At 34.3% G+C, this 72,089-nt stretch overlaps 2 protein-coding genes across 10 annotated transcripts; both read right to left on the reverse strand.

Moving 5' to 3' along the window:
* Positions 1–11,523: 11,523 nt before the first annotated feature.
* LOC137831052 (serine carboxypeptidase-like 2) lies at positions 11,524–27,404 on the reverse strand. Of its 9 annotated transcripts, XM_068638566.2 has the most exons (15): positions 27,061–27,190; positions 26,349–26,480; positions 21,910–22,052; positions 19,307–19,343; positions 17,653–17,849; positions 15,914–16,016; positions 15,783–15,820; positions 15,592–15,693; positions 14,593–14,679; positions 14,230–14,343; positions 13,391–13,462; positions 13,179–13,297; positions 12,528–12,641; positions 11,961–12,018; positions 11,524–11,826 (listed from the first exon to the last, which is right to left on the reverse strand). In XM_068638566.2, exons 3-15 carry the CDS (start codon positions 21,910–21,912, stop codon positions 11,743–11,745), a joined length of 1,128 nt encoding a protein of 375 aa, XP_068494667.1. In that variant the 5' UTR covers positions 21,913–22,052; positions 26,349–26,480; positions 27,061–27,190; the 3' UTR covers positions 11,524–11,742. The 9 variants fall into 9 exon arrangements, with proteins under 9 accessions (XP_068494667.1, XP_090159882.1, XP_090159878.1 ...); XM_090303756.1 differs by lacking the exon at positions 19,307–19,343 and having other exon boundaries at positions 15,924–16,016; positions 27,061–27,404; XM_090303752.1 differs by lacking the exon at positions 19,307–19,343 and having other exon boundaries at positions 15,914–15,952; positions 27,061–27,296.
* Positions 27,405–45,423: 18,019 nt separating this feature from the next.
* LOC150027185 (uncharacterized) lies at positions 45,424–47,454 on the reverse strand. Its single transcript, XM_090303853.1, has one exon. The coding sequence runs from the start codon at positions 47,452–47,454 to the stop codon at positions 45,424–45,426; it is 2,031 nt and encodes a 676-aa protein (XP_090159979.1).
* Between the last annotated feature and the right edge of the window lie 24,635 nt (positions 47,455–72,089).

The following is a 72,089-nucleotide window of genomic DNA, read 5'->3' on the forward strand; positions in this document are numbered from 1 at the left end:
GGATAGATATAAACATATTCTTTTGAGAAAGCAATACCTTTTTGACCTCTTGGTAGGAAATGAGAAGGTTTCTCTTGGAATTATTTTTTTCTTTTTCGATCTCTCTCTCTTTTTTTTCATCTTAATTTGGTCCTTATGGACTTCCTTTGGTGAGAGAGACTTGAGTGTGACCTTATGTCCATGGAAGTTAAAAGAAATTTTGTTGGTAAGGCCATCATGAATTGTTTTTCTATCAAATTGCCATGGCCTACCTAAAAGAATGTGAATACTTCCATAGGAAAGAACACAACTTATCATTGATGAGACATCTAGTATGGAAAATATTTTCTCTTTGACTTTCATCAAAGGGTTTCAAAACATGGCCTAACATTCGTCTCACCACTAATAAGTCGCCTTCACAAGGAATCTCACTCTCATTTTCACTTGAGGATCTAGTGGTATTGGGAGACTTAGAGCGTTGGGAACTATGATCACTAACAACTACCCCCTCATGCACCAACATGTTTCGTTTAGAAGGACAATTAGAAGCAATGTGACCATAAACGAAACATTTAAAGCATTTTCTATTTGAAGTTTTATTTGGAGATTTAGGAGTGGAAGGTCAAGCTTTAGACTCTCTAGTTTTGTAAGTGGACTCTTTAAAATTTGAAGAGATTTTGTTTTCGTTTTTCCAATAAGAGTGGTAAAAGCCATCATTGTGAGATTTTTGAAAAGAAGTTTTCTTTGAAAGTTGGGATTCTACCTTGATGGCAAGGTGAACCAATTTTTCTAAAGAAGAATATTCATACAATTCTACCACATCTTGGATATCTCTTCTTAAGCCTCTTACAAACCTAACCATCTTTGACTCTTCACTTTCATGCATGTCAATCTTGATTAAAATTGTTTCAAGTTCTTTAAAATAAGCATCCACACTTTGTGTTCCTTGATGAAACCTTTGGAGCTTCAACAAAAGGCCTTTCCTATAGTGTGGAGGCACAAATCTAGCGCGCATGCATTCTTTTAAATCCTCCCAAGAGACCACGGTTGGTCTCTTGTTTAACCAATGTCCACGAGAGTTTTGTGCCACCATTGCATGGCATAGTCCATAAACTCTAAGGAGACTAACCTAACTTTTTGGTCATTTTGGACCTCATGTACATTAAAAATGTGTTCTACTTTAGCCTCCCAACCTAAATACACAATAGGATCATCTTCTCCACTAAAACTAGGCAATTTTACAAAAGGTAAATAAGGCTTTCCCACATTTTGGCGCCTATCTTCATAATTGTGCATCCTCCATTCGGCTTCTTCTTCATGTCCATGATAATTTTGAGAACTTATTGATTGAGGCCTTTCATGTTGCATTTCCAATCTTTGGAGTCTTTCCTCCATTTGTCTCATTTCTTCCTCTTTTTGTGCAATGGTTCGTTTAGCTTCCTTCAATTCTTCAATTAGAAAAGCTTTTTTTATAGGAGAATGAGGTTTATATGATTCACCACTAGAAAGATGATCCATATTAACAAACAAACACAAAACACAATGAACAAACAATTAGAAAAAACAAGTTAGAAGTAAAAGTGCTCACGATAATATGAAGAAAAGGAAATAATCACTCAAAGAAAATTTTTCTTTCCTTAGTCAAAGTCTCACTTGTGGATTGAATAACTCTCAAGTGAAAGATGCCAAAGCAAACCACACTTACTCAAAGTAATATCACCACAAAACTTGAGGAAAGAAGAAAAGACAAACAAGAAAAGTTGAAAACAAGAAAGGCTAAACCAAAGTTAGAAAAGAGATATGACAAAACTTTGAATAGAAGACAATCAAGAAAAGCACAAAAGAAGACTCAAAGAACCTTACTAAACTTTTAACTATGAAACTTTTTGAACTAGAGAAAATGCTAAAGCAAAAGGATACAAAATTCCACAAGGTGATAAACAAGATCCCTTTTGAAACAAATGCTTTGCTGTTTTTAATGCTACTTTATGTTAAACCGTGAGAGTTTTGGAACCAAACAACCCTTGCTGTTTTGAATTAACATCAATTGCTCATTCTTTTGTTTTTGTTTTTGTAAAATATGGTACTGCTTTGGAATTAATAAAATAACTTGTTTTTTTGGCTTTTTTTTTTTATCCTAATTGCATCATGCACATGTTAAGAACATTCAATTTCACAACAAAATTTGGTGGATTCAAGATGATTGAACACTTGAATTCCTATGTTTGGAACTTAACATCAACTTTTACTAAAACAAGCTTCTAATTAAAGTGTAAATTTCACAATTAAAAGCAACCAATTAGAATAAAAGTAATAACACCTAGAACATTAAGAACATATGGCACAAAGTAAAAAGACAAGATCAAAGAAAGGCATAACAAGGAACATATTCAAAACAAAAATTGCAATGAATATAACAAAGGCTTAACAAAAATTCTGCAATGAATTAAGGTGTTGGAAAATTAAAAATAAGAATGTAATGACAAGAAAGTAAAGGTGCTTGAATTTAAAGAACAAGAATGTAAAGGTACTTGAACGTAAAGGTGCTTGAATTTAAATTGCTTGAATTAAAAGTGCCAAATCAACTCAAAAAGATGAACACAACCATAGCTCTTGATACAACACGATGTGAGTTGATTTTAGGTTGATTCATCAGGTGATACCTTTTAGAATTAGGATTGGTAATTCTTAAGCTATTAAGATGAGAAGTCTAAAGAAAATTCCCATCGGACATTAACTTAACAAGTGTTAAGTAGATGTGAAGGTTCATTTCCAAAGACTAAAGGAAAAACACAAGTATAGGTGAATATGAATGAAAAATAGTGGTGCGGAATCAAGAATACAAAAACAATTCACATGAACCGAATAGAAACACAATTAAAGACAAGTGAACCAATTGAAAACACCATACAATACAATTCAACCGATTAAAATCAAGAAACAACACAATTCCAGCGATTGAAACCAAGAACAAATGAACAAGACATGTTTATAATTTGAAATGGAAATGGAAATGGAATTAGGAGATGAATGATAGGAAAACTTATGTGGTTGAAGCTAGGGAAAAAGGTTCATGCCATAGGCTCCAAGATAAGTGAGGTTGCCGCCACTTGAGAGTTCCCAAAGACTCACAAGATAAGACTAAGCTAGGAGAAACAAGTCTCACTAATTCTCACACAGATTGTGTATAGTAACTTTACTTCAAATTCAATGTGATTTTACATGAGCCAAGCATCTCTATTTATAGTGTTTAGAAGGCCGAATTTAAGGTGGGAATTTTCAAAAGAAAGCCATTTGAAAATGGCGCCTAAACTAGGTCACATCGAAGGTGTGACTTCACATGAAAGGTGTGACTTTGTTTCTTCTTCTTATAAGCCCTAAACTTCTATCCACACCTCTCTTTTATGTTCTAATTAAATCTACTCTAAAGAAATTACAAAAAGAGACATCAATAGATGCTCATCTCCTAATGCTTGTGCCCTGCTTCTAGTAATTCTCTGAGGCATTGATGTGAGTTGATTTTATGTTGATTCATTAGGTGACACTTTTTAGAATTAGGATCAGTAATTCTTAAGCAATTAAGGTGAGAAGTCTAAGGAAAATCCTTACTGGACATTAACTTAACAAGTGTTAAGTAGATGTGAAGGTTCATTTCCAAACCAAAGGAAAAACACAAGTATAGGTGATAATGAATGACAATTAGGGTGCGGAATCAAGAACATAAATCAAGAACAATTAAACCAATTGAAAACAGAAAACAACACAATTAAACCGAATTAGAATGATCAAAGAAGACATATGAACCGATTGGATAGAAGAACAAAGCAACACAACATATTTAGGAATTAAAATGGAATTTGAAGATGAATGATAGGAAGAACCTATGTAGTTGAAGCTAGGGAGATGTTTCACTTCACTTGGAAGGTGATTAGACTCCAAGATGAGTGAGGTTTCCGCCACTTGAGAGCTCCCAAACACTCACAAGATAAGACTAAGCTAGGATAAACAAGTCTCACCAATTATCACACAAATTGTATATAGTAACTTTACTTCAAATTCAATGTTATTTTACATGAGCCAAGCACCTCTATTTATAGTGTTTAGAGGGTCGGATTTATTGTGGGAAATTCAAATGAAAACCCTTTGGAAATGCCGCCCAAAGACAAGTCACATGGAAGGTGTGACTTTGCTACTTCTTCTCATAAGCCCTAAACTTCTTTCCACACCTCCTTTTTATGTTCTATTTAAATCTATTCTAACACATTACAAAAAGAGACATTAATTTATGCTCATCTACTAATGCTTGTGCCCTTTCTCTTAATAATCTTCTCAGGCATGATGGATGATGAGATCACGGGTTGGGCTTGGGCCTCAGATTGGGCTTGGGCTTGGGCCTAATTTTAAGAAGACTAATAGGAAGAACTTCAAATGCTTTGGACCTTGTCCGTTCCTCCTATTGATGATATCTTTTTTGCTTGTTGAGATGACCCTTCAAAGTTGGCATCCATGGTCATCTTTTTATGGATTTGGGTCGTATTATGCCCCCCAAGTTGGAGAGAATTCGACCACGAATTTAGTACTCCTGCATATAACAAAGTCAGTTTGCTATCAAATAAGACAGTGCAAGCAGAGAAAGACAAATTTGACTTAGAAATTTTAAGCGTTTGGAGTTCAGAAAAGGAGGTCCTATAGACAGACCATGTTGGGAAAGATTGTTTGGGAATGATGATATTCTTTGGAAAAAGTCCTCTTAAAAGGTGAAAACCATTAGGAGGTATGTAAAAATCATCCCTAACATTCGTTAACCAAGATGGTGTGGAAGTAGGAACCTTGGGTAATGAAAAAGACAAAGAAGAAGAACACCTTGGAGGCGCAAGTTGTAGCATAGCACAAGTCAACATGATTGATTTAGTTGATAAGGTATTGTGACTCGGTTTATCATTTCCTTCTTTTGCTTTCTCATTTTCTCTTTTAGTTTTCATTTTTATTTGGTCCTTATGAACCTCTTGGGGAGAGAGGGGTTTTAAGGTAACCTTGCGCCTTTGGAAGGAAAAAGACATTGTATTGGTGAGGCCATCATGTAAAACATGTCTATCATATTGCCAAGGCCTTCCTAAAAGAATATGAGTTGCTTTCATGGGCACAACATCACATAAAACCTCATCTTTATACTTTCCTATTGTAAAGTTTATGAGGATTTGTTTATTTACCATGATTTCACCTTTGGCACTAAGCCATTATAATTTATAGGACTTGGTATGAGAGATAGTGGGTAAGGCTAACTTCTCCACAACTCTTGTACTAGCCACATTAGTACAACTACCCATATCTATAATCAAGGAATATAACTTGTTGTTGATAAAGCAGCGGGTCTGGAAAATATTTTCTCTTTGGGTATCATTAAAAGGTTTTGGAATTGTTCCCAACATTCACCTTATCATCAATAAGTCACCTTCACAAGGTATTTCATATTCATTATCACTAGGGGTTTTTGAAGGGGAAGGGGAGTTAGACTTAGAAGAGTTATCACTATGTTCACTTACTACTTGACCCCCCTTAACCATCATGGTGCGTTTGGTTGGACTATCGGCCGTTATATGACCAAAATCTAAATATTTAAAACATTTTTTACTTGAGGTTTTGGAAGGTGATTTAGGAGTTAAAGGTGAGAGTTTAAAATCCCGTGGTTTGTAAGTGGACCCCTTTTTAAAATTGGAGGGAAAAATTGAAGTAGATTTCTGTTTATTTGTCCAAGATGTGTGGTAAAAGCCATCATTATGAGAATTTTTAAAAGAGTTTTTCTTGGAAATTTGGGATTCTACCTTGATGGCAAGGTGAACCAATTTTTCTAAAGAAGAATATTCATACAATTTTACCACATCTTGGATATCTCTTCTTAAGCCACTTACAAACCTAGCCATCTTTGACTCTTCCCTTTCATGCATGTCAATCTTGATTAAAATTGTTTCAAGTTCTTTAAAATAAGCATCCACACTTTGTGTTCCTTGATGAAACCTTTGGAACTTCAACAAAAGGTCTTTCCTATAGTGTGGAAGCACAAATCTAGTGCACATGTATTCTTTTAAATCCTCCCAAGAGACCACGGTTGGTCTCTTTACAATTTTATGCCACCATTGCATGGCATAGTCCATAAACTCTAAGGAGGCTAACCTAACTTTTTGGTCATTTTGGACCTCATGCACATTAAAAAAAATTCTACTTTAGATTCCCAAACTAAATACACATTAGGATCACTATCTCCACTAAAACTAGGCAATTTTACAAAAGGTAAATAAGGCTTTGCCACATGTTAGTGCCTATCTTCATAAGGTTGCCTCCTCCATTCGTCTTCTTCATCATAGTCACCATAAGTGTGGTAACTCCTTGAATCATATCTATGATGGTGTCTTCTTTGTCTTTGAGGCCTTTCATGTTGCATTTCCAATCTTTGGAGTCTTTCCTCCATTTGTCTCATTTCTTCCTCTTTTTGTGCAATGGTTTGTTTAGCTTCCTTTAATTCTCCAATTAGAAAAGATTTTTTAGGAGAATGAGGTTTAGATGATTTACCACTTGAAAGATGATCCATAACAACAAACAAACACAAAACACAAAGAACAAACAATTATAGAAAACAAGTTAGAAGTAAAAAGTGCTGACGGCAATATGAAGAAAAGGAATCAATCACTCAAAGAAATTTTTTCTTTCCTTAGCCAAAGTCTCTCTTGTGGATTGGATAACTCTCAAGTGAAAGATGTCAAAGCAAACCACACTTGCTCAAAGTAATATCACCACAAAACTTGAGGAAAGAAGAAAAGACAAACAATAAAAGTATAAAACAAGAAAAGGCTAAACCAAAGTTAGAAAAGAAATATGACAAAATTTTGAATAGAAGACAATCAAGAAAAGCACAAAAGAAGACTCAAAGAACCTTACTAAACTTTTAACTATGAAACTTTTTGAACTAGAAAAATGCTAAAGCAAAAGGATACAAAATTCCACAAGGTAGAAAACAATTTGTCAATCAAATTGAATCCATAAATGTGAAAAATGAATTTATAAACCAAATGATAAACAAGATGCCTTTTGAAACAAATGCTTTGCTGTTTTTAAAATCACTTTTATATGAAACCGTTACTGTTTTGGAACAAAGCACCCTTGTTGTATGGTATTAACGTGAATTGCTCACTGTTTTTGTAAAGAAGTGGTACTGTTTTGGAATTACTAAAATAGCTTGCTGTTTTGTCTCTTTTTTTTTTATCCTAATTGCAATCATCCACACGCTTGAATTCCAATGTTTGGAACTTAACATCAACTTTTACTAAAACAAGTTTCTAATTAAAGTGTAAATTTCACAATTAAAAAGAAGTAAGTAGAAGCAAAGTAATAACACCTAGAACATTAAGAACATATGACACAAAGTAAAAAGCAAGATCAAAGAAAGACATAACAAGGAAAATATTCAAAACGAAAAATGCAATGAATATAACAAAGGGTTAAAAAAAATTCTGCAACGAATTAAGGTGCTGGAAAATTAAAAACAAGAATGTAATGACGAGAAAGTAAAGGTACTTGAATTTAAAGAACAAGAATGTAAAGGTACTTGAATTTAAATTGCTTGAATTAAAAGTGCCAAATCAACTCAAAAAGATGAACACAACCATAGCTCATGATACCACATGATGTGAGTTGATTTTATGTGGATTCATTAGGTGATACTTTTTAGAATTAGGACCGGTAAATCTTAAGCAATTAAGGTGAGAAGTATAAGGAAAATTTCCAATGGACATTAACTTAACAAGTGTTAAGTAGATGTGAAGGTTCATTTCCAAATACCAAAGGAAAAACACAAGTATAGGTGATTATGAATGACAATTAGGGTGCGGAATCAATAACACAAATCAAGAACAATTAAACCAATTGAAAACAGCAAACAACACAATTAAACCGAATTAGAATGATCAAAGAAGACATATGAACCGATTGGAATAAAGAACAAAGCAACAAAACATATTTAGGAATTGAAATGGAATGGAAATGGAATTAGAAGATGAATGATAGGAATAACTTATGTGGTTGAAGCTAGAGAGATGTTTCACGCCACTTAGAAGGTCAATAGACTCCAAGATAAGTGAGGTTTCCGCCACTTGAGAGCTCCCAAAGACTCATAAGATAAGACTAAGCTAGGAGAAACAAGTCTCACTAGTTCTCACACAAATTTTGTATAGTAACTTTACTTCAAATTCAATATGATTTTACATGAGCCAAGCACCTCTATTTATAGTGTTTAGAGGGTCGAATTTAAGTTGGGAAACTCAAATGGAAACCCTTTGAAAATTCCGCCCAAAAACAAGTCACATGGAAGGTGTGACTTTGCTACTTCTTCTCATGAGCCCTAAACTTCTATCCACACCTCCTTTTTATGTTCTATTTAAATCTATTCTAAACACATTACAAAAAGAGACATTAATTGATGCTCATCTACTAATGCTTGTGCCCTTGCTCTTAATAATCTTCTAAGGCATGATGGATGATGAGATCATGGGTTGGGCTTGGACCTCAGATTAGGCTTGGGCTTAGGCCTAATTTTAAGAAAACTAATAGGAAGAACTTCAAATGCTTTGGACCTTGTCCATTCCTCCTATTGATGATATCTTCTTTTGCTTGTTGAGATGACCCTTCAAAGTTGGCATGCATAGTCATCTTCTTATGGATTTGGGTTGTATCAGGCATGGTGGATGATGTAATCATGGGTTGGGCTTGGACCTCAGTTTGGGCTTGGGCTTGTTGGGCTTGGGCCTCAGGCGTCCTCTCTCCTTGGTCCTCATCAGATAGTGAAAGTGACAATTATAGGGCTATCATGTATATTGTAGTTGTTGTTGAACAAGATGCTTTGATGTCTCCAAATCCAAGTGGAAAGCTTGAAGACCTTGTTGTTGTTGTGTGTGTGTCTAGTTGTTTGAAACTTGTTAATTCACTCCTTAAGATGATCCAAGCTCAATTGAATCTTTAACAATTTGAAAAGATGGGTTTTCTAAAAGGAAGTGAAATTTCAACAAGTTGAAATTTCGAATCAACAGGTTGTTTGACACTTAGTAGATTTTAAAATGATTTGGAAAAGCTTTGTCGTTGTCTCTGTTGTCAAACAAATTTCAACAGGTTGAAATTTCGAAACAACATGTTGTTTGACACTTAGTGGATTTTAATGTTGTCAAAAAAAAATCAATCGATTATTTTGAAAAATCAACCGATTGTTTTTCTGAAAACCTTAACAAAATTTTGTTAAGTGGTTTTTCTGTTTTAAATGATTCCAACAACTTTTAGTTTTTTGTTGTAACTGTTTTAACCATTTGATTGAAAGATAAAAAGGTGGTTTTACGCTCCTATGCATTAACCAAGTAAGAGAGATCAATCAAAAAGAGTTTTCAAGTTTTCAAAGAGCTTTTGGATCATCTCAATTGTGGAATAGGATTGGGTCTTGTATTCTGAACTTTGATCTTGTGATTTACCTAGGTGTATTCTATTCCCTTCTTTCTTGATAATTGTATTTATGTACTGGTGTTGCTAAGAAGTGTTGTGTGTTCTTGAGGGGATCAAGAACATTCTTGGTGTGGTTTTTCCCAAGGAGTGGTGTGTGTTCTTGAGGGGTTTAAGATCATCACTCTTGATGTGTGTAGCTTGTAATCTAGGGTTGATTACATAATGTATTCTCAGTGGTTTCTGAGGACTAGATGTAGCTCAGATGTTGAGTGAACCAGTATAAACCTTCTGTGTGAATCTCTCTATCCTTACACTCTTTAAACTGCTTTAACTTTGTTTTTATAAAGTGCTGATAAAAACAACCGACTGTTTCATAAAAACAACCGGTTGATTTTCTGCATCAAGCTTAAAAACAGTTTTATATTTGGCTGGACGGATTTTCCATTGATTAATTCTTCATAGCCTTTCACTCTAGCTTCAATACTTGAGAAAATATTTCAAAAACAATTCACCCCCCTCTTGTTTTAGCCCTATAATTCTAACAGTTGTGTCATCAAGGAGGGTCAAGAGTGTTGATCTTTGTCCCCTAAAAGTTACAGTATTGTTCTGGGCATCCACACTCCATTGCATGCCCGAGAAGGTGACTTGTATCACAACAGAGAATTGTCCAATGTATGAGGAGACCATTTATTCACTTGTCACTATTCATATGTGTTTTATATTATCATTTACAAGAAACATTGAGGAATTGAGAACAAATAGCATATAAATAGATTAAATAATATAAAGTTAAATATCATATTCATATAAAGTTTTCAATTGCCTTTTCTTTCATTGTAGACAAGTATAAATTAATTTTGTAGTGACTAATAGGGATAAATGAGACTCATTAAATTTCTTCACATGATTATTATATCTTGTTTAAATCCCCAAGGTGATAGCTCCACAAAAAAATAATTTTGTTTCCCAAGAGTAATCTAAGCAACTACATTGGAAGTTTAAACCAAAAAAGGAAAAACGAAATAAAGACAAGAAGACAAACAAAAGAGTCTTCTCTAAAGCGTAGCTCTTAATGACATAAAGAGGAATGATTGAATGTCAATAAACCAACCATATTGACCCCATTTGCATATAACATCCATAATAAAACCCGATGATAATCATGCACACCATTACTTTTTCTTAGATTGATCTGCTTTAGAGGTTTTCTTATTGACTTTTACTCCAACTTTAGGAGGACATCTCGGTCTCTTGGAGGTTTGTACTTGTTCCTCTTCTTCACTTAATGATTCATCTTCATCCATTTTTTCACCCTTAGCAACCAAATTAGCTTCTTTTAAAAAAAATATCAGTCAAGGTAGATTTAACTATATTTGTTGCCAAGATGGTCGGAGGTGACTCATGAGCTTCTTGATCATCATCTGAAAATTCAAAATAATTTTGCAAAGCCAAATCATGAGAAATAGTTTAGAAGTAATCCGTTTGTCAGCAACAAATTTAGGAGGCGTTGCATTAGATGCAAAATTGAGTTGAGAGGATTCTTCAAGAGGTCGCAAATTATTAGTATGCAAGGGATCCTTTTTTTTGTAGCAAATCATCTGAGTCATATGAACATAAATATCAATATGAGATCCTGGCTCAACCTTTGTATCATCAACTGCAAGAATAGAGTTCAACAACAGATTTCTTTATCTTTTGACCTACAAAACTTCAACGGAAGAATCCTGAAAAATAGCAGGACCCTTCATCCCAACAACATAGAAAATATGTCTTAGAAACAACATCTTTTTTTTTATTTTTTTCCCGGAGCAGCAACAACAACAAAATTTGCATTAGAAACAATTGTATTTTGTCCATCAACAACCACAAAAATACTAGAGCTATTAGTTTTCTATACAACAACATCAGCAACGAGAATAATAGCACCAACAGGTGTAATAGTCTCACCTTATGTCAAGAGATTTTTTTTTTCTATTAATTGCTTATATCGAATAGGTTACTGATGATGTATTAAATTTTATTATGCAGGTATAACTATAAAAAAAATACATAAAAGAAAGATTAATTGTAATACTAGAGAGAATGGAAAATTCATCTAATAGAATTTTGTATGTGACAGTTACATATTAATCAAATAACTAAGGTGACTATAATAACGGTTGTCTCAACTTTATAAATTACAAAAAGAAATGATTATTTGAGAGACACTATATCGAAAAGGAAAAATTCTGCATAGGTAAATAGAAATAAAAAAAAAATAGAAATCCATTAACGTGAAGCATAATCTTAGATAAGAGAAAATGAAAACCATCTATTGATCAAATGATAAACTTCCTTGGGTTTAAATGTTTGAGCCACATGTCCAGCACCCTGCATTACATTACAATGACAAAGCACATAATCAAAATTCTGGAGAGATCTCTAATTAATTAATATATATTACCAAAATATGATAACTAATTAATTCAAATAAATAATTAATCTTAAAACTTATGGTTACTTGCCTTCACGATTGCATATGTAAAGAAGTGATCTTCTTTCATTTTATAGATTTCTGTGAACCTGTGAAATATTCAAAGGAACATGTAATTAATTAATATGATGCCACATATATAGTTTCTCTTCTTTTAAAAAAAATGAAGATATAATATCAAGAGCTGAAAAAGTGGACTGAATGATAGACAAATATACCAAATTAATTATTAGAGAAATTAAAAATAAATAAAAAAATCGCGTTGATGTTTTATATTGCTTAAACTTATTAAGATATACTGGCATAAATGTATGTGTTTCCATACTTATGTATTTTTAATGTACTCTTATCTCTTGTAATTGTTTGCTAATATAATTTTTCTCTTCCTTAATTATGCAGTATTTTAGTTTAAAATAGTCTGTGCAGATATTATAAATTGAGTCTTATAAAAAAAACATATATCACCTTTAATTTTGAGTAGAGAGAGAGAGAGAGAAAATTGAAGAACTACAAAGTTTGAAAAGTAATTTATAAACTAAAACATATATTAGTGGAAATAAATAGGATGATAATTAAATATTATAATTAAGTTAATTACCCGGCAACTTGACCGTCGACAAACCATGCTCGCCATTTGTCAAGTATGGTCATGTTGAAGGAATTGATCCAATGTTGTGTACCCATATGTGGAACACTCATATCAAGATCACTACTGCAATTAATCATAATCCAACAATTAGTACTTAATAATTTATTTTCATAATTTTTTCATAAATATTTTCAAAAAATAAAGAACATCTCTTCTTACATTACAATATAATCATTAAATAAAAAAATAATTTTAGAGATAAAAAATAATTAATTAATATATAGAGATTAAAAATTTATTAGTATGTAAATCAGTTTCTATTATTAATGTAATTTATAAAATAGTTTCTAAATTGGTATATAATTAAAACTACACAAATTTTAAATTTTAAAATTGTAATTAAAAGACTAGATAACTAATCAGATACTAATTTAAAAACTAATGTCTAATTTGATTAATATAGTAATTAATTAATTTTTTTTAAATTAATTTTTATTTAGTGATCTTTTGAATGATAATTAATTATTTATAAGTTAATTTTAGTTGATATATATATTTCACTTTTTTAAAAATATTTAAACAACAGTCATTAAAAATGAAAAATGAGAGAGAGAGAGAGAGAGAGAGTTTTGGTGTGGAAGTTAACTAAATGTTAATTACCAGTAAACGAGAGCTTGAAGGTTGGCTTTAGTGAGATTCCGATAATATTGTACTACGTTTAGCCATGTTAGGGTGTATGCCACTGTTCTGTTGCATCTCAGGAATTCCTCTTTAGTTCCCTGTTCAAAAACCATTACTTCTTCAATTACTTTCATATATAAATAATTAACCCTTCAAATATAATTAAATTAAATTGTTCAATGCACCATTACCTCTCTTACATGAAGGGCCTTCCTCACACTTTCATCATTTGCCCATTTGTCAACAAAGATATGATAATAGCTCTAAACACAATTCATAAATTCATGTTAACTTAAGATGATGAATTTTAAAATTTCTTATAAAGAAAAGTAAATTGTTGTTCTAAGAGTTTAGCTAATCATGATATTAGAAGTATTAGTTTTATTTTTTAATTGAGTGATCCAAAACAACATAAACCTTAGCTATATCCATGTCAACACCAGCAAGAAAGACAACATGCCCAAGTAATCAATTTGAGTATGAACAAATGAGTCAAATAGATAGAAATAAGATATTTGACGTCATAGAAATAAGATAGTTTTTAATGAGAGAGTTCTAGACTTGTCTGAAATATTTTCTTTAGCTCAGTTGAAGGTTTGAGCTTGACTCACATCTAAATTTTTCTCAGCTAGTTTTTCGTTTTCTGATTGGTGTCTTGCCCCTTTGGTTTGTTTGTATTCGTTTTAGTGGGTTGTCAGGAGCTATTTTGTTTTTTAGATGGTTCAAAGGTGTTATACTCTTAAACTGCTCATACTTTTTTGTATAAGGGTTGAATCACCTCTAAAGTGATTCTTATGTATATATATTTTTTATTGCAGATAAAAAAAATAAAAATGAGTCAAATAAGTTCACTTGAGTTGTGTTGATAGTGTGATAGTAAGAATTTCTGGATGAGGTTGAAATTGTGTTCTAGTTATGTTTAATTTTCTTATTGAAAGAGTTTACCTCTTTTCGATAAAGAATATGACAAAAAAATCATGTAATTCCTTTAGCCAAAACACAAGTTTAAAGAGAGAAGAATTTACTGAACTCTACACCAAAATGTTGGAGGATCTTCAAGTTCTTCTAAGATTTCTCGATTCAAACCAGGCGTAGTAACACAGAGAGGTTCCATAATTTGTTGTTCGTTTATGTAACGAACTAGCTGCAAATCAATCCATTATTGAATACTGTTATGCATGTTAACCAGAAAATTAAATAAACTCTGTCACTGTTCAGACAAAATTTCTTTCAAAATAGTTTAAGGAAAGAAAAAACAATACGTAAATAAAAATTCATATTTTAAAGAAACTAATAGAAAATCATTTTTATAATTTGATTTATGTACTATATCTATAAGTTTTTTCAATCAAACTCTTAAATTAGTAAACCAAAGTGAAGAATTAATACTAACCTCAGAATAAGCTTCATAATTTGAGACGCACTTTGTGTTTTCTGGATCAATGTTTACATAATCACCGTTACAGTTTTCTTTCATAGACTGCAAAAATGTTTTCAAGTAAATAAATTTTAAAATATAATACTAAATAAACTAAAAATATTTGAATAATTTAAAGAAAATGAATACGACGAAAAAAAATATAACACACGCATATCGCTATATATCTTTTTAAATATTATACATAGTCATGTCTAATCCATTAATATATAACTCATCTAATCAATTCGAATATCACCCTTGAATATGCAAACAAATTCAACAAAAATCATATGCATAAGTTTAATTTGATATGATAGCACCAGAGATTTTATCTTGAAATTCCGGAAATGCAAAAAAAAAACCAATAAATTCTCTCATACTTCAAAGAAAATACATCCACAAGTAGCAAAACTAAAATACCTCTAACAGGCCCATCAATGTTAATTTTAACCCAACCTAGTAAAGGAAACTCGCATACAATAGTAAAAGAACAAACAACTTTACCACTACGAATATTAATACAAAAAAAACTTAATCATTTTATCATTCTTCATTGAAGTTTTAGACGAATTTCTCACTAGACAAGTTAAATCTTTAATTATTGAAATAGTCATAAAAATCTCAATTTTATCTTGAAATCTAGCATACATATCATCTAAATAGAAAAAAATTATCAAAGGAAGTTTAATCAATTTAACCAAAGGATTACCGTCATTCTTAATAAAAGAGAGAAGATCATCATTATTAGAGAGATGATGAGAAGTAAGAAAAATTTATCGAACCCAATTCTAAATATGCAATATATTAGAACATTCAAAAAATAAATGTTGAATAGATTTCATATTTTTCACAAAACGTACATAGCAAACTTTTATTCTGAATATATTAAGAAAACATTTATCATAAAAGAAATTTTGATATTAAATTAATTTTTCTTTCATCAAACATAACAAAATAATGATGAGAAATAACCTTATAGAGTGCTGGGGATATAAGACTCCTCTGGTATGCATACAGAACTTTCATATTCAGTTCTGTATGCCAATCAACAGCTGGGCTCGCAAGTACGTAACCCTGATTATGACAAAAATGATAGACAATTATATATTGTAAAACACAACATCTTTAGCAAAACAAAAGAATACTCTCGACAGTGTTAATACTTTGATGTTTATCAGTGGCTTCTGTCTTGCTTTATAACCTGCTCTTGGAGGAAGCATATTAAGAAAATCTTATAAGGCCAAATTTAGGTTATTATCAAACTAATTGACATTGTTTGTTGTGTCGTAGTTACCTTCATATACCTTTTGAACAAGAGGTCCTGTAATCAATCCTGAATATGATCCACCACCAATGTAAAATGGATTTGAGTTAAACTTTGGATGATCAATAAACCACTGCACATGCTCATAATCAATGAAACTTGTTACAAGAGAACAAAATTCAAATGTTAAATTCCAAATATCTTTACAAAATAAAGTACATACTTAATTGGATGAGTGAGATCAAATTTGCTGGGAGCTTATCTTAGTTTTTGTAGGGAGAAGCGTGATAATTTCAACCAAAGATTACGAGAAATTAAAGTAACAAGAAAAAAATGATAATGATATCAGAATTTTTAGGTGGAAAACCCCATTTAAATAGAGGTAAAAAACCACCGGCGACGAGAGAGGCAAAACTTTCACTATAATGGTACTAAGAGTACAATGAATTCCTCTCAGTGTATGTTGATGTTTGTTGTGTGTTACATTACTGAAAAGAAGCCACTATATTTTATTTTTATTTATTTTATTTTATTTTTTTATCAACAAGGAAAGTCACTATATATAGTGGTTCTAGGAGACAACAATAATAAAAACAATTAATGGTAAGTAACCTTCCTTTAATAACAATTAATTATGAACGGTAAGTAACCTCTCAATAATTTTAATTAATTGTCAACGGTAAGTAACATCTGATTTATGTCAAGATATCGGTAAAGGTGAGTCATAACCCACAGTTTTAAAATGTTAAAAAACACTACTTACCTGGTTTTGCATTGGACCTAATAAATTGGCTTACAAAATTACTTATTTAAACAATGTTATTTTTTTTATCAGCTATATTAAATGAAATGATAAGATTAGTTTGTTTCATACAACAATTTATTTACTAGTAATCTTGTTTAAGGTTTAGACAACATTAGTATTTTTTTTTATAAAACTTCATGATAGATACCATTACATCTCTGTTAGACTGCTACTTATGATTCAACAATAATCTATTATTATATAAAAACCTATTATTAAAAAGGAAAAAAATAGTATGAACCAAAATTCATTAAAGAAGCTACCTCTAAAAATATTAAAACTAGTTATATAGTATTTTTTAATAATAAATATTTTTAATTAGATCAATTTAAGTCTCTGGTCCATTTAGAAAAACCGTAAAAATTGTTAAGCATGATATGGTGTTCTATTCTAAAACAAGGCTTACTTAAACAACTGCCCATTGGATACTATGTAAATCCATTTTATCTTACTTTACCATAATAGTCCTTTTTTTAAATTTATTTATTTTACGGATTTATTAAATATGTGTTAGAATTCAATATAATTAATCATTATAATTATTAAAATGTGTAAAGATTATAAAACGTGAGATGTGCGAAAAAGTTGAAGTTATAAAATTTTGCATTTGATAGTAAAGTACTCGTAAAATGAAGTTAAATAATTTTTTTTGTCTTATAGTTCTAATCCAAATTTTAGATATCTTAACTATTTAATATCAAAATCATTAGAATGTATTATTGTGAATTTTTTTATATGAAAAATTAATTTTCAATATGAATTAAATTTTAAAATATTTTATTATAATATAATATACACTAAAAATTTATTTGTGAAATAAAAAAATGTTAACAAAAATTCATTTCAATTTCCTTACTACAAGTAGTTAATATCTATAAAAATACAGAAAAATATAGTTAATACTAAAACATGGCATTAAAATGGATGAAGAATAGAAATTTAGAGGTTGAGAAGAATGATTGACCTTTTGTAAAAATTGATAAGTATGCTCCACCCATAACTTGTCATCACTGTAATAGCCTTCTTGCGTTTCTGAGTATGAAAATCCTGTGCCCACTGGCATATCTATGTATAACATATTCAATGTCTGTGACCACCCATATGGGTTCAACTCAAGTTTTGGAAGGTTTCCTCCCAAATCACCATTCATTATTAAAGGCCCTGCAACCACAATCCAAAAACATACAATCCAATCTAAATTAAAAACATTTTTTTTCTTTTTTTCTTTTCCATTTCATATATATATTTATTGAATTTGTTGAATTTCTAACAATTCTACCACGAGTCTAACACAATTTTAAAAAAAGAAATACATTAATTTTCTAAAAACTCAAACTTATTGTATAAATTTTTATTATGATTATAAAAATAAGGTGGCCTATTGACAACTTGTCCTTCAAATTCCATGAGTTCACTTAGGATTTTTCCTTAAGTTGTGTTAAGAACTAACTCGTGAGGTTAGCTCTGATACCAACTATAGGTACAACTGGCTCCTAAAGGGAGGTTGAATGGAGCCTAAACTCAAATTGCAAGTTGATAGATAAAGCAGATACAACGTCTAATAGGCAAATAGATCAGACAAAAAAAAAAATCTAATTTTATACTAGTTCACCCTAGCTCTTGAGCTATGTCCATTTTTCCCTTAAGAAAACTGCTTAAGAGGTTTCACTAATCAATAAATCAGTCATAACAAGTATTCACCCTAACTCTTGGGCTACATCCATTTCTTCCTTAAGAAAATCGCTTAAGAGGTTTCACTAATCAATAAATCAGTCATAACAAGTATTATCACCTCTCTAGGCTCCACCTTTCCAAACAACAAGTATTCTACACCTGTCCAAACAATAAGTATTTTGCACCTCTCTTGGCAAACCAATTTTAATCTCTCCTTAAGACTAAGACCTCTCAAGACATGAAGAACACTCTCTAAGAGAGAACACTGAAAGCTCATAAGGTATTCTTCACAATATGAAAGATTTACAATGGTTAAGCACAAAACTTGAATAGACTAGATGCTTTACCCTTAGCAGATATGAATTCTACATAGTGATTGTAATATTAGTTCTTTTCTTTTTCTTTTCGTTGTTCTTCCTCTTTAACTTCAAGCTCTTTATATAGATGTAGAAATGATGATTGTTGAAGCTTTGTATACTGAACTTCATCATATAACTGTTAGACGCTCCATATGGAAATCATTACTCTGAACTTCATCATATAACTGATAGAAGCAAATGTGTTTAGTGACCGATTTTTGTGTTTTTAACGACCAATTTTGGTGGTCGCTAAAAGTGATTTTTTTTGTAGTGTGTCACTAAAAATAAAACAGTCAACATACAACCAATCACAAATTTCATAAATTCAAAACTGTATAATAGCAATTGAAAAAAAATAATCTAAACAGTAGCGTACCGATTTCTCCACTCTCTCCAAATAACGTGGTCTACATGTTAAGTGGCAATAAATAAAATAATTTTTTAAAACTAAAAAATTGTTTTGTTAACCGCTGAAATTACAAAATAACCAAAATAAATTAATAAAATAAAATATTAATAAGATAAAATAGAAAATTTATAATTGTATAATAGTAATTGAAAAAATAGTCTAGAACAGCAGCGTACCAATTTCTTCACTCTCTCCAAATAAAATGATCCACACCTAGCAACCATTAAGTGACAATAAATAAAACAAATTTTGAACACTAAAAAACTATTTTGTTAGCTGCTGAAATTATAAATTGACAAAATAACCAAAATAAATTAATAAAATAAAATATTAATAAGGATAAAATAGGAATAAATTTGTGTACACAATAAACCGTTATAATGAGTTATAATGGATAATTCTCTTTATAAATAGGTATGCAACCATTAAGTGACAATAAATGAAATAAATTTTTAAAACTAAAAAAGTAATTTGTTAACCGTTGAAATTATAAAATGACAAAATAACCAAAATAAATTAATAAAATATTAATAAAAATAAACTAGGAATAAATTTGTGTATACCAAAAACGGTTATAATGGAAAATCTTCTTTATATATAGATATGCAACCAATAAGTGAAAATAAATAAAATAAATGTTTAAAACTAAAACTATTTTGTTAATGGTTGAAATTATAAAATGAGAAAATAACTAAAATAAATTAATAAAATAAAATATTAATAAAAATTAAATAAGAATAAATTTGTTTAAAAAAAATTATAATGAAAAAAAAATTTATATATAGATATAAATTAATAATTAAATCTTGAAAAAAATTTAAAAGCTAAAATTGCAGATTTTAAATAAAATATAGGTCCTAACTTCCAAACCAAAAGTACATGTAAGCCATAAATACAATCATTATTGTTTTGCAGTCTTCTCCCGAGTTCATCATTAGTAATGATATTTTTGACCCCTTTATCCCCTTCTACGTCCATCTTATATTCCACCCTTTTCCCCCTTAGATTTTTACCCCTCTTATTCTAGAAAATTTAAAATTAAGGATGGAACAATCCTTTTTCTTTTTGTTTTTTTTTTTCATTTTTCCTTTCCTTCTTTTTCCTTATTTTCTTTTATTCTTCCCCCTTCTTTATATATATGTCACTCTCTACATCCTCTCTTTTATCTTTATTCATTTTCAAAATTGTTTCTCATCTTTTCCATGGAAAATTCCTAACTTTTACCAGAATGAATTCAATTTAGTTTATTTAGAAAGTTTTACTATACTTTTCAATTTTCTTATTATATTTATAGTTTGGATCACAAATAATTGTCAAGGAAGTTATTTTCAACTATTAATAAATTTAAATATGAGTATGGAGAGTAATTAGTTATAAAAAATTGAATTTGTATTAGCGGTATTTTAATTGAATTAGATGTCATGGCGTCGTTTCATTGGCTTGCAACATGAATTTTTCTTTTTCTTTTTGGCTAGGATGGTTAGATTGAGTGATATAAATTATAATATATAAGTTGTTTTTTTATGATTGATTTTATAGTGTTTCTCGTTATATGGAGAAGTTTGATCTTATGGAATGATTATGACTGATAAACCTGGAGATGTGTGATAACACGTGTTTCTGAAGAGGTGTTAAGAATATTTCTTAAAATTCGGATATCACGAGATGTTAGAATACTTGTTTTTGGAGATGTTAAAATACATGTTAAACTCGTTATAATAAAAATTTTTGGTTGTGTGCATAATATGAAAATAAACACATGTTTTATATCGTCTGTCAAACAAAAAATATTTTGTTTCACATTTCTTATAAAATATATGACTTAAAAAGACAGTGTTTTCATGATTTATGCTTCATACATACCTATCCACACCCCACATTTCTATCAACACCCCACACATTCCTATCAACACTCCACACGCATATTTTGATTATATTGTTTTTGATTAGTTACTTTTTTTGTTTCCTATGTTATTTTTTATTATAAAAGATTATGATGTTGCAAGTCCAGGAGGTGGTTTGGAAAACAATTTAAATACCATAATTACGAATATAGAAATAATTGCAAATAAATCTATCACTAAAAGTTGAAGAATGTGAAACAATTGAGAGAAAATATTTAGTCAAATTTGCATAACTAATTTATTGTTTTTTTATAATTTTAAAAATAAATAAATAAATGACACACCCACCCACCCATATTTTTTTATTATGTAGTTTTGATAACTTCCTTTTTATGTTTTATATGTAATTTTTTATTATAATAGATGATGATATTGCATGTTCAGGAGGTGGTTTTTTAACATATCAAAATAACTTTATTATGAACATAGTTAAATTAGCACGAGATATTGCAATTATTGTAAATAAATTTATCATTAAAATTTAATGAATCTGAAATTAATGAGAGAAAATATTTGGTTAAATTTAAATAATTATTTTATTGATTTTTATCATTTGTTTTAAAATGAAATGAAAATAAAATTACTCTATATAATAACATTAGAAAGTGCTGCCGTTATTAAATACAGAAAAATTAAACCAAGTTCCCATTATTATACTATTATTTGTGTCACCTATATGTGTGACTAATTTATTTTCCCATCAGGCTGGTAATGAAATTCTTAAGAATTAGCCAGGAATTTTGTCTCTCTTTAAATGAATTTTTTTTAGAAAGCTGAATTTTAAAAAAAAAATCAATAACATTTTTCATTTATAAGCTTCTAATTGAAGTTGTATTTAAAGATATGGAAATATTTTGAATATAAAAATTACTTACCATTTTCAAAAAAGAACGCTGATAGTGCAGAACAACCTGGACCACCAACGAACCATAGTAACAGTGGATCAATGAAGGGGTTTCTTTGAGACTCAACAAATAAGTGAAATATGTTCACTTCTTCCTCTCCCACTTCTATGTATCTAATCATGCAACAATAACAATTAATTAAAACTTAATATATATAAATACTTGGATCAAATATACTAATTTTCCAATTATGTACATATCAAAATCATGTATTTGCTACCCAAATTGGGACACAAAGCTATGAAGAATATAAAATTTAATTTGTATGTTTTTAGGGTAATTATAATTTTACACCGAGTTACTTGAGAAAAAAAAATTATTATTTTATTATAATATAATATTTTATTCTAAAAATAATTATAATGATTTTTTACTAGTATCAAATAAAATCTATTCATACTTTTTTATAATCGTTGTATATTTTGCATCAGATTATATATTTTTTATACATTTTTTTTATTGAAGTTTGAATCATAATTGTTTAAAACGCTTTCTAAATGAATATAATATCCTTTCAACTAAACTAAAAAAAAAAATTAAAATAAACAGTAAGACAACCAAATAATATTAAGAAATGAATTTTACTTTAATATTAATTTAATTTTATAAAATTAATTTATAATGTGAGGCTTCTTATATACCTGAAATGTTTTTATTTTTAATTGATGAGGATAGGTGATGTATACAAAATTAAGTCATTAACGTTTCTTTTTGTAACAAACAGTTCAATTTGTCTACTAAGATTTTTTAATGTAAAAATTTTAATGATTTAAAGAAATTTGTATTAACTTAAGTAAGACTTTTACATTTTCAAATATTAATCAATATGTTTTGGTATGAATATTTTGGAGGGGACACTGGAGTAGACAAGAGCATGGACCACAAAGAAATCGTTATCATGGATCACGCAAAATAATTTCTAGGTTATTTTGAAGAATAAAGAAAAATGAAGTAAATATTTACTGTACAAATTATTCTTATTGTTAGGAATATGCACAAGATTCAATCTATCATATTTGCAATAATAATCTGCCATTTATTATTTCATTATTGTATTAATTATTTGTGAAAATAATTAATGTGATAAGGTTCTTAATTAAAACTAGAGACTCACTTTATAATAGAGATTATAATAAATGAGAAATAGGTCTTAAGCAGTTTTATATAATTTTTTCTTAGATCTTAAAATTATTGAGAATAAGATATAACTCATAAATCATATCGATAGATAAATACACGTGTAATATATTTTATTGGATAAAGATTAATAATTTTTTTTTATTAAATGATGCATATATTCTTATGAATATTAAATAAACTCAAAAGGAAAATTCCTAATAGTTAAATATTATTCTAGAATTTTCAATAGAAAATTGTGAAGAAATATAATAATAATTTTTTTATACTATTTGTTCTTACAAGTGAAGACCAAATCTCTCTTAAAGTCACGTCTACTTGATGTTTTCTACTTTTTGATTAGTCGGCTTTCGTCTTCAATCTTTCGTCTTTAATTGGAACACACGAGTACCTAAAACAAGTACTCTGATGTTCAAGTTAGATAGGTTCGAATCAAGTTATATATGAGAATCAGAAGTTCACTACCTTACAAACTAAGGGTGTTCACCTATTTATAGTCTTGTTTATAGGTCTTTACCTATGGGGAAGGTTAGGGAAGACCCAAGTAAGCCCATATGTCCTAATCATGTTTTAAGGGCATAATTGAATTTTTTAGTCGCTAATTGTTTTGAATGTTTTCTTTGGTTAGACTGAGTGTTTATACTTGGTTGTTTAATTGTTGAATTTGGTCTAGGTGTTGTGAGAATTTCATTTCTACTCGGTCACTCGGTAGTATATTTGTCTCCCATGCTTGAGTTGTAGGCCAAAAAGTCATGTTTGTATATTGGTGGGTCTTTAAAAGAAAACTTAAATTACTTTGGTGGTGATAATGTTTAGTTAAGTTGATAGGTGTATTTGCCCCCCGAACTGGAGATGTTCTAAACATCGAAAAGCCTGAGGTAGGTGCAAGTTGTCTGATGTTCTGAGTGTCGAGTTCTTTGAAAGAAAACTTCATTTACTTTGGTGGTCACGATGTTTCGTTAAGCCTATAGGTATACTTTGCCCTGGGTCCGAGATATCGTAGACGTTAAAGGGCCTGAAGTGAAATAATGTTGGATGTAACGTGTTAGAATATGAACTTTCGTGCAATCTGGGTCGTTGGTATAGGGTTGATTCAACTATTGAGGTTTGCACAACGGTTTGCATCCGCTTAGAGTCTTTTTCTATAAATAGTAAGGGGTAGTGATCCCATTCTTCGATTTGTCTCTTCTATACTTTTTCTTTGTTTGAGTGTTTGTTGACTTGTCAAAGCGTTTAAGAGGTAATCATGTCTTCCTCTTCCTCTGATAGTTCATTCTCGGGTGGATCTAAGGATGTAGTCGATGTATCGAGTGTTGCCTCTAGTTCTCGAGACATGTCTTCGCGGGTTAGTGGGGGTGTGGACGAGAGGGACGTTGTTGTCGGGGACACAAGTCCTTCAGCCGAATTCGCTATCGAATGCAGGGAGTTAGGCGCACCGTGCCCACGATGTCGGATATGAGTGGGTGGATCCTCGCGTCTGAGAGTACTTTTCGAAGTATAGGTGGATGCCTATGTTAAAATCGTTCGCCGTTAGTGTTTTATAAAAGAATTGTAAGGATGACTTCTTTAAGGTCGTGGTGGAGAAAGAGGACCGTCAGTTTTTTTTATGAAGGTGACACTCCTCGTTTATCTTTTTATTGAACTTGCAAACCAGCACGTTACGACACATGGTTGAGGTCGTTACTGACCAAGGAGGACCTACAAACCTTAACAGTATTGGATAAATTACCTTGGAAAACCTAGGGCTTATGAGGACTTATTTATCTCCGACTTGACTTCATGATGTTGAGGGTATGTTTCTTTTAATTTGGTTTCCTGCTTCTATTTTGATGTTTTTTTACTTATCTTTCCGTAATTATAATGGCATATGCACATGTCAATGGTCAAAAGGCTTATTTAAAAAATTTACTTAAGACATAACAAATAGAGGCCGTGAATATTGGCAGGGTTGTTGCGAGGTAGTCCAGTTGTTACAAATTGTTCGTGCCACAAAGACGCATTCTCCCGTCATTCCAAACCCCAAAAAGGACAAGGAACGGGTTAATCCGACTTGTCGTCATTCCTAACAAGTCACAGAGACCTCATTGAGATACTGAGGTTGGGTCGAGTTCTCATAGGAATGACTTCCTTAATCGGGATATGCACGTAGGGGATAAAGTGTTAATCTCCTTGGACTCCTTGGAGTAGGAGTGCTACCTTTCGGCTACTCCAGTTGAACTTCACGATGCTTTTATGGAGCTTAGTGTGAGGGTCTCTCTAGAAAGTGAAAATAGTGATATGTTGATCACTTAGACTTTGTAATAGTCTTCAAACATGAGTGCCTTGTGAAAGAATACTTAGTGATCAACCAAGAGTGACTTCAGTAAAGAATACTTGATTGGAGTTAGCTAGCAATTGTTATGGACCCAAAATATACTCAACGTTATTCAAGAGTAACTTTATCAAATAGTACTCATTTGTTCTTTGCATCGGTAGTCTACATAGTAGAATTTGACTGATTGGTCAAATAATATATTATAAAAAAAAATAAAATATCTTTATAAAGTTATATACATAAATGATTAAGATTAAGCTAAATGGAGATGTGTGGATCATATTTTAAATGTTGTCCCATGATTAATTAATTAAAAAAATGTTGGTCAAATAAATTATTTTTAATAAATACAAAAATGATATCAATTGGTTTTGCAATTTTTTTGTCCAATTTGATAACTATACTTAATAACAATTATGTACTAAGATTTGAATCACTATAAGAGAGAAAAAGAAGGAAATGTTATGTAGAGGAAATAATTTCTATATGATCATGAATGTAGAGTATATCATTTCTATTCCGTGGATCGTTTAAACATATGTCTTACATTTGTAAGACGACGGATACTATGAGAAGCATAAAGAATATTCTATGATGATGTAAAATATATAACATAGTACAAAGATGAGAAATGACATGAATGCAAAGCTGTCGGTGCATATTAAAATATGGAAAATGTTATACCAACCCTCTTCAATTTTCCTACACCAAATTAATATTTTTATCTTTTAAGTTAGTTTATCCTAAATTATTCTATATTTTAAAATAAAAGGTCACATAATGTTAGGTAGATATTTAATAAAGAATGGTTGTTGATATATCATCACCCTTAAAATATTCGTGGTTAGTTATGGGTCAATCAATTTGACAAAAAATTAAACGCAATATCTTAGTAAAAATATGATGAGTACAAATATAACTAAACAATCATAGAATGAAAAGAAGAAATCACACTTACCCAGTTTCAAGCTTGAAAGGAAGGTCACCCTCATAACCAGGAAGGTTCTTCACAACTGAAGCTGAAGAAGCCATGAGTGGCAAAACCACTAATGCAACAAAGACCACACTACCATATCTCAAATTCATTGCCCTACAAACAAACATTCATATAGTTGCTTTTAATAGAAATATTGCAGCACAGCTAATTTAGTTTAGGTGCGGATTGTTGAAAATAAATTTCTATTACCAACAAATAAATGGTATGCAAAAGTTCGAGTTTCTCTCGAATACTCAAATATTTCACCAAATTATATCGAATCAGACACTAATAAGTCTAAAAAAAGTAAGCAAATTTGATGAGAATAAAAAAAAATAACGAAATTTGCCTGAAAAAAAAAAAATCAATCTCAGAAACAGGTATTTTTACCATTTTAGATGAACTCTTGAAACAGGTATTTACCCGTACATGCATCTTGTTGGGTCAAGAAAAATGAAACTAGTATTAAATTTCAGAGTCCAAACACTCTTTTATGAGGATTTGTGAGGCGAATAGTGTGAGCATGGAAGGAGCGGAAGAGACCACTCTTTTATGTGTTCTACGACGTCAATAATAACCAACGAGATCCTCTATTGCTATCTCTCTTTTCTTGTTTTTTTCATTTTCAGAAAATAAATTGCAGAAATTAATAACAAAAGTGGAAAATTAGAAGGATTGGCCAATGGAAACTCACCAGTGTTGAAGATGCTGAAGTTTGCTGAGAGCTTAAACGAAGTGGTTGTGGTGGTGGGCTGAGAGCTTAAAAAAAGTAAATTGAAAGTTAGTTCAATTCTCAATATAAACAAATTTAAAAGATAGAAGAACAAAATTAAAGAGATTAAAGTTGAGATAAGACACAAAAATTAAGACAATAAAAAAAATTAATAGCTATAAAAAACTAGACACTAAAAAAACAAAACGCATAAAGATAAACACTAAAATTGGATCACAAAATTTAAAATAAAAACTAGAAATTTTAGCAGCACGTGGCTTGGCCAAAAAAAATTGGGCAACAAAATTGTTTCTGCTATCGCGTGTAAAATTTTCTTCAATTTTTTCCAATTCAAATTCTCGCGATCCCGCACCAAAATTCTTCAATTTGTGCAGCCAATGTAAAAGTAACACACGGCAGCAAAAGTTAAAATTTCACATACGAAACCCACCAAAAAGTCTCCCATTGCTTTCCAAAGTTCACTGCTGCTTCGCTGGAATTGCTTTCCATTTCTCGAACGAGGTTCAACGTATGTTGCACTAGAATTTAGTTGAATTCAATGTAAAATAAAAATTTACACTGACAAAATATATTTTAAGCATCTTACAAATTATAATTCTCAAACATCATTTTCAATTGTAATAGAGATAGACACTTACTTTGATTCATGAAAGTCTTTTTCTAAGCAGTTTTTTTAATCTTTTTTTCTAAATCTATCTCTTGACAATTATATTCTTGCCACACCTTTTATTGATGGTCAACAATGAGACAACCTTCTTTGCATAGACAAAACCTTATCTATGTAGCACAAACACGGATACAGACACGAATACAAACACTGACACAAAGATACGTTTAAAATGTAGGACACGGGGACAATAAATATTTATGTGCACAAGTATGTTTCAGTTTTTTTGGGAACATGAAGATGTTTTTCATGACTGGTTTAAAAGAATTTGTTCCTTATTTTTATAACCATAATAAAAATTTATACAATAAATTTGAGTTTTTAGAAAATTATTGTATTTGTCCTTTTTAAAATTGTGTTAGAATCGTGCTAAAATTTTCAAAAATCCAACAAATATTTTTTGAATTGAACACTTCACCGATAAGTGTCATACGAGTGTCAACATCGATACGTGTGTCTGACATGTACACACCATTTAAGAGAAGTGTATGAGCCTCATAGAACCTTATTTATATTATTTCCCAATCTCCATCATATTAGGTTTTCATTAGGTAATATAAAATATATATCTTCTCACATTAACTAATAAGCTTTTTATTTTATTAAATCATATTTAGGCCCAAAGCCCAACGTCTATTTCATATGAGTCATATTATAAAATTAATTTACATAATTTAATAACATTCTCCAACTTGACTCATATGAGCTATAATGCTTTCATGATTTAATAACTACATAAATCATAATGCGTATTAGAAGGCCTTGTGTAAATTGGTTCTATCATTACTCAAAATCAAGGATACATAAACAATAAGAGTCATGGCGGTTACATGCCATTTAATCAACACATTTCCTTCCATGTACTATTGTATCCTTTTGTCTCCTTAATATTACTTTATGATGAGAAATTCATAATGGGTTATGTTCTCACCGACTCGAAGTCGGTCGGAATCTGGATGAGCTCCTAGCGGTCTCCCTTCAAGCTCTAACGCCCAAGTTAGTAAGAGCACAAAATACTGTGTATGTAGTGAATATAGTGCAAAGATGCGAGTTGAGATACTCCCTGTGGGTGGTTGTCTATTTATAAGCCTTTAAGAGTTTTGATATTTGATTCTGGTTCCTTCAGGCATTAATGTGTTATATTATGGTAACTTTCCATAAAATCTGAACATCATGTATATAAATCGGAGTATTTTGTCATATAATCGAAACATTTATGCAATATAATAAGGGATATTGAACAAGTAAATTAGAGAATTTATGTGATATAATAAGGGATATTAAGCCAGTAAATTAGAATATTTATGTGATATAATCGAGAATATTGTGCATGTAATTTATTATAAGCGAAAGTTACGTTAATTAAGTTTTGATGTGATGACCTTCTCCTTGTACCATTGGTATTGGATGATATGGACCATTGGGCTCAAACTGCTGCATTTTTGGGTCAGCTAGGTCGGTCCCATGAGTGACCATGGGCCAAGCAACTCGACCCTATTCCTAACAGATCTCGGGATGGTACAGTTTCAAACATAGTGTCATTTTCATCAACGATAACATAATTTGTTTTCCACACTATAATTTGCATGCATATACATAAAGTAGAAAACATAGATTTAAGAAACTTTTATATACCAATGAGCTCAGAGTGTCAAATAAGCATTAATAACAACATTCATCATTCACTAGTAGACATAATGTCCAAATTCTCAACATGACCAATAAATGTTTTGTGCGGTAACCCTTTTGTTAAAGGGTAAACAATCATAAGATCAGTGCATTGACACTCTATATTTCTGAACTTCCTCTTTAGCGACAAAGTATTTCAATTCCATATGTTTAACACCTTTCAAATACTTGTCGTTTTTAGAAAAGAAGACAGTTGTGAAATTATCACAATAAATTCTCAGCGGCTTGGCAATACTGTTAAACATTCCAAGTCCTGAAATACAATTTCGCAACCAATTAGCCTGAACTGTAGCCTTAAAGCATGCCACAAGTTCAACCTCAGTGGTGGATGCAACAATGCCTAACTGCTTCACACTTTTTCATGGAATCGCTCATCTGGTTAAAAGATACACATAACCAAATGTGGACTTTCTTGTATCCATACAACCAACAAAAATTGAATATGTACATCCAATCACCTCAAGATGATCAAATTTCCTATACGTAAGCATGTGATTCTTTGTCCCTTGTAAGTATCTTAAAACTTTCTTTGCATATTTCCAATGATCTAAAACAAGAGGGGGGGGGTGAATTGGTTTTGAAAGATTTTCGCAAGTATTGAAGGTAGAATAAAAGGCCATGAAGAATTAATCAATGGAAAATTTGTCCAACCAAATATAAAACTGTTTTTAAGCTTGATGCAGAAAATCAACCGGTTGTTTTTACGAAACAATCAGTTGTTTTTGTTTTTATCAGCACTTTATAAAACAAAGTTAAAGCAGTTTAAAGAGTGTAAGGATAGAGAGATTCACACAGAATGTTTATACTGGTTCACTCAACACCTGAGCTACATCCAGTCCTCAGAAACCACTGGAAATTCACTATGTAATCAACCCTAGATTACAAGCTACACACACCAAGAATGATGATCTTGAACCCCTCAAGAATACACACCACTCCTTGGCAAAAACCACACCAAAAATGTTGATCTTGATCCCCTCAAGAACACACAACACTTCTTGGCAACACCAGTACAAAAATACAGTTATCAAGAAGGAAGGGAATAGAATACACCTGGATAAATCACAAGATCAAAGATCAAAATACAAGACCCAATTCTATTCCACACTTGAGATGATCCAAAAACTCTTTGAAAACTTGAAAACGTGTTTTTATTGATATCTCTCACTTTGTTAATGCATAAAAGCTTAAAACCACATTTTTATCTTTCAATCAAATGGTTAAAACAGAAAAACCACTTAACAAAATTCTGTTAAGATTTTCATAAAAATAGTCGGTTGATTTATCGAAATAACCGATTGATTTTTTTTTACAACAAAGGAAGAGACAAAGCTTTTCCAAATCATTTTAAAATCCACTAAGTGTCAAACATCTTGTTGATTCGAAATTTCAACCTGTTGAAATTTGTTTGACAACAAAGACAAAGACAAAGCTTTTCCAAATCATTTTAAAATCCACTAAGTGTCAAACAAACCGTTGATTCAAAATTTAACCCTGTTGAAATTTCACTTTCTTTTAGAAAACCCATCTTTTTCAAAATGTTAAAAATTCAAATGAAATTCGATCATCTTAAGAAGTGAATTAACAAGTTTCAAACAACTGGACACACATACACAACAACAAGGTCTTCAAGCTTTCCACTTGGATTTGGAGACATCAAAGCATCTTGTTCAATAGTATCTACCAAGCATACCAACTGTAAAGCTAATATCTAGTCTTGTACATGTTTGAGCATACTCAAACTCCCAACAATAGATGCATAAGGAATATTCTCCATCTATTTCTGTTCCAAATCATTCTTTGGACATTGCATGAGACTAAATTTGTCTCCTTTCTGTATTTGAACAAGAGATGATGAACATTTATCCATTTTTAATCTCTCTAAAACTTATTAAATATATGCTTTCTGAGACAAGCCTAATAGTCCTTGTGATCTATCATGGAATATTTCTATTCCTATCACATAGTATGCCTCACCCATATCTTTCATTTCAAAGTTATTAGAGAGAAACTTCTTAGTCTCGCTTAATAGACCAAGATCATTAGTTGCAAGCAAGATATCATCAACATATAGAATTAGAATTATAAACTCGTTTAAGTTTACACACCATGTGTTCCTTTCCTTCTTCAATGAACCCCACTGGTTGGTCCATATAAATATCCTCTTCTAAATTCCCTTTCAAAAGGCAGTTTTGACATTCATCTGATGCAACTCAAGATCATAATGAGCTACTAATGCCATGATAATTCTAAAGGAATCTTTCTTAGAAATAGGTGAAAATGTTTCCTTATAATCAATATAAACAATGTCATCTTTTTGAGTAAAACCTTTAGCAACAAGTCGGGCCTTATAACGTTCTATATTGTCATGAGAGTTGCATTTAGTCTTAAAGACCCATTTACACCTAACTCTCTTACATCCTTCTGGCAATTTCATAAGGTCCCATACATCATTATGTGCCACTGATTTAAGCTCATCTTTCATGGCATCTAACCACTTATAAAAATTATCACCATTGATGGCTTTTGAAAATGAAATTGGGTCATTATCATTGCTAAGTTATTTTCTCAATCTTGTAGATAAACCACATAATCATTCGAAATAGTAGACTTTCTTTCTCTTTGAGATCTGCTTAATATTATTTCGTGTGGTTGTTCTACTATAGGTTCATTGTTAACCTCATGACCATTAATTTGTTGTTCTTCTTCATCATTGAGTGGTTCAACTATATTAGGAACAATAATACTTGAAGTAGAGGTACTAGTTAAAGGAATTTGTACTCTAACTTCCTTAATCTCCACATTTTGTGAAACTTCACTCTCACCAATTTCACCATTTATAATGAACCATGCATTTCTAGTTTCAACAATTCTTGTACTATGGGTAGAACAGTAAAAAATATACCCTTTTGACTTTGTTGGATAACCAATGAATTACTTAACATACTCCTAACTATATCCATTAATGTTCGATTACACCTTTCTAACACACCATTTTGTCTGAAAAAATAGTGTTTGAACCTTTACTTTTTTAAATCAATCTAATTATTTTGTCTAGAAGCAAACAAGAAAATAAATTCTCCAATTTTTGTGGTGCATAGCTTTAAAAAATATACGACAGTTAAGTATTAAGTTTTTACTAGTTGATATGTTTTGATAATGATAAATATAGCTATGATTTCTTTAATTTTTTATGAACATTTTAATATGTGGTTTATAAAACTAAAGTACTAATAAACAAGTGATTTTGACAATGTTCAAAATATCTATATTAATACAGTATCAATGTACATTATTTTGTCATAAATTTTGTATGTTTTCTTATAACTTATTATACTTAAAAGAAATGCAATCTTTCATATAACCTTGATTAAAAAAAATAAAGTATTATTGTTTAAAAGATCAAAATCCAACACAAAATAATTGGACTAAAAGATTACACGCTGATATATTTGTCAAACTTTGGATTTTTTCAATAATAAATTTCTACTACTGTTTATGTTTATGGTTGTTTAGTATATATATATGAATATATCATACTTATCTATCTTAGAATATAAAAATATAATAAATATTAAAAGTTATTTCCTTTATAGTTATTTATAGTTATGTAAGTAAAGAGATGTAAAAAGTGATTTCTTATTTCAAAAAGTGAAAGAAGAGTATACAATTTCTATGAAAGGGTTAAATATATTTTTTTGTCCATGTTTCTAGCATAGACGGTATCATAATATTATAAGATTCACATCAAATATGAAATATTTTAACATTCTAGTCCAAACTATAAATCTATTTTCCATGTAAAAACACAATGACCAATTCCAATAATTTCTTTACTATAAGTTCCCAAGAGGTCTAAAGTTTGGACTAGGGATGAAAATCAATTTTGCATGAATGTATAGGGACGAAAAACATATTTAACTCTATTTTAAATAAAAGGTAGAAAATATGTTTTCTTTCTTTCAATTAAAATGTAAGACATTTAGTATGGATAAAGAATAACTCAGAAAAAATTTATTGGAAAACTATGTGGAACAACTAAACAAGTCCTAGACTCTTTATATTCCACGCAAAAACATTATTTGGAAAATTGTGTGCACCAACCAAACAAGTCATAAACTATTCTTATTCTCTAGTTAGCTTTATTATTTTATTATTTAACATAACTAATACTTTAAATACAAATTTCTAAGAATTGTCTAAACCATTATGAATTTCTTATTTGAAGAATGTTCTAATGAATCATGTCTTTGAGTTTTATAATTTTACAATGTAATTTGCTTATACACTTGTATTTTTATTAGTAAGTGGCTTATATTTTTCTTAGAAAGTGGCTTTTATCAATTCTCTTGCTACAAAAAATACAACCACCGTACTAACTTATCTTATAGGGTTCACCATTTCAACGTTTGAGTGTTTATTATTATTATTATTATTATGGTTTTGAATGTAGATAAGAGAAATTACGTGGGAGATCGTAAAAAACTTTGTGACTTGGTGGAGACTTTTTTTTCCATTTAATTCGTCTTATTGTAACCTAACTTAAAATAGGCATAATGAATCTTACATGATCTCTCATGTTCATAATATTTTAATTGATAAAACCTTCATTCGGTATTTTACCTTAGTTGTTTCAAGATGCTAAACTGTAATCATAAAGCAACTTGTAAAGGAAATCGAAATGAAACATTAAAAAAGTAATTTTATTTTCTTTGAATATATCAGTGTCGATTACATAAAGTCATATTTATATAAGAAAATGTTGGATGATGAAAAACTTAACAAGGAAAACGACAAATGCAATCTTCTATGGCATTACACCTTCCACTAGCTAAGTTTCCATGCTTTCTGACACAATCACTGTCACACTTGCTTTCTTGACAATCCTCGTTCAACTTCTCATCACACCTTCCTGCTTCTACTACTTTCATTGGTCCTTCATTTTCTACATCACAAACACAATATTCAATACTAAACCACCAATCCCAGCTTCATAGATTTATTCATAACAAAAGAGAATTTAAAGGATTAGTAAGCACAAATTAATGAGTAGATCAAACAAGGAAAACAAAACATACCAATATCAATGGCAAGAACAAGTAGCAAGATCAAAACTGAAGTGATGAGCTTCATGTTAAATGATCTTTGAGTAATGTTAAGTTGGTGACTCTCTTCAATACTCCAAAATATCTTTTTAATGTGTTGGAGTGAAGTTTTATTGGGATATATATACTAACATTATCACACATATTCATAAAAGCAATCAATTTAGTTGATTTTTTTAAAAAAAAATTAGTGCACTCTATTAATGTTAATTATTAATTATTATTTTTTCTTATTATTCATTAATACAAATCATAAATACTAAAAAAAAAAGGTAAAAATACTAATATACTAATACTAATACTAATATATTAATATATTAATATATTAATATATACTAATATTATAATATTACTAATATACTATATACTATACTAATACTAATGCATATACACATATTAGATATAATTGTAAATGTTGACATCTAATTCATTAACAATGTACATGAACAAACTAATATAAAAAAAAGTACAAGACCACAAAAACATTATTAAAAAATTATTTTAAAAAAATAATTATTAGTCATATATTGAGTAAATTAAATATTTTTTTTAAAAATTAAAAAATTATTAATATATAAAATAATTTTTATTATTAATAAATAGTTTTAAATTTATATCTAGTTAATTATTAAAATTAAATAAAGTTTATCTTCCTTCATAATCTGATTATTTTATTATTTACTTTTATAATTATGTTTTGTTATGCATGGAAAATGGTGACTTAAATTTTGATACTCTCGTTATTGTGAGCTTTGTCGTTTGTTGCCGTAAAAAAGATTATTAAAGTAAAATTACTATTTAATAAATGTGACTGTTACTTCCTTTTGCTGCAATTTTTTTTGTCTGGAATAAAGATAATTAAGATACAATTAATATTTAATAAATGTGATTGTTACTATCTTTTCTACATATTTTATTGGTCGTTTCCTTTTATTAATGAAATTTCAAATATAAAAAAAAGAAAATAATTCCTACTACACAATTTAGTAAAAAAAAAAATAAGTGTGAAAATAGAAAGTTGTACATATCCCAATTAGGATCAGTTACATTCAGATCAATAACCGCTCATTTAATATAATATTTAAAGGCACATAAAAATAAGATAATAACTGCCCATTTAATATTATATTATGTATTATATTTAATATACATAAATCAAACCATAAACCGGTTATAAGTTACTAGCGGTTATAGGTTACTGTTATAAAACTCATTTATATCTCTTGATAATCACTCAATGCTTTTATTAATAGACTGATTCGAACAAGACCTATAAATAGGTGATGACTTTCTTAGTAAGGAGATCTCTTCCTACCTGGTTTTCTCTTTCTCCTTTCCTTTGTCACTTAACTTTCTCTCCCAAATTTAATCTATTTTAAAATTAAAATTTGATCGCGCTACTCTTAATTGAGGCTAGAGATCCTTTATTTTCTATTTTTTTTAGGATTTAGTCAAAAAATATTTGGTGGGATCAATTAAGAGATAAGTAATCCTTTCAACCTATTTTGACGATTTCAAAATATCCACATTAATACAATACCAATGTACATTATTTTGTCATAAATTTTGTATGTTTCCTTATAACTTGTTATACTTACAAGAAATGCAAACTTTCCTACATGACCATGATTACAAAAATAAAGTATATAAGTTTACATAAGCACGATTTCAGAGTTGTGTCATTCTTAAAAGATTCCTTTGATTGTTAATGAAGCTCATGGTGCACATAGTTTACGCACTTATGTTTTATAAAGTAATTGTGTTTAGAGACTCTCTCTTTTTTTTTCAGTTAATTTGTCTTATTGTAACCTAACTTGAAATATGCATAATGAATCCTACATGGTTGTCTCATGTTCATAATATTTTAATTGATAAAACCTTCATTCGTTATTTTACCTTAGTTGTTTCAAGATGCTAAATTGTAATCATAAAACAACTTGTAAAGAAAACTAAAATTTTTATTATTAAAAAAAATACAAAAGCATTCACGATAGACCAAATAAAAAATTGTGGTAAATTAAGAAAATCCAAATTCTATTACTTAAATCTGGTCTTTACATAATTATTGACTAATTAATACAAGAGATTAATATTTCAAACTACTCTTAGAGAACTTTCAAGAAGATAATAATTACAACTTTAATACTTCTCGTCATCCCTTCTTCGTTCTTTTAGTATACTTTAGATGCCTTCCCTTCACGACCTCTCAATTTCTTCTGACAGTTTGATCTTAGCTCTCTCAGGCATGTGGGTGTACCTACAAGGTGCTCTAATGATAAAGTAATAATCGATTTGATTAAGAGATAATCTATAAAAAAAAATACTCCACTTTTTTTTATTGGGCTTTTACTTTTTGTACTTTATATTTATTGAGTTTATTCTTAATATTTTAGGCTTAACCTTTGGGCCTTGGTACAATATTAAGGCTGGTCATTATTTCACATTTTCCTATTTTATAATTAAAGTGTTTTGATCATTATTAATCACATTGTGTTTGGTAGAGCGAGAGTTTCTTGTAGTTATGGCTGTTGATCAAGTGTGATCATGTGCTTTGAAGAATCCAAATTCAAGGTGTTTGATAAAAGGCTGATGTTGTTGTTGTGTTTGGGTGGGATCTGGGTAGAATAAAGTGTTTTGTCAAATCAACCGGTTGTTTTACTCTTAGGAGTTTTGAAAATTGGTTTGGTTTGGTTGAAAATCCTAACAGAATTCTGTTTTTGAATGGTGAATCTGGTTTAAATGTTTTCTAACTGAATACGCTCCTTCATTAATTGCTTCGATCAATCTTTGGAAAATATAAATGGTTTGTTTATGTTTTCAATAAGTAAGAAACAATTTTGAGAAATTCAGTTTGACAGATTTGATTCTAAGATTTCAAGATTCACATCAAGCTTTGGGTTTTCAAGAGAGAGTGAAATAGGATTGCAATTGTATTCAATTCATATTGTATTGTGATCAGGTGTAATTCTTTCTAAACCTATTGTATTTATGGTAGTGTGTTGCCAAGGAGTATTGTGTGTTCTTGAGGTGTTCAAGATCAATACTCTTGGTGTGGTTTACCAAAGGTAGTGTGTTTCTTGAAGGGTTCAAGATCACTACTTTGGTGGTTTGGGTTTTGTAATCTGGTTTGATTGCTTAGTGGATTACCCAGTGGTATTCTGGGGACTGGATGTAGCTATTGGCTTAAGAGTGAACCAGTATAAACTGTTGGTGTATTTCTCTCTTACCCTGAACTCATTTAAATTCTGTTTTAAGCTTTGTTGATATAAACAACCGATTGTTTCGAAGAAACAACCGATTGTTTTTTTGTTGCTTTGTTGTATAACTGCTTAAATTCTTGGCTTACTTGATTTCTGTTCTAGATTTACACAAAGAATTTTGTTAAACCTGTAAAATTTTTCAAAAACAGCTCTTAAACAATTCACCCCCCTCTCGTTTAAGGCCATATATTCTAACAATGGCCTATCGACGTTCTGGTCATATAACATAATGATTTTTATTTGTTCTAGACACGAGGACTTTGTAATAGTCTTCCCACATGAGTGCCTTGTGAAAGAATACTTAGTGATCGACCAAGAGTGACTTTAGTAAAGAATATTTGATTGGAGTTAGCTAGTAATTATTATGGATCCAAAATATACTCAATGTTAGTCAATAATAACTTGATCAAAGAATACTCATTTGTTCTTCGTATCGGTAACCTGCATAGTAGAATTTGATTGGTTGATCAAATAATATATTATTAAAAGATAATATCTTTATAAAGTTATATACATAAATGATTATCATTTTAAATGTCGACCCATGTTAATTAATAAAAAAAGTGTTGGTCAAATAAATTATTTTTAATAAATATAAAAATGGTATCAATTGGTTTTGCAATTCTGGTCCAATTTGGTAACTATACTTAATAAAAATTATGTACTAAGATTTGAATTATTAGAAGAGAGAAAAAGAAGGAAATGTTATGTAGAGGAAATAATTTCTATATGATCATGAATTTAGAGTATATCATTTCTATTATGTGGATCGTTTAAACATATGTCTTACATTTGTAAGACGACGCATACTATGGTAAGCATAAAGAATATTCTCTGATGATGTAAAATATATTACACAATACAAAGATGAGAAATGACATGAATGCAAAGTTGTCGGTGTATATTAAAATATGGAAAATGTTATACCAACTGTTCTCGAACTAGGTTGGGGACTGTGAGAACTATTGTCTTCGAATGTCGCTCGGTCGGTCGTATCTCACTTCCTCCTTCGGCTCTCCTTGCTGGATGACTCCTCAGGCGGGTGGGGTACCTGCAGATGGCACTCCAACGCTCAAGTCAGTGGGGTATCGTATTCGGCTGGCTGGAATACTGTAGATAATGACGTACCTTGTTCCTTGGAATGCGTGATATTTATATTACCTTGATGGGCCCTCGCTGTTGGGCCGGATTAGGGGGTTGTTTAGCGATTAGGGTTGGATTAGGCCGTTTCCTAACCATAGGTTAACCTTCGTTAATTGGGTCAACCTTTGACTTGAGCACTCTGTGTCGGTCGGACACGTGTGACACATGGTCGACCTTGTACCTTAAAGTATGGTCCTGACACATGGGTTGACCGGGTCGAGGGACCGGTCGGTCATCCCAGTACAGTTGCCCCCCAGGCTCGAGAGGTGGTACAGCCGAAGAGTCTGAAGAATGGGCCTCGGGCGGATTGTGTAATGATGAATGAAGTGATGTTTGGGGGCGTCTGAGCGATTGACGTGACGCGCATTAATGAGGGGTTTTTCTGAGCGCGAAGCGATACGAACCGTTGGATCAAACGAATCCAACGGTTGAGGTTCTTGTGACGTTTGGGATTCCGAGGCCCCCCCGGGCTATAAATAGGGGCTGGGAATAGTAGCGTTCCACGCGTTATCTTTGCTTGAGCTCCGACACCTCGAATCAAACCGACCGTCCTTTGTTGCTTTCCTCGTTCGTTTCCAAGGTTAGTCATGTCTGCTCTTGCCGAGTCTCCCCCGGCTTGCTCGTCTTCTTCTTCGTCTTCTTCCTCTTCTTCTTCTTCTTCTTCTTCTTCTTCTTCTTCTGGCCGGGCTTCCCCGGTTGAGGACGTGGAGAGGGTTCCCTCTCCCGGCTTAGTGAGGGAAGACGCTGGTAATGCGTCCGACCGCTCTGCCCCTTTTGAGGGGTCGCGACCCCATGTGGGGCCGGCCTGGGTAGATCCCCGGGTATGTGAGGTGTCGTCCTCCTTTCTTACCGACGCCTCTGTTGGCGCATTTTTGGATGAGGTTCCTGTTTTGAAGGCTTCGGCCGAGGAATCCTTGCTGGCATTCGGTCCTTGCTCTTTGGAGGACCGTGTGTATCGGGAGCGGTCATCTACTGAGCCTCCTTTTTTCTTCATGTATGCTTGTCTTTTTTCAGACTTGCATGTGTCTCTGCCCTTTGATGCCTTCACGGCCGGGGTTCTGAAGGAGCTGAACGTGGCTCCGACTCAGCTCCACCCCAACTCGTGGGCGTCGATGCAAGCGTTCCGCATTGTATGCCGGACGTTTGGGTTGCGCCCTCTTCCCTCTTGCTTTCTTCATTTCTACTCGTCACACCCGGCCAAGCTTGCCAGTTGGCAATCGCTGGTCAGCCGGGCGGGTAGTGTGCTGTTCAAGCCCTTCATGGCCTCTTATAAGAACTTCAAGGAGAAGTTTTTTAAAGTGTACGTGGAGCCGGCCGGGACACGTTATTCTTTTGATGAGGTTGGCCGGTCCCGCTTCCCTCTTTTTTGGTCGAGGAGTCCGACAAAGATAACGGATTGGCCGAGGCCGGCGCATCCGAGCGAGCATGAGCGGCTCGTTTTTTCTTTATTTGATAGTCTTCCCAGGAAGCTCCCCGCACGACCGCTCATGTCGTTGTACAATGCGACCGATCGCGCGGAGGCTTTCGAGGGTATGTTCTTTTTCATGCACTTGGTCTTGTTATTTTTTATGCCATGTTCCGACTGACCGTTCCTCGTTTGGTTTGTAGAAATCGCCAAGAGAGAAGCCCCCCAAGCCGTCGGGATGCTGCATTCATTTAAGAACAAATTGAATGAGAAGAGAGGGGCCACCAGTGCCAGGCCCCGGGCGGAGGAGGCTGGCCCCTCCAAGAAGCGTGGCCGCGAGGGCGGTAATATTGCCCGAACGGTTAGGGCGGCGGGTCAGATGCCAACCCCTCCTCCAGCGCGGTCCTCTAGGCCGACTGCCCCCCCTACCGACGACTTTAACCGCCCAATTCCGACGGGGGTGGCAGTGCCTCTGGCTACAGCGGGCGGGTCGATGCTCGCGCTCGGGGACGACCGGTCCTTCTCCAGGGCCGTGAGCTTCAAGTTGCCCTCCAACATAGAGGGTGAGATCCGGTCGGTCCCTGACGATGACCTCCTGGACGGCGGCATCGAGATGATCTGCCGGGGCTTGTTTTTGGCCCGCCGGGGCGCGGACGCTCGGAGAAGCCGGGTCGAGGACATCTCGCGCCTCGAACACGATCTCCAGGAGGCCGGCCTTAACCTAAAGCAGGCCGTGGAGGCCAACACAACTTACGAAAAGAAGTTGTGTGTGCAGGCGGCCGAGCTGGAGAAGGCCGATGCCGAGAAAGCTGCGGAGGTTATTCTCCTTCGCAAGGCATTGGAAGCGGCCGACCGTCGGGCCACCCTGAAGGAGGAGGAAGCTGCGGCCGAACGCGAGGCCAAGGGGATGGCGGAGGCCGAAGTTCTGAAGACCATGGAGGACACCATGGTGCTCATTGGCCAGAGCTTCGATCTTGCCGTCCGACAAGCTGAGGTGCTCTATGGCGGTCCACCTCCATCTGGTCAATTTGACCAAGATATGGAAGTTGTGGATGGCCGTTTGGTCCCTGCAGCGGCCGGTCCTCCTCCTGTTGAAGAAGTTGAAGCTGACCCCTCTAATGAGGTGTTGAATATCGTAGATTAGGCGGTCAGCTTTACTTTTAGACCCTTGGGGCCGGGGTGTGGCCCCCACCTTTCTTCAATTTAATGTTATCAGTTTTCTTCAATTGTTTCTGCATTTCTGGACGATCGAGACTTTACTAGCCGAATGGACTTGAACCCTTAAACTTAACTCGTACAATTAACGAAGTAAAAAGAACGGAGCAACCGGTCGGTATGTGTAATCAATTGAGTAACTTTTGATAACTAAAATCAACCAAGTGATTGTAACGGAGCTCGGTAAGTCGGCCGTCCTTTTAGCGAATTCGACTTAGGTGTTTATTTTAGGCGGACTTGTGCCGATCGTTATGTATGTCTCGGGGGGTATGCCGATTAAGGCTATATCCTGGCCGAGTGAGTTCGGGAGGGTATGCCGGTTAAGGCTACATCCTGGCCGAGTGGGTTCGGGAGGGTATGCCGGTTAGGGCTACATCCTGGCCGAGTGAGTTCGGGAGGGTATGCCGGTTAAGGCTACATCCTGGCCGAGTGGGTACGGGTTCGGGAGGGTATGCCGGTTGAGGCTACGTCCTGGCCGAACCGTTTTTGTCGTTCATTGTATACACTTATATACGAAACGCCTCGTTAAAACCTCTCCGACCGATGGACAGGCCGGGCGAGGAAAGAGTGCGTATATTTTATTCATGTTTAGCTGAAATAAAATTTTAGGTGCGTGGCATTCCACGTCCTAGGTATAATTTTTCCCGATAGGTGCTCTAAATGGTACGCTCCCCCTTCTCCCACCTCTCGGATTCGGAATGGTCCCTCCCAATTTGATGAGAACTTGCCGTCCGACTTCCTAGCGTTGCTGCACATTCTCCAGACGAGGTCACCTTGTTGAAAGCTTCTGGGCTGGACCTTCGTGTTGTATCTCCTTGCCGCTCGGAGCTTGCATGCCGCTTCTCGTATCTTGCTCTTGTCTTGAAGCTCGTTCAAGAGGTCGAGGCCGACCGCCAGACTTTCCTTGTTGAGGGATAAGTCGAAGAGTTGGCGTCGGATGGATGGCTCCCCGACTTCTACTGGTATCATGGCCTCGGTGCCGTACGTGAGGCTGTAAGGGGTTTCTTGTGTGGTGGATTGTGGGGTGCAGCGGTATGCCCATAAGACCTCGGGCAGTTCCTCCGTCCATCTTCCCTTGGCAGTGTCGAGCCTCTTCCTTAGCTCGTTCAACAGAACCTTGTTGGCCGCTTCAGCTTGTCCGTTCGTCTGTGGGTGCTCGACTGAGCTTGTGAGGGATTTGATGCCGAGGTCGTCGTAGAAAGTTATGAGACCTTGATCGATGAACTGCCGGCCGTTATCGGATACTATTGAGTGTGGTATGCCGAACCGGCATACTATGTTTTTCCACACGAAGTTTTGGACGTTTCGGACGGTGATCGTGGCTAGCGGTTCGGCCTCTATCCACTTGGTGAAGTAATCCACCGCGACCAGCAGATGCTTTGTTTGGCCTTTGCCTGGTGAGAATGGGCCGATGATGTCCATTCCCCACATAGCGAACGACCAGGGTGACGTCATGCTGTGTAGCTCCTCTGGTTTTCGGTGGTGGAGGGGGCCAAACTCTTGGCATTTTTGGCATTTCTTGACGTAGTCGGCACTGTCTCCGTGGACGGTCGGCCAATAATACCCTGCGCGGATTATTTTGGCTGCCATCGTTCGGGCTCCAAAGTGGCTCCCGCATGCCCCTTCGTGGATCTCTTGCAGCACATATTGGGATTGTTCCTTGGTGAGGCACTTTAGGAGTGGCGTAGAGTACCCCCTTCGGTATAGATCCTGACCGATCATGGTGTACCGGGCGCACTGCCGCCTGATATTCTTCTCTTCCCCCGGTTGGCATGTCCCATGCTCCAAGTACTGAGTGATTGGGGTCATCCATGTGTGGGTCTCGGTGACTGTCATGCACTCGGCGTCACCTACACTCGGCTGTGCTAGTCGCACCTGGACGACCGATCGGTGGTGGCTTTGTTTTTTCGTGGATGCCAGGCGAGAGAGTGCATCGGCGCGCTCGTTTTCCTCTCGTGGTATGTGTTGGACCGCCACCGCGTCGAACTTGGCCATGACGTTACGGACGGTATGGTAATATCGTTGGAGGAGGGGCTCCTTGACTTCGAATTCTCCTTTGATTTGGCCGACGACCAGCTGGGAGTCGCTCTTGCATGCAACCTCTCGCGCGCCTAGGTCGTTCGCTAAGTTGAGGCCGGCCAGTATGGCCTCGTATTCCGCCTGGTTGTTCGTTGCCTTGAAGGAGAACTGGAGGGCTTGCTCAATCAGTAAATCCCCAGGCCCTTCGAGGACGACCCCGGCTCCGCAGGCCGTTTTATTGGAAGAGCCGTCCACGTAGAGGACCCATTTGGTTGAGACTTCTGTGTTCTTGGGGAGCTCGGCTACGAAATCCGCTAGGCATTGGGATTTGATGGCACCCCTCGGTTCGTACTTGATGTCGAACTTTGAAAGCTCGACCGACCACCCTATCATTCGTCCTGCAAGATCGGGTTTAGACAAAATTTTATATATGGGATAGTTGGTCTTTACCCTGATTTCGTGGTTTTGGAAGTACGGGCGCATTCTCCTTGCCGTCAGCACTAGGGCCAGTGCCACCTTCTCTATCATTTGGTACCTGGTCTCGGCTGCATGGAGCGTCCGACTGACAAAGTATACCGGGTGTTCTTCGCGGTCTACCTCCTGGACAAGGGCGGCACTGACCGCCTCCTCCGATACCGCTAAGTAGACTACTATGGGTAGGTCTAGGCGGGGCTTTTGGATGACGGTCGGCGAGGACAGGAATTCTTTGAGCTGGCCGAAGATTTGCTCGCACTCCTCGTTCCAGCTAAATATCGAAGTTTTGCGGAGCATAGCGGCTATCGGCCTGATCCGTTCGGCGAGGCGGGGTACGAATCTGGAAAGTGCTGTCAGTCGGCCAAGCAGCTGTTGAATTTCTTTCAAGTTTTTCGGGCTCCTCATCTCCGTTATGGCCTTGCACTTGTCGGGGTTTGCTTCGATTCCTCTGTGGGTCAGCATAAAGCCGAGGAACTTGCCGCCTTCGACGCCGAACGCGCACTTCTCGGGGTTAAGGCGCATGTTGACCTTTCTTAAAGCGTCGAAGACTTCTTGTAGATCTTTGATGTGTTGGCCGCACGAGTCGGACTTCACCACGATGTCGTCCATGTAGACCTCTACGCTTCGGCCAATCATCCCCTTGAAAATTTTGTCCATGAGCCTCTGGTAGGTAGCCCCGGCGTTTTTTAGGCCGAACGGCATCACCTTGTAGAAGTAGTTTGCACCGTCCGTCGTGAAGGTCGTTTTACCTCTGTCGCTATGGTGCATGCTGATCTGGTTGTAGCCGGAGTAGGCGTCCAGGAAGCTCAATATCTTGTGGCCGGCCGATCCGTCTACGAGCCGGTCGATATTGGGAAGGGGATATGAGTCCTTGGGGCACGCCTTGTTGAGGTCCTTGTAGTCTACGCACATTCGCCATTTGCCGCTCGGCTTTTTAACCATCACGACGTTGGCTAGCCAAGTAGAGTATCGTGCCTCGGCTATGAAGCCGGCTTTCAAGAGCTTTTCGGCCTCACATCTGGCGGCCAGCCGCTTGTCCTCTCCATGGTTCCTCTTCTTTTGTACGACCGGTCGGGCTTCTTTATATACCGAGAGGCGATGGGTGATGATATCCGGGTGGACGCCTGGTACATCGGCCGTCGTCCACGCAAAAAGGTCTACGTTTCTTTTGAGGGTTTGGTGAACGAAGTCCGCATCGGCGGCGGCCATTGCCGTGCCTATGCTTATATACCGATCCTTCCCGTCGATTTCGGCTTGTCGTAGCTCGTCCTTGGCTTCAAGTCTCGGCTCAACCTCTCTGGGATCCAGGTCTGCCATGGTGATGCCCTTCTTGGGTTGGGGTGAGTGTTAGCGGGGGCTTCTTCCACGGCCGGCTATCTTTCGCCTGGGCGAGCGGCTGCCGTTGGGCCCCTGTTGTGTGGGCTCGACCCGCAGGCTTTCGGCGTAACATTCTCGGGCGACCTTTTGATCTACATGTATGGTCAGGATGTCGCCCGAGAGGGAAGGGAACTTCATTGCCAGATGGGGTGTGGAGACGATCGCTCCAAGTTTGTTGAGGGACGACCTGCCGAGGAGGATGTTGTAAGACGTGTTGGCGTTTATGACCAGGTATCTGATCTTGAGGGTTTTGCTGGCCCCTTCCAGGCCGAACGTTGTGTACAACTCTATGTATCCTCTCGTCCCTACGCGCTCCCCTGAGAAGCCGACCACGTGGTCGTTGTAGGGCATCATTTCCTCCTCCGGTATTCTCATGGCTTTGAAGGTCTTCCAGTACAGTATGTCGACCGAGCTCCCCTGGTCCACGAGGGTCTTTTTGATCGTGAAGTTGTTGATGTCGACCAATATCACCATGGGGTCGTCCTGGGTTGGGTCTATCCCCTTGAAATCTTCATCTGTGAACGTGATTGGTGGCATCCTTGGTCGGACGGAGACAAGATTTACCTGGTGGACGGCGCGGAGGTGCTTCTTGCGTGCGCTGTTGGTACTGCCTCCGCCACCGAACCCTCCGGCTATGGTGTTAATCACTTCTCGGCCTCTGCGGGTGTCGGTTTGTGGGGGGTCGTCTCTTCGTCCCCGTCGGTCTCCCCGCCTGTCGCCATCTCGTGGGCCTGGGGGGGTTTGGTCTCGTCTCCTGACCGTTTGCTCCTTGCATGGGGAGCAGCGCGTTTCTCGGGTTCCGCGCACGAAGCGCCTGAGGTGCCCGGCTTGGATAAGTTCCTCAATTTTGTCCTTCAGGGCTTGGCACTCCTCGGTAGAATGGCCGGTATTCTTATGGTACCGGCATCGCTTGTTGCGGTCGGCGTTTTCTGGGCTCAAGGCCCTTCGGGGCGGTGGTATTAACTCGGCGCTCAGGGCCTCTTGTAAAATTTTGCTCCTCTCCGCGTTCAAAGGTGTGTAGCGGGAGAAACGGGGTCCGCGATTGTCCCTTTTCTGGTCCCAACCGGTTCGGGACCTTCCTGGCCGCTCTCTATCTTCTTTCTTTTCCCCGCTTGCCTCGGCTCGGGCGTTGTTTCTGAATTCACGAAGTTCCTCCAGCTGCATGAACTTGGCCGCTCGGCGTCTAAGGTCATCTAGATTGGTAGCAGGCTGCATGCACAGGCTGTCAGCGAACGGGCCGGGTCTGAGGGCGGTCAGCATGTGGTGCATCGCCACCTCAGGGTTGAGGTTGCGAATGCTCATAGCGGTCTTGCTGAACCGGTCGATGAACGTTCGGAGGGACTCTCCCCTCTCTTGGTGAATGCCGACCAGGGCTATGGATGTCAGATGGTGGGGGCGGCTGGTTGCGAACTGGATGTCGAACTTAGCTACCAGTGTTTCGAAGCAGTCTATTGAGTGTGCTGGGAGTTTGGTGAACCAGCTCAGAGCGCTGCCCTTCAGTGAGGTTGGAAAGACTCGGCAGAATACTGCGTCGTCCGTGGTGTACAGGCTCATATGGGTCGTGTATGCGTCCACATGCTCATCTGGGTCGGTCGTCCCATCATAACGGTCCCTGTTAAAGCCTTTCCACTTGTCTGGCAAGGGGGTTTCCATGACACGGTCGGTGAAGGGATGGCGTCGGTCCGGGCCCGCTGGAGCGGTGGTGTTGATTGTCTTGCTGGGGTGGGATTCCCCATCCATTTCCAGGGTGAAATCATTCTTGGTGTCTTTCTCGGCCTGGACGCCGGCCCCGGTGGCGTGGGACCTGCCGGCCTGATTAGTCATAGCGAGGGACGGCACCCCCTCGACCAGTCTTTTCATCCGCTTGTTTTCTTCTTGGAGGTTTTTGATCTCCTCTTCATTCTTCTTAGCCGTCTCCTCATGTGCCTTCTTCATCTCTGCTAGCTCCTTCTGAAGGGCCATCATCATTGTTGTTTGGTCTGCTTCGGTCATGCTTGCCATGTTGCGGGTTGATACCATCTACTGTTGTGGTTGTTGCTGGCTCTCCTCGGCCCCACGGTGGGCGCCAATTGTTCTCGAACTAGGTTGGGGACTGGGAGAACTATTGTCTTCGAATGTCGCTCGGTCGGTCGTATCTCACTTCCTCCTTCGGCTCTCCTTGCTGGATGACTCCTCAAGCGGGTGGGGTACCTGCAGATGGCACTCCAACGCTCAAGTCAGTGGGGTATCGTATTCGGCTGGCTGGAATACTGTAGATAATGACGTACCTTGTTCCTTGGAATGCGTGATATTTATAGTACCTTGATGGGCCCTCGCTGTTGGGCCGGATTGGGGGGTTGTTTAGTGATTAGGGTTGGATTAGGCCGTTTCCTAACCATAGGTTAACCTTCGTTAATTGGGTCAACCTTTGACTTGAGCACTCTGTGTCGGTCGGGCACGTGTGACACATGGTCGACCTTGTACCTTAAAGTATGGTCCTGACACATGGGTTGACTGGGTCGAGGGACCGGTCGGTCATCCCAGTACACCAACCTTCTTAAATTAATTTACATAATTTTATAACATTCTCCAACTTGACTCATATGAGCTATAATATTTTTATGATTTAATAACTACATAAATCATAATGCGCCTTGGAAGGCCTTGTGTAAATTGGTTCTATCATTAATCAAAATCAAGGATACAGAAACAATAAGAGTCATGGCGGTTACATGTCATTTAATCAACACATTTCCTTCCATGTACTATTGTATCATCCTTTCTCCTTAATATGACTTTATGATGAGAAATCCATAATGGGTTATGTTCTCACCGGTTCAAAGTCGGTCAAAATCTGGACAATGGTTCTTCCAAACACATGACATGAGATATATCCAAGTTTGTCAGCATCATCCTCAAGCAAGAAGGTCATGTTACCTATGGGGATAACAATAAAGGGAAGATTCTTGGGAAAGGCACTATAGGGAATGAAAACAACTTCTTGATTCATAATATTCTACATGTGGAAGGACTCAAGCATATTCTTCTCAGCATAAGCCAACTATGTGATAAAGGGTTCACATGGACACTGTTTCTGAAAGTCAAAAAGTGATCAAGAGGTGGCAGAATACATGCTGCAGCAACATATGTGCTATCTGCAGTGACCATGGAGGAGAATTCCAGAATGAAAAGTTCAACTCCTTTTGTGAAAAACTTGGTATCTTCCACAATTTTTCTGTTCCAAGAACACCTCAATAGAATGGTGTGGTGGAAGGAAAGAACAGATCACTTGAAGAATTGGCCAGTACAATATTGAGTGAATCATCCTTTCCAAAATACTTTTGGGCAGATGCTGCAAGTACTGCATGCTATGTTATGAACTAGATTCTCACCAGGCCTATGTTGAAGAAGACTCCATATGAACTGCTCAATGGAAGGAAACCCAATATAGGTCATCTAAAGGTATTTGGATGTAAGTGTTATATTCTGAATAATGGTAAAGAAAATCTTGGAAAATTTTATGAGAAAGCAGACAATGATATTTTTCTTATTACTCTTTATCTAGTCATGCTTATAGGGTTTATAATAAAAGACTCATGCCTATAGAGGAATCTATACATGTTGTATTTGATGAAACTAACCTTGCAGAACAAGGTTCCTTGAGGAATTGTGTAGAAGAAGATGAGCAGAACATCTTTCTAAAGAATTTGGAAACCTGTCTAGAAAAACAATCGATTGATTCTGCGAATCAACCGATTAATATTCTACAACAGGAGGAGCTACCCAAGGAATGAAGGATTCCAAGAGACCTCTCTGTGGAAAACATAATTGGGCAGATTCATAAAGGTGTTTTTACAAGAAGAACCATAGCAAACTACTACAGACACATGGCCTTCATCTATCAAGTTGAACCCAAATCATTTGATGAAGCTCTCAAGGATGAGAATTGGATTGGTGCTATGCATGAGGACCTAGATCAATTCGTCAGGAATGATGTGTGGCTCTTGGTTCCCAAAATAGATAAGATGAACATCATTGGAACAAAGTGTGTGTTCCGAAACAAGGTAGATGAATAAGGGGTGATAACAAGGAACAAAGCAAGACTTGTTGCAAAAGGGTACAATCAGGAAGAAGGGATAGACTATGATGAGACTTATGCACCAGTGGCCAGATTGGAAGCTGTAAGGTTACTGCCAGCTTTTGCTTTCATGAGCGAGTTCAAATTGTTCCAAATGGATGTGTAGAGTGCCTTCCTTAACGGAGCTATCAATGAAGAGGTCTTCATCTCACAACCACCCGTGTTTGTAGATCATCAACATCCCAAGAATATATACAAGCTGAAAAAAGGTCTTATATGGTCTTAAGCAAGCTCCAAGGCAGTGTATGAGAGGTTAAGTAATTTCCTCTTGTCTCGTGACCATGAAAGAGGGCGAGTTGAAAAAACTCTCTTTATCAAAAATTCAAATTTTGCCATTATTTTAGTCCAAATATCCGTTGATGACATTATTTTTGGTGCTACTAATGATAACTTATGTAAAGAATTTGTGGCAGCCATGTAGGGAGAATTTGAAATGTCAATGATGGAGGAGTTGTCCTTCTTCTTGGGACTGCACGTTCAACAATGAAAGGATGACTTCTTTCTAAGTCAATCCAAGTATTGCAAGGAAATTCTCAAAACATAAAGATTTGATCACTTTGGTGATTACAAATTTACCAGTAATATCATTAATTGAAATAAAATTCATCACTAATTTGGAATTAAATAAAACATAAAGATTTAATCATTTTGGTGATTACAAATCTATCATACAAATAATTCCAAAAATAATATCATTAGTTGAAAAAAATTCATCAGTAATTTGGAATTAAATAAAACATAAAGATTTTATCACTTTGGTGATTACAAGTCTATCATACAAATAATTTCAAAAATAATATCATTAATTGAAATAAAATATGTGATTTCCCATACTTTTTATTTATCATAATCTTTTCATCTTGCATTTAAAATGAAATAAGAATTCATGATTTATGATGCAGTGGGAGACTTGAGATTTCATCATTTTAATTTGAATTTAATTCATAATGCAACAAAAATTAAGGATAAATTATACCTTACAATTTATCTTTTTTTTGTGCACTGGAAGGCTTGAAATTTCATTATTTTAATTTGAAATCAATTCATAGTGCAACAGGAATGAAGGGATAAATTAAACCATCAAAATTATCCTCAAATGATATTATTTTCTTTACAATATTCATAATTGTAAAATTAAGGTTCATAAAATTGGGAAAAACATCATTCATGCAGAAATCATAAATTTGAGCAACCATGCTCACATACCACATGTAAAATAAAGAACGTACAGTAATAAACAATGTACATCATCTTAAGGATCTTAGAAACTATGATTCTCGCCCATCACATTCAATTATAATAGCGATAAACACTTACCTTAATGCATGAGAGTCCTTTTGTCTATCTCTTGACAATTCTATTTTTGTCATACCTTTATTGATGGCCAACCGTGAAAACAACATTCTTTATAGAGACAAAACCCTATTTATATTATTTTCCAATCTCCAGCAGATTAAATTTTCATTAAATAATAATAATAATATATATATATATTCTCACATTAATTAATAAATCTTTTATTTTATTAAATTATATCTAAACCTAAAATCCATCATCTATTTATATAAATTACGTTTACATAATTTTTTAACATCCCACTTCTAATTCTTAATCCAAACACATGGCACCAATAATTTTTTTTCGCAAAGCCAAAATATCCAGCAAATTGCTTTTAATCTAATTATCACCAAATCAAACTAGCGAAAGTGTAAATCACCATTGAATTCGCATTATTTTTAAAATCCTGCACCAAATCTGCCCCAAAAGTATTAATATTTTTAATAGTTTGTGGACCTACTACATTAATACGTTGGAATTTTTTTCCTAATTTTTACTTAGGGTTTCATTTTTTTTTTATACTTTTCTCTGTATTTGCAAAAGATTTCTTTGTACAGGTTTATTTTTTCTCTTTTTTATTTGATTTCGGTTTTGGTTTTTTATTAATAATAATAATATTCTTATTGATTTTATTATTAAAATTAACAATAATAATAATACTAATATTAATAATATTAATAATAATATCAATAATAATTTTAATTTTAATATTAATAATAATTACAATATTATTATTATTATTAATAGTAATAATTTTAATAATAATAATAATATTAATATTACTAGTAATTACAATAAAAATAATATTAGTAATATTAATAGTAATTATGATAATATTTTTTCAACTTAGTTATTATTATCAATTTATCTTCATATTCTTAGAATCTCAATTTAATCTAGTTAAATATGTTTCTTAGTAAAATAAATATTTATTATAAACATACTTTTGAATTAGACTTTTTTGACATAATTTTTATATTTTTATTCAAAATGATTTTTTTTATGCTTAAATGCATATTCTGATTAATTTTAGTATGAAATATTTTATTTATTGAAGTACTGGCCAATTGGACTCGAGTATGGTTGAGGTTAATACGTTGGTCATTCAGAAAAATCATTTAGAAAGTTACCTGCTCTAAGTTTTTGCACAGTGATCAAGGAAGATGATGAATAAGGTGAACTGAGTTTGTTTATCACACGTGAAATTTATTTATCAAATGAAAAATGAAATCGATTACTTTAAACATTTTGAACAATGTAACATTGGTAACACAGACCCACTAAATAATAAAATTGTCCAACCTAAATCATAAATTATAAATATTGTACACAACTACAAGTTCGATTGGTCCACTACGATAACTGTACTGATAACAAGTTACCACTTCTTGTGACTAACTACATTGATACTAAGAGTAGAAAACTTTTCCTTGATGTCGTCCACTGAGGTCACTTTACAAATACCTCATGCACCACCTCACCCAAGAACAACAAAAAACTCAAAATCTATAAAATTACTTCATTATGCATAAATTTGGTAATAGGTCACCATTTATTCATACCTAGGTCACCACTTAGTGTGTCTATTACTAAATACATTGACACTGAGATTTAAAAATTTGGCCTCGGTGTACTCCATTGAGGTCACTTTACACACACTTCATTCACCATCCCACCTAAGAACAATAGTAAGCTAAGATTTTCAAAAACTTATTAATGTGCACAAACTTGGTAGCAAATTACTGTGACTAACTACATTCACATGAAGATTAGAGAACTTGACCTTGGTGTCCTCCACTAAGATCACTTTACACACATCCCATGCACCACCCCACCCAACAAAACGAAGCTCAAAATTACATCACTGTGCACAAAAATGGTAGCAAATTACCATTTATTCTTACGCAAGTCACCACCTATTGTGACTAACTACATGTGTTGAGATTAAAGAACTTGGTCTGGGTGTCCTCCACTAAGGTCACTTTACACACACGTCATGCACTGCCCAAGAACAAAACAAAGTTTAAAATTTCTACAATTATTTTACTATACAAAATCTTGGTAATAGGTCACCACTTATTGTTAGAATTATAGGCCTTAAACAATAGGGGGTGAATTGTTTATGAAAGATTTTCGAAAATGTTAAAGGTAGATTGAAAGACAATGAGGAATCAATCAATTAGAATTCAGTTCAGCCAAGTTCAAAATTGTTTTTAATGTGATTGCAAAATATCAACTGGTTGTTTTTGCAAAAGAATCGGTTATTTATACCAGCAGTGTTAAACACAAGCAAAAAAATAGTTTTAAAAGAGAGAAAGGATAGAGAAATAACATAGAGAGTTTTATATTGGTTCACTCTTTATCATGAGCTACATCTAGTCCTTAACAACCACAGAGAATTCACTGAGCAATCAAAAACCTTGATTACACACACAACACACCAAAGTGGTGATCTTAAACCTTTCAAGAACACACACGACCTTTGGAAAATACACCACAAATTTCAAAACAACCTCTAAATCTGCACAACAACAATTCTCATAGAAATACAGTAGTCATGAGAGAGAGGAATGAGTACACCTGGGTACTATCACAAATTAAAGAACAATTGATACAGCACAATCCTATTCCACTCTTAGAAAAGATCCAAAGCTTTTTAGCAATCTTAGAAGAACTGGTTTGAATGATTTCTCTTGAATTAATTCATACCAAGAACGTAAAACAACTTATTTAAACTCCAATCAGTTGGTCAAAGCATTTAATGCAAGAGTCAAAACAATTTAAATAATTTAAAACAAATTAAAGCCACTTAACAGAATTTTGTTAAGGTTTTTAGAAAAACAATCGATTGAAAACACAAAACAATTGATTGAATTGGTTTGACAGCAAAGTCAACCAAAGTCAAGTTTTTTCAAATCCTTTTCAAAATACACTAAGTGTAAAACAACCGGTTGAATCAAAATTTCAACAGGTTGATTTTTCACTTTCCTTTGAAAACGTATCTTTTTCAAAAGAATTAAAATCAAACAACCTTGGATCATTAATTTGAGTGGATTAACAAATTCAAACTACACAAGAGACACACACAACCATCAGCAAGGTCTTCAAGAAATTCACTTGGATTTGGAGACATCAAAGCACCTTGTTCAACACTTATTCCTACATAGGTCACCATTTAATGTATTGTGACTAACTACACTAACAGTGACATTAGAGAACTTGACCATCATGTTCTCCACTAGGGTGATTGTACACACATATCATGCACTGCATCGCCCATCCAAGAACAATACAAAGTCCAAAATTTCTAAAATTACTTCGTTGTGCAAAAAGTTGGTAGCCAATCACCACTTATTTGTACACAGATCACCACTTACTCTAACTAATTAACACTCATATTAGATAATTGTACCTTGGTGTATTCCATTGAGGTCACTTTATACACACCTCATTCACCACCTTACACAAGAACAACACAAAGCTTAAAATTTATAAAATTACTTAACTATGCAGAAACTTTGTAGCAAGTCATCATTTATTCTTACACAAGTCACTACTTAATATGACTACCTCTACCTACACTAATAGTCAGATTAGAGAACTTGACCTTTGTGTCATCCATTAGGGGGTTACTTTACACATACCTCATGCAGTGCACATACCCAAGAACAACACAAACCTCAAAATTTCTAAAATTAATTAATTGTGTAGAAAGTTGGTAGCAAGGGTCACCACTTACTTTGACTAACTACATTAACATTGAGATCATCCACCGTGTAATAGAACAACACAAATCTCACATGTTTACATAAATAATAGTCATTCTATAGGGTTTTACCTTCCCGATGAGACTATTGAAACAAGGAACATCGTAAAATATGATTGGTTAAATTATTTTGGAGTATAATTGACTATATATAACTTATATTTAGCCAAGAGGGGTTTGAGGGTGGTGATGACAGAGAATGTAAACCCTGCAAAAGGGTTGTCAAATACAAATGAATGCACTCAAAACCTCATCAATAAATGATTATGAAATTAGTAATCCATATCATCATTTTGTTCTTTTTTAATACTTCTTTTATTTTTGTAAATTCTATGATTCTTTTGATGATAGTATTTTTTTATATTTCATATAATGATAGTATTTTGTTATATTTCATATAATGATAGTATATTATTATGTGTATGTACTATATTAATCAGGTTACAATGTCAAACTTTGTGGATTTCTTGCAATAATTTAGGAAAAGGTTCTAAAGAATATCTATTAACATTCTAACAAGAAAGAAATAAGGATATAAATTATCAATAAAAAATACCATTAAGTTTTACTATATGAATAATTTAACTATTTCACAAGTTTATAAATTTCATGTTCAATGTTTTAATTTTTTTTAATTATTTTAAAGAGACATTAGATGCAGATTTGTTTATGCTTTCAAATTATGAATCTCACAAATTATAAATTTTATAAATAAATAATTGAATTGATAAAATATATTATTAATAATAACATATGACTTTTATTATTTAAATTTTCATTTTATTTTGAGAAAAAATAGATTTTCATATGCTTATAAATGATTTTTTTGAAATCATAACATTAAAGTTTTGAAAAGGTTAGTTATTGAAAATGTTACTTTCTTAAATATAAAAATTGTGAGATTTTTTTTTATTTTAATTTTTTTGAAAAAAAATAAATTTTCTTTTTACCAAAAATTTGTCTCGTTTAAATTGAATAAAAAACTTTAATATTTTAAAAAATTAATTATTTAACAATTAATAATATCAAAATTTTAATTATATTTTTTAATTTATGTATGATATATTTTATTAGATATACTTGTATGTTAGTATTAAAAATGGTGATACTATATGACTATTCTATCAAAGAGTTTTCTATTAGTTGAAAATAATCAATATGTAAAATAAATAAATAAAAGTTATTAGAATACATTTTTTAAAACGTCACAAGAATAATTTTCTAATTTTACAAATTTTTTTTATAAATGTCACATCACAATTGTCATGTAGAAGAGTTGGTTATCAAACAAATATTTTTGTTAAAATAAAGTAATAAATTTAAAAAATAGAATATATGAAATTTCTTTATTTGAAAACTTTGATTCACTTCATGATTTGATAATGTCTCGCAGCTTATAAAAATTAGGTTAATCTATTACAACAACAAACGTAATTTCCAAAAGGATGAAGCGGGTAGATTTGTAGAAGGGTAAAAAAGATTTTTGAATATGTAATCAATCTCTGCCATGTGAACGTTGTAATATGGCGCAATGGGGAACCTATTGTCAAATAATCATTTTTCTTGTTTTCAGTTGCAATCGTTTTTTTGAAATATACTAGACTTTCAATGTATCGAAAACATCAGGTTCATGTTTGCGCAATATGATGGCTGAAGGCCCGGCTTAAGACCAATCACTAGAGTTATGACAAGGAGGATACAAGAAGATTGAGATTCTGCTAATGATGGTAGAGACACCCTTTTATATATGTTCAAAGATGTCATATCCTAGTGTAATTTTTTCTAGAGTATAATTTATTTTCTTGCTAAAATTAGAATAGGAAGTTCACTTGTAATTTTTCTTAAGTGAATTAGGGTTATAGTTAGACATCTAAAACCTACCTAGGGTATAATTAGGGCATCATTAAAGCCCACATTTACCCTAGGCCGATCATTTATACCTAATTAGGTCACATGGAGCACACTTGATCATGTTTGTCATGTGACACTAATGTGACGCCTAAATCAAACCTAAAACACTTCTGAATTTTCCTTTCTTTCTTGTAAGCATTGGTCAGACCTCTATCCTATATAAAGAGGTGTTTGACTCACATTTTAATAAGACCAATTTTATGAGTGTTGTGCTGCCAAATTGCTAGCCTAATCACTCTCTTGTCTAAACCTCTCTATGATAGACCTTTGGCCTTCTTCATCTCTTCAAGTGATATCACCCAATCAATTACTCTCCCTACTCTTCTTCATGCACTTACAAGGAAACATAGTTTCATTTGAACTCTCCTTGATCCATTGCCTCCATTAGCTTCTGCCAAGTTCTTTCAAAAATTCAAGCAAAGATGCAAACCGGATGAAGGCACCTATCACACTACCATAAGGCTGAAAAAATCACCAAGTAAAATGTTGTACAAACTATGACACAGTTGCTGCACCAATCTATTTGCACAACTATTATACAGCTGCTTCACCAAAAATTCACCAGCATGCCACAATTTGAATTAGATCACACAAACAACACAATGCAACAATTTACACCTAACATTGCGTCAAACACCTTGGCTGGAATTTCAACCAAACGCAAATTGCTTCACGATTAACTCTGATTGCATGTCCTGTAATTTTGTCAAACAGTTGGCGCTCACATGTAATGCACCAAACTTATATGAAATTCACAAATATTTTGCTCGCGCATCCATTCAATAGCCAATTACAATTTCATCTACCTGTAATCAATTGCCAAACACCAAATGCCATAGCGACACCATAAACAGTGAATCACACGGTGCTGGAGAAGAAATAATTTGATCCAACTATGGCGACGGTCATCAATTCACCGAAACTATTGCTTTCATCACCATATTTTCCAAAAGCGCCGACCGTGAACTGAAGTAGCTCGCTAACTTTGAACAGAGCCACCACGAAGAGAAAAGGAAAATGCATTGTTCTTATCACGCATACAAACTCCAGCAGATGTTCAATCAACGCACCAGCATAAGTTCTTCTATTCTTTTTCATATCTCAAATCATTCATTCTTCACTGCTTTAATTCTTTGATTTTCGATTCACCAAACCAACTCGATCGCGATTCAAATAGAACCACCGGAAGGAAACCATTGTTCCTATTATCTTCTCCGTTCACTCACGTTTGCACCATTTCCATAATCGATCACCAACACGCACTCAAAACCGATAGTTCCACCACCAAGTACACCTCCGAGTTGTTGTTTCCAGAATTCACCAAAATTGATTCGCAGTGGCTTCAACTACCGCTTCAAGGGAAGAAGAATAGAAGATGCATTGTGATTTTCAGATCAACCTCTGCGTCAATTTCAACTTCAAACAAAAACAACAAATTCTCGTGTATTGGAATCACAGAAATTCGCAACCAAATCGCGCCAGAAAAATTCAAGCACAGAATGAACTGGAAAGCAACAAGAATTTTCAGGAAAATCTGAAAAACAAATTAGATTAATATTCGCACCTACATAATTACTATTTTCACAACATATATCATGAAATTTAAAAAACAGATCCAGATTACTGTTTACACCACTAGATTTCTTTTCACACCACATAAATTTTCGGAAATTTTTGGAAACTGAAATTTCAAGATGATAATGAAAACCTAACTCTAAGAAAATTGTTAAAGATATAATAGCAATTTAATAACTCAAATATATAATAACTCAAATATAAAAATCAAAATTACTCAAGTTCTAAACTATTTGAAAATTCAAAACAATTCAAAAAATTCAACTATTAAAGTTTATGACAATTTAGGACTAAACATGATTCTAGAAAAAAACATTCATGATCGTAAAATCAAAATCACTCAATTATAAAAAAAAAATTATGGAAAATTTTGAAGATTAAAAAAAATTCAAAAGAACACATGGATAGGAACATAAGAACACATAAAAGTACATATGGTTCAAGTAAGAAGAATGAATTTGAACCGAATAAAAGATACAAAACAAAAAAATCAATTGATACAAACAATTGAGACATGAAAAAAAAATATGGAAATAACGTGAAATTAAGAAGAACAATTAGAAGAAGAGTTACTCTTACAACCATAGCTCTGAATACCAAATGATGGAAAACGCTCTTCTTCTAGTAGTGTTCTTTATGATTTCTTCTTTGGATGAAAGATGAAGGACATTTAAGTAGCAGAAGCATTCTTAAAAACTCAAGAGGAGTTTGAGTGGAATAAAGGAAATTGTGAGAGTGAGAGGTGAGACCAACTCAAGTATAGGCTAAGTCTTGAAGGAGACTAACCTAGGGATAACTTAGAAACAAGTAGAATGTCAGAAAATGAGGATAATTTCAATACTAATTTGAGTTAGAAAAATACAAGAAAGAGCACTCCTATTTATAGGAGACTTGGATGTCCAGAAGAAGAAAAGTGGTTGGGAAACTACTAAACCCTAGCTTGGAACCCAAGTTTGAGTGAAAGTTGGAAGGCAAGTTTCTAACTCTAACTTGGAGCTCCACCTTCCCTTGAATGCCCTTCCTAGGGTTTCTCTTGGAATATTAGAAACCCAATTGAAACCCTAGTTATGGTTTAGAAAAATCATATTCTACTTTGGCCCAAATACATACCCAAAATATTCTATGGTACTAGGTCCAATACTTCATGGCCTATGAAAATCCTAATCTACAAAATACATTTATTTAAACTAATTAGGCTCTATTTGTCCAATCGATTCTCAGTCTTTTTGTAGTCATTTGACCAAGGCTCTAATATTCTTTTATGGTGTGGAGGTGTTCTTTGATTTACTACGTGCATTTCTTCATCCTAGAGTCATCATCTTTATTAGGTCTACAAAAAGATTGACAAAAGTCTAATTAGGCTCATATGTGCTAAAAAGTCTTTAAATAAAGTTTTGGGTCTTCATCCTCCTTATTTTGTGGATTTTGTGGTTGTACGATTTCCATCTTGATCTAAACTAGGAGAGAAAGCTTAAACTTTCTACTCGTCGTTAGACGCAATCCTCCCTAATGATCAGACCCAATGATCAGACCCAATGATCAGTTGACCATTGCAACACTAAACCTTTAAAGTTAGTCAAAAGTGGTTGTTTGGAAACCCAAGAGCAAAAAATAAGAGAAACTAAGAGACAAACACATAAAATGGAATGGAGAAATGGAAAGGAAAATGGAATGAGAAAACTTATGATGGTAGGTGAGAAATGTCACACCACTTGGAGGGTGATGTTCTCTAAGATGAGTGTGTTGGTCGCCACTTGAGAGCTTCCCAATCACTCAAGATAAAGACCTCAAACCTAAGAGGACATAAGCCTCACTAAGAGCTTACACAATTTGTGCATTGTTTCTTTACTTCTTTCAAATTCAACTTGTAAAATACAATGGTATGCCTCCTATTTATAGGTGAAGGAGCCTTGGAAAACAAGCAAGAGGGATAGGATGGGAAAAGGGAAAAAATGGGCATCCTTAGGGTTTGACTAAGTCAAACCCGCACCCTAAGTTTGTCCTTCTAGAAACTAGGTCAAATTGTCTTCCTAAAGGGCTAGGAACAAGCTAAAATGATACCTACACCCCCTATTATTCTAAAGGCACCTTATTCTAGCCTATCTTTGCTATTTGAAACCCTAAAGTGAGCCCAAATTATTTACAAACATATTCTATTTTTTAAAAACACCAAAAGGAAGAACTTCTTATATTCGAGTTTATAGCTTCTTCTTTTGTTGATTCTTTCTCGAGGCTTGGTGGGGCCTGACTTTGTATCTTGAGATGACTAACCCTTTTGGGAAGTGCTTGTTGGGTCCTTAGTTATCTATCGGTTTGTATCAGAAGGGGACTTCATCAGCAGCAGGGGAACCTTAGGGTAAGTAGGCTTAGGGGTGGCGCGAGGCCGAGAAGGAGGGGAAGGAGAGGATGTCTTAGAAGGAGAAGCCATCTTTGCACTGTTGAGAGCACACTGAGTATGTCATCGTGTAAATATATAGAGGATGGGGGACTGGGAGGCAAAAAAAATGTTGGGATAGGGAGACAAGAAATTTGTTATCATAGGTGTCAATGTTTTTATTTATTTTTTAATTATTTAATAAATGGTCACACTACAAAATAAAATATGATCATTCTCTCACAATAAATAGGTAGGCGGGGGTAAGTAGGGGTAGGGTCAGTGGACGGGGGAATGGTAGTGGGAATGGAAAGGGAAGGGGAGAGCAGAGCGGGAAAGGCGGCGGGATGGGGAGGGCATCGGGTGGCAGGACCTCATCAAAAGCACTAGGAGCAGTGGCCAGTTGGACCTCATCAGCAGGGGAACCTCAAGGTAAGTAGGTTTAGGGGTAGACCGAGTGGCGCGAGTCCGAGAAGTAGGGGAAGAAGAGGAATGGGGGGATGTCTTAGAAGGAGAAGCCATCTCTACACTGTTGAGAGCATACTGAGTACGTCAACATGTAAATATATAAAGGGTGGGGGACATGGAGGGAAAAAATTTGTTGGGACAGCGTCCTACCATGGTCAATAATTAGGATAGGATAGGGTTGAACTTGTAAATGCAATTTTGACGTTGTTTTTGTACCTTACCTATAGCTACCAATTTGGTTTGTTGAAAGGTTTATGTTAAATGATTTTGGACATAGGCTACCATTTTATTGAAATAATTGTAGATATTTATGACATAGAATGAGTATTTTATGTAATGTTATATTTTTATAAATGTAACTATTGAGGCGAATTGTGAGTTCTGATTTAAGGTTTGAGTATGTTGACTATAAACAACAATGTTGCCAATAGTTCAATAATTAAATCACGGGTCATGAAAAATGAACATTGTTTACCATTTAATTTGAACACAGATTACCATTCAATTTTCTGTAAAGGTCGATGAAAGTAACCACATTGTACAATAATGGTATCCACTTTGTGTATTGTTGAATTGTTGTTTTCTTTAGTGAAATTCTGTCAGTATAAATTTTAGTCATTACCATTTACAAAGTAATTGAGCACTTAAGCTAATGCAATGCAGAAGTACTTAAGTGAGTAAGGTAGTCCTTACTATCACAACTGTTTGATATGGAAACCCTTTTAAACACTCAGAGTGACAAGGGTATCCACATTTGCCACTTAGTTAATGTGTTCAAATGATGGTCTGTTACAGGGAGGTTACCAATAGTTTTTGTTATATCTTCTTAAATGACATTATAGATAGTTGATAAGTGCCAAATTTCAGTAATATTTCATATTAAAATATAGGCACTTATATGTATTAATTTCTAAAATAAGTATGAAATAACCCTTAATTTATGAAATTATACATTTTTACATATTTTGTGAATTTTATTTAAATAAGAACGATTTATTCCCAAATTTGTGTTAATTTCAGGTTTCTAGGGAACAATGGAGATGATTGGGCAAAAGGAAAATGTACAAAGCTAAAAAGAGAAAGTTGGAACGCATCAACACTCACCAAAGCTGCCCAAACTCACAAAAAGCCAAGATGCCACTAGTGGATCTTGCTCAAGTGAGCTCAGTCTCGCTTGAGCGAGATAATGCCATAAACGTTGGTTTGTTCGACGTTTTACTCGCCCAAGGGACGTTCTTTTCAATGTAATTCATCTTAGTCATTTTTTCGCTCAAACTGATGAACGGTGTCCTTGCAACAAAAAAGGTTCCTTTCCTCATCAATGATTTCGCTCTAAGGATAGGATAATCGTTGAGGCAAAAACTCTTGATGAATTAATGAAAAAATTGACTTCTCTGCCATGTATTCTCTCCAAGTAAATAATGTTGTCGCTATAGCGAAATTTTTAACTATCATCGTCAATGATTTCGCTCTCACTATAGGTGAATCACTAGAGCAAAAATTTTGGAAGTTTGTAATGAAAAAAGATAATTCATCTCAACATTGTTTTAACTCAAATGACAAGTTTTGCGGTTAAGCGAAAACACTTATGTTGTTAGGGGAAATATTTTGTGTTGAAGGTAAAGAGAATGTACTAACTGAATGTCAAGCAACAAATAAAGGAAATATATTAACGTAATTATAAATTACAAAAGACACACAGTTACCTAACCTAACATTTAGCATTACAAAAAATACCAATTTCAGCAAATTGTTATGCATGAGGAGAACTCTGATAAGACAATTTGGTTGGTCAAATTTTGCCTCAAAGATAATGGTGTCTCCTTCTTTCAACCTATTGAACCTACAAAAGTATTTCCATTCGGTTCCAATTTTGGTTGATTTCTTTTTCCCTCCTCGAATAGAGTAACAGAGTTTAGTTTTGATTCTCAAAGATAAGTCCCAAACTCAACACCCAAATCCTCCATCCACTTACAATGTCTTTGCATTTATAAAGTTTTGTTAATATAACTCAAATATTTTTAACTGAACTAAAAAAATGAAAGACATGTCACCAGATGACTTGCTTTAGTATGATATCAGATAATGGTAAGTTGGAAATTTACAAATTGACCATTGAAAACTATTGCTTTATCTGCTAACTGTTGCTTATAATTTACCATAACCCATGACCTCTGTCACCAAGCAAACAATACAAATTTCATAATTCAGTCCATCCATCAGTCAATCTTGGATGCATTAAGTCCTAGTTATATGTCACAATATGCATGTTTCCTTTGTTGTCCTCTAACAACCATGTACAAGGAAGGACAGTTAAAAACTTAATAGCGAAGTCTCAAAACTATGTAATATCTTCTGCAAATAATTCACTTTTTTAAACACACAATGCCATTAACACCACTGCTCTTCTTGTGTATGTGGATGATACCGGGCTCACTAGCAATGAAGCTAAGGAAATCTCTCACGTTACCAAACTTTTAGATAAGCATTTTCGAATAAAGAATGTTGGCGACGTACAGGAATTCACGTAAGTTAATGAAAATATACCTTGGATCTTTTGAATGAAACTGGGATACTTGATTGCGTACCCATGCCTACTCCCATGACTCAAACCTCTTGGCTCTCCGTGCATGAAGGTATCCCGCTTTCTAAAGCAAAGTCCTTTCTGCCTATCAAAAATTTATTGGTCGTCTTTTGTATCTCACCTATACCAGATCGGACATCATATTTAGTGTCGACAATCTCAATCGATTCTTCACTACACCTACACAGGAACATCAACCACTACACCAAAAAAGTAAAATTAGTTGCAAAAAAAAGTGACGGAGGTATTGTGGACACTAAATAGTGTCAACTAAACCTTTACTATTAAAAAAATTCAAATAAAGCATGGGTAAGCGTGGGTTATATTCACGTAAACTTAAAAAAAATGGTTGCATTGGTAAAACAGTCACTACTGAAAATATAAATAATAATAAAAAATTAAAATTTTGAAGGTTAAGCCCATGCTATACATTTTGAAATTAAATTTAAATAGATAATAAAATTGTGAAGGTTCAACCTAAGTAAATAATTAATTTTTTATTTATTTGAAAACTACTCAACTTGGGTGCGTGGAGAAAAGCCTGAACACTGGTGAGTGTGGATACAAAAGATTGAAATATACCACTGGAACTGTGTGAGTTGTTGAGCAGTGCGAGTTGTTGAGCAATGCGAGCTACGAGCGTGTGACCATGAGAACACGATCGTCCATGGGACTGTGATGGTGAGTTTCGCATTTCCTTCCTTTTTCAATCTTTGCGAGTTGAAGGTTGAGTCTCCATCTCCATTCCTATGATGAATTTCTTTATTTTTTTTCAATATCTACGAGTTGAAGGCTAAACCCTAGGTTTTGCTTCATCTCAATTTCTTTCTTTCTGCGTTATTTTGGTTGAGGTGTGTTGTGTAATTTTATTTTTGAAGGTCTAGCCCTAACTATTTCATAATGATTCTCAACACTGTGTTCTTGATTTTAGTGGTTTGAGAGAGCTTGAGAACAATTCTATTGTAAGAGCTTGAAGTTAAGATAATTTCTTGGAGTTCCACCGCTTGAGGTAAATCTTTTATAAGATATTTTTTACTCCTTTGAGACAATGAGATGTTAGAGAATCTGTTTCACAATAATTCCAATAGTTTGAATTCATGATAGCTTTTTGGTGATTAGGTAGTTGATTGGATTGTTATATTGTGGCACAATAATTTATAACACTGCTGTTACTTAGCTTAGCTTGGATGTAGTTGGGTGAGGGAAGGTTGTTGTTACTTAGCTTAGCTTGAGATGCTTGTTGACAATGATAGGTTGTGTGATTGTTTTGAGGTTAGCTTTGTTGTTGTCAGATTGTTTTTAAGTATAGGGAGTAAAAGAGAAAAGAAAATTATAATAATAGAAATCAAATTAGTAATTTTATAATCTTTGAAGACTTCTTGCCATGCTTCTTTTTGTACTAATGTTCATGAACAATATGGGAGTCTTCCACACTTGGAGGTCAATGCATATTCCTTGGATAATATGAAGGAGGAACTTGCATACCAGGATATTTTGGTGTCTTTGTCAATTTGAGCTATTTTTTTCTAAGCACGTATTGATGTGAATTTATTATTTTATTTGGGATGTAAACTGCTAGTGGTGATTTACTAATGAATTAGTGCATTAAGTATGTCACTAGATCTTTTTGAAAATTCTAGATCCATTAATTTGGCCTAACATTTTTATTATTTATTATTTGTCACATACTTTTTTTTTATATATGCGCCATGTTTAGAAAACCTCTAGAGGTAATAGGGACGCAGAGTTTTGAATCCGCTGGGAATAACATGGGTTTCAAAACCGTCAGGAATAACAGGGATTTCAAAACCATCGGAAATAACGGGGGTGCAAAATCTCAAAGCTAAGCACCACAAAACCAAATAATCAATGAAAGACAAACAAGAAAAGGCTATAACAAAAGGAATATAAGATATATGACAAACTCAAAGATTAGTGAATAAAAGACAAGCAAGAAAATAAGGTACTCAATGAAAAAGAAGGCACACAAAAGTGACCTAGAGAAAAGCACTAGAGTAGATGAAGAAAACAAAAACAGAACTACTGGAAAATATTTTTGTGCAAACTGTGCGTGATGTTTACAGATTTATCTGGAATGATATAAAGCGAACTGGATTATGAAATTGTAACTACAGAAAGTTCAAGATCTTATCTCACTAATGGCACTGGAATTACTCAAAAACAGTAAGCCAATTAATTGTGATAAATTTTCTAATATCACTGCTAGATTACCGTATTTTTTTTGGCAGAATTACACACTGTTTGTATTTCATTTATCATTTTTTTGTAATTTGAATTTTGAAGTACTTTTTCTACTTTTTTATAACACTTTGACGAACTTAAATCTAGAATTTCAACAATTTTTAGTAAGCAAATCAATTGCAATAAATCGAAACAGTTAGCACGTTTTCAGGAAAGCAGCGGAATCCTAACAGGAATGAAAAACAGAATTAAAAACTAGCAAAGACATAATAGAAATGATGTATAAAAACTTGTATAGGTCTAAAATACAAGTATGAACTCAATACTAAAAAGAAAATGCATCAAATGATCAAGAAACAAACTCAGAAAACTACATTACACAAAATCAAGAAACAAAAATTACAACAAAAGGACCACAAGGAAATGATAACATTGTTGGAAGAAACATGACTTGACAAAACTTTATAAGGATTCACAAATAAAAAAGACACAAAATCAATGTAATATCAAAAAGAAAACAGCAAGAAAAATCAAAAATATCCTAAAACAGAAAGGAAACAACAAGAATAGAAAGTTCTTGAATTAAAGAGCCTACAAACAACTCAAAACACAAACAAGCATAAACCTAAACTCTAGATACCACATGATATGATTCCAATAGCAAGATATAGATGATTCTTTGACATTTTATGGAATCAACTTGAGTTGGAATATGATTAGGCACTTTTATAGAATTGGATCAATGTTCTTTCATTCAAGAACTCACCAAAACTTAAGTAACCAAGCCAAAACTCATATGGAAGTCCATTTCTTGTCAATTGAACCGATTAAAAGGCATAAAAACTCAAATGAACCGTTTAAAATGCCTAACAAATGAATTGCACCGAACAAAAGCAAGAAGAAAGAAGATGAACCGATTAAATTCAGTAAAGAAGAAGATGAACCGAACAAAACAAGAAATAAAGCTAAAGCACCGAATAGAAATGCAAGAAAGGACCTAAGACATGTTTTAAGAGTTCATAAGGACATGGAGATGGAAGAAATAGATGGAAAAGAGAGAAGACTTATGTGGTTGTAGTTCTTGGTTGATGAGCACGCCACTTGAAGTGTGATTGCTCCAAGATAAGTGTGAATTGCCGCCACTTGAGGTACCAAGGCACTCAAGATGAGACTAGGAAGAGGAGAAGACAATTCTCACTCACTCAATCACCAATTTGGGAGAGTTTCATTACTTCAAAAATCAATTCTGTATTTAGAAGGACCTAAGCCCTCCTTATATAGGAGAAGGACCGGTCATGAAGTTTACAAAGCTTACACAACAAGCTAACCAAAAGTCCCTTGAATGCTACCCACTTCTAGCGCCTATAGTGAAACATGAAGGGTCAACTTCTAGAAAGTTCTAAACTAATGTCTAAAGATGCTTTACAAAAAGAGGTACCTTTAGGTTTCCCTCTTAGCACCTACCTAAACACTATTCTATATTATTTACAAATTTACACAAAAGAAGCTATAAAGAGAGACATTAATTGAAGCCTATTCTTGAAAGCTTGTAGACTTTTTCGGCTTTAGGCTTGGTCCTCTCTTTATTTTATGTCTTCTTTCAATTTTGAGAAGACTAGAAGGAAGAACTTCAAATGTGTAGGTGAATAACCTCTTCCTTCATTAATAAAAGCCTCTCCTATGTGATCTTCATCACAAACACAGGAAGATGCAATTTCTTCACAAATAACAGATCCTTCATTTTTCCCTTCCATAAGTGATAGTTAGTGTCGTTCAAACATACCATCTTATTTATATTTTCCTCCATCATTCAAGCAATCAAATAACTCCAACCAAGGAGCTCTGATACCACTCTGATGGGAAATTCAACACAATAAAAATAATAAATCAACAAGAGCAATAAGCAGCAGATAATAATTTCCCCAACTTGCAAGAATCTATGAGGAGCAATAACAAATAATGGCAGCAACACAAAACACACTTCAGGAAGACACAAAAATTTTAACGTGGAAAACCTTCTCAATGTGAGAAGTAAAAACCACGGGCACAAGTCATTCAATCAAACTTCACTATGATCAAAGTTGTTTCTCAGTAGTGTCTTAGTCATCATATCAGCACAATTATCATCTGTATGAACTTTTGCCAACTCCAGTAACCTAGCTTCCAAAGCATCACGTATCCAATGATACCTCACATCAATATGCTTGGACCTAGAATGGAAAGTTGAATTCTTACCAAGATGAATGACACTCTGACTATCACAAAATAGCAAGTACTTGTCTTGAACAAAACTAAGCTCTTGCAGGAATTTCTTCACCCAAAGCTACTCCTTGCATGCTTCTGTAATGGCAATGAACTCTACCTCAGTAGTGGACAACGCAACACACTTCTGCAATCTAGATTGCCATGCCACAGCTCCCCCTGTAAATTTAATCACGTAGCATGAGGTAGACCTTCTAGAATCTATGTCTCCACCCATATCAGAATCAGTATAGCCTACAAGGGTACGCTTTTCCAAAACAAATCTTCAAACAAGTAGTACCACGAAGATACCTTAAAATCCATTTCACTCATTCCAATGCTCTCTACCTGGATTAGACAAAAATCTACTAACAGTACCAACAACATGTGCAATATCTGGTCTTGTACACACCATTGCATACATCAAAATAACCACAACAGATGCATAAGGAACCCGTTGCATATCTGATTTTTCAGTTTCATTAAAAGGACTTTGTTTTGCACTCAATTTAAAATAAGTAGCAAGAGAGTGCTTATCGCCTTAGCATTTTCCATCTGGAACCTTTGTAGCACTCTTTTAATATAGTGCTCTTGTGACAACCAAAGCTTCTTCTCTTGCCTATCACGCATGATTCTTATACCAAGAATTTTCTTAGTAACTCCCATGTCTTTCATAGCAAATGACTCACTCAATTGCTTCTTCAACCTGTTGATCATGGAAATATCTTTCCCAACAATAAACATGTCGTCAACATGCAACAACAGGATAATGAAATCATTATTAGCAAACCTTTTAACAAAGACACAATGATCAGAATTAGTCTTCTTGTAGCCATGCTCACACATAACAGACTCAAACTTCTTGTACCATTGACGCGGAGCCTGCTTCAAGCCATATAGACTTTTTCTCAGCCTACACACATGATCTTCCTTGCCTTCAACAAGAAAACCATCAGGTTGCTTCATGTAAATCTCTTCCTCCAAATCACGATGAAGGAAAGCAGTTTTAACATCAATTTACTCTACCTCTAAATCAAGAGTAGCAGCCAAACTCAGCACAATTCTAATGGACGACATCTTCACTACAGGAGAAAAAAATCTCATTGAAATCAATGCATTTTCTCCGTCTAAAACCTTTCACCACCAATCTAGCTTTATACCTTGGAGATGTAGAATTGCTTTCTTGCTTTACCCTATAAATACACTTGTTTTCCATAGCCTTCTTCCCTTTTGGAAATTTCACCAAGTCAAAACTGTGATTATCATACAAAGACTTCATTTCATCTTGCATTGCATCCAACCACTTTTTCTTTTCTTCACTCTCTATGACCTCAAGATAACACTCAGGGTCTCCTTAATCTGTTAAGGTAACATAGTCATCAGAAGGATACCTGGTAGATGGTTCCCTCTGCCTATTAGACCTCCGAATTTGAACTTGAGGTGGTTTAGGAGCATCTCCAAGATCTTCATATTGTGACATCCCATGTTCCTCTTCAACGTCATCAATAGGAACATCAAAATCATCTCTAAGTTGTTGATCATCAACATCATCATGTTGCTCATCATTCTGAACATTATTCTCAATAGTATCCAGGTCATGTAAAGGCATTCGAACTGGATCAAGATTAGGCAATTTATTATCTATCTCAGATGTTGTCTTCTCTATCTTATTAATATCTTCAATGGTTTGATCTTCCATGAAATTCACATCATGGCTTTTAATTGTCTTCTTCTCAACAGGATCAAAGAACTTGTAGCCAAATTCATCCTGACCATAACCAATAAAGATGCATTGCCTTGTCTTTGCATCCAACTTGGATCTCTCATCCTTTGGAACATGCAAATATGTTTTACAACCGAAGACTCAGAAATGATCATACCTGGCATTCTTGTCTAACCAAATATTGTTTGGCACCTCACCATTCAAAGCAACTGCAGGGCTCAAATTAATAACATCCACTGCAGTGTACAATGCCTCACCCCAAAAATGCTTAGGCAACTTTGCTTTAGAAAGCATACACCTAACTCTTTCGATCAATGTCCTGTTCATCCTTTCTGCTAAACCATTCAGCTGAGGAATTTTAGGAGGAGTCTTTTCATGTCTGATACCGTGTTGCTTGCAATAAACATCAAACGGTCCACAATACTCACCACCATTGTCAGTACGAATGCATTTCAGCTTCTTGCCTGACTGTTTCTCAACCAAAACATGAAATTCTTTGAATTTTTCTAAAACTTGGTCCTTTGTCTTCAAAACATAAACCCAAAGCTTCCTGGAACAATCATCAATAAAGGTAACAAAATAAAGTGCACCACTAAATGACTTTACCTTCAATGGGCCACAAACATTAGAATGCACCAATTCAAGCAACTTTGACTTCTTTGAGGGAGGATGCTTCTCGAAGGATACTCTGGTCTGCTTACCAGTCATGCAATGAGAACATTTCTCCAGCTCTGCACTCTTCAATCTCGGAAGCACATCCCTTTTAGCTAAACAATTCAGCCCATTCTCACTAATATGACTAAGCCTTCGGTGCCACAAAGAAGCATCCATATCCATGGCGTTCACACTGTATTTAGCAACCAATGCTTTTGTCCAATACAGTTTACTAATTCTCTCCCCTTTGGCTACAATTAGATTACCTCTGGAGAGTTTCCACTTCCTGAACCAAAGTGATTTTAATAACCACTATCATCAAGCATCTGCACAAAGATCAAATTAAAGTAGATATCTGGAGCATGTTTCACTCCTCTAAGCAACAACTGCATTCCCATATTGGTTTGCAAGCAAACATCACCAATACCAACTACCTTAGACACACCATCATTACCCATCTTCAACACTCCAAAATCACCAGAAGTGTAAGATGTGAAGAACTCTTTCCTTGGTGTAACATGCAATGTAGCACCACTGTCAATTATCCACATGCTCTCATCTGATACGAGATTAACATAATCATGGTCATGAAGAATAATAAGATCATCATCACAAATAGTAGTAGTAACACGATCATCATTGTCATGATGCTTCTCTTTTTGCTTCCCTTTCTTATCTTTGTTCTCCTTTTTCCAAAGAAAACAATTTCTCTAAATGTGCCATGTTTTGTGACAATAGTGACACTCCACATTTTTGTATCTAAACTTGGACTTACTTCTGCTATTCTGTTTACTCCCTTCCGGTTCATTTTTCTGACTTTTCCCCCTATTTTCAGTGACAAGTACCTCAGAATGAGATGAAGTACCATGAGCCTTCCTTCTCATCTCCTCATTAAGAACATTACTTTTAACATTTTCCAAGGAGACAACACCATTAGGAGATGAGTTTGTAATTGAAACCCGAAATATATTCAGTAGCCATAATCCCAACACTTCATCACCAAATTTGATGCCCATTTGTGACAATTGATCTCGGATGCCCGGAAAATCATTTAAGTGATCTGAAATAGAAATCCCCTCCTTGTACCTCAAATTCATCAAGGAATTCAACAAATATAATTTATTGTTTCCTGTACTAGAAGCATACAAAGTCTCAATCTTCTTCCATAATGATTTTGCATCTTCCTCATTAGCAATGTGATTATAAACATTGTCTTCAACATATTGACGAATAAAACCACAAACCTTTTGATGCTCAAACTTTCATTCCTCACCAGTCTTGTCTTCTGGCTTTTCAGTAGCAAACACAGGAAGATGCAATTTCTTCACAAATAATAGATCCTTCATTTTTCCCTTCCATAAGTGATAGTTAGTGTCGTTCAAACATACCATCATATTTATATTTGCCTCCATCATTCAAGCAATCAAATAACTCCAACCAAGGAGCTCTGATACCACTCTGATGGGAAATTCAACACAATAAAAATAATAAATCAACAAGAGCAATAAGCAGCAGATAATAATTTCCCCAACTTGCAAGAATCTGTGAGGAGTAATAACAAATAATGGCAGCAACACAAAACACACTTCAGGAAGACACAAAAATTTTAACGTGGAAAACCTTCTCAATGTGAGAAGTAAAAAACACGAGCACAAGTCATTCAATCAAACTTCACTATGATCA

Source organism: Phaseolus vulgaris, chromosome 6 (genome assembly GCF_051622355.1).
Source record: "Phaseolus vulgaris cultivar YP4 chromosome 6, ASM5162235v1, whole genome shotgun sequence".
In the NCBI taxonomy this organism is placed as follows: domain Eukaryota; kingdom Viridiplantae; phylum Streptophyta; class Magnoliopsida; order Fabales; family Fabaceae; genus Phaseolus; species Phaseolus vulgaris.

Coding starts and splice junctions, on each gene's coding strand:
- LOC137831052 (XM_068638563.2), bottom strand. CDS start 26,476: ATGAATTTGAGATATGGTAGTGTGGTCTTTGTTGCATTAGTGGTTTTG. Junction 22,053..26,348: donor CCTTTCAAGCTTGAAACTGG/GTAAGTGTGATT, acceptor TTGCATGATTAG/ATACATAGAAGTGGGAGAGG. Junction 11,827..11,960: donor TTACATATGCAATCGTGAAG/GCAAGTAACCAT, acceptor AATGTAATGCAG/GGTGCTGGACATGTGGCTCA.
- LOC150027185 (XM_090303853.1), bottom strand. CDS start 47,454: ATGGCAAGCATGACCGAAGCAGACCAAACAACAATGATGATGGCCCTT.